Raw genomic sequence first — 62769 nt, 5'->3', positions numbered from 1 at the left:
GACGTCTTGATTTGCACGTTCAACACTGACTTCAGCCCGTCTCACAGCATGTTAACCACCGGTCAGAGACTCGATGAAGTTAGTTTCAGGTTGGATGTTCAACAGATATTCGCTCTGGATCCATGTAACATATCTATTATGATTGTTAATGTGTATTTAATTGATATAACAGAAATATTAGAATATAGAAATGATAGTTTTTTCAATAGCTTTTCTTGTCATGTGACATTTCTGCATTGATTTTGAGTCGATGGGTCACATGACCTGGAAACTATTGACAAAAAAATGCAGATTTTTCATTAAAAACATGAACATAAAATATGAAGAGGACTGATGAAAAGATGAGAAGACTAACCCTTTGTACTAACAGAACCTGGCTGAACATAAAAGAGATCAGATATGAGGTGATTAAAAAAGTTAGTCTTATATGTCAGGTGAATATAATCAGTATCATCTATAAAAGTCACATATAGACTATTAAATCCTGGATGGAGGATAAAAAACTGAGTGTAGTTAATACTGTATGTTATTAATGCTATTAATTCGACTGGTGCTGTGGTGAACTAGACTTTGTCACGGTGTACTTGAGTATTTCATTTTTATTTTACTTTATATTGTACTATTTTTTACTATGTAGATTCAGATTAATAAAACCAAAATACAACCAACGAGTAAAGTAAGATGTGTGGATAAAGTACTTCATTGATCCCTTAATGAAATTCACAAACTACCAGTTTACTAAAAGAAAATATTTTTATTTCCCTCTTTTATTTGCATGAAAGTTGAACTGTGAAGTTTTGTAGAAGAAATTCAAGCTCAGAATTTTAATATTTACAATATTATTGAGGTAATAATACAAACTCTGAACAAACTAATAAAAGGTCCCAGAACAGTGTTTAAAGCTGGAAAGGTGGCAGGGTCCTCCACATATAAGCAAAGTAAACTGTGTTTTTGTCCTTTAAGGTCAGTTTGTTTATTCAGTTTATTCAGTCATGAAACAAAGAGTTTGTTTAAAATCAACCAATGAGGATCTTTGTCTTCTGATTGAAATGATATGTTGGTAGAACACGAGGAGAGTCTGGAGGTGGAGAACTGAAGTGGTTTTAATTATCTGCTCACATGAAAACACTTTATTATAACAACCTCATTATCTCACTTACTCACCAACGTTACGTCCTGAATGTTTGACGCTTAAATTATTTTTATTCTAACAACAGTTTAATTACCTTCTTATCTTAGATGTATCTTTTTAATCACGTCTCAATGACGAATCTCATTTTTATGACTTCATCATTTATTCATCATCGGACTGAAACACGTGGTAGTGACAGCTAAAGTACAAAACTTCTGTTTCACAGGGCTGGTAGCACGCTGTGGCTCCATCTCCGGCGCTACTTCTTACTCAGGCTGAAATGCAAGGCAGTAACAACCACATATAAACTTCTTTGTAACACAGGGCCGGTGGCATGCTGTGATTAATACGAGGTGCACTTACATCGTCATCAAATTATGACAGCTTGACTACAATGCAACAAATACTGGATATTCAAATGCTGAACTTAAATTCTTACAGTTTCTACAGAGCACTTTCAACTTGAATTGAAAGCAGCAATAGCAAATGGCTCAAAGTTGCAGTTAATAACCTAAAAGATTTTGGTTAATCAAATGGGTTATAAATTATAAACTTCATAAATCAATTCTCACCTCAATGCAATTGTTTGTAAGCACAAATCAACGTCTACTCCTGTAGTAGACTAGTGGGGTTAAATGTAAAGACCTTTGGCTAAAGGGTTCAAGATGTGAATCTCAAATTTTAGCACTGTCCAAACTATGCTGAAATTAATGTTGCACATTTATGAATGATTGCCAACAGCACACTGCCTCACACGGGAATCCATATGTGTCTCACACGGGGCACCATATGTAGTGCTTCATGCTACGTTAATAAGGAGTTTTGGGTTAATTTGGCTATCAATAATAATTAATGATTACCAGTTACCAGTCCTTGAAGAAAAGGTGCTGATGGTTCCTTGGCTGATGAGCCAAGCAGGAGAAGATTCTAATTCCAATGTTGAACAGTGCTGTTCTTGCTGTGCAAAGTTTGATAAAAGACAGTAGGTGGAGGAAACTGGTCGCTCCTTTCCTTTGCAGGGATAGCAGCTTGGTGCTAATTTACTTCGTGTTCCTCGGATTGTGGAGTTAGCTAGCAAGCTTTGCATCACAGCTGCTGGTGCTAACTGATCTGGAATACTAGCAGGACCTTGTGTTGCTGCAGTGAGGAGAAGTTCTTTGGGCCTGCTGGAAATGTAGCTTGCAGCTCTCAGCAGCTGTTGGGCCCAGAAGAATCCAGGAGAAGTGAACTTGAGGGCAGGCAGCCCTGTGGGGAGAGAGGTGGAGAAGTGAGAGAACAAAGGAAGGAGCTGGAGTTTTGACTATCTGATCAGAGGGGGGTCTGTCATCCTGACCAACAGTAGCTCAAAGCTGAATTTGCAGCTAGGTGGGAAGAATGGGGAATTCTGGGAAACTGAGTTCAGTTCAGAGTCCATTTTGAAATCCAAAATGAACGACCTCATCTGTGGGTCCCAACAGCATTAAAGGGGCGCTACGTAGTTCTGGAGAAATTCAGACTCAGAAATTGAATATTTACAACATTAATAAGGTAATAATACAAACTGTTCCCATAAGTGAATAAACAAGCTGTTCTCAGAGGAAAATAAGGTCCCAGAACACTGTTTGAAGCTAGAAAGGTGGCAGGGTCCGCCACATATAAACAAAGTAAGAAAATATAAATTGTGTTGTAATTTAATGTCCTTAATGTCTGATGCTTAAATTATATTTATTCTAACAACAATTTAATAACCTTCTTATTTTTTTAAAATTCTTATTCTTGTTTTTAAATCGCATCTCAATAACAAATCTCATTTTCATTTATTCATCGTTTAACAGGATGTGCAGGGAAGTAGCAGGGTCATATTTTGAGCGGGAACACAGTTTGATTAATAAAAGTGGCCATCACTGATTTTACATGTTCAGATGCAGAGTGTGGAGGAGAACATCAAGCCTTCGCTCAGTCAGATCAAACTTACCATTGACAGGGAAAAAAAACTTTTTAAATTTAAAACCATGTTTGTCTCCGGAGCAGCAGAAACCATCTTATCTTCCTGAATTTGACTCTGACTTGGACCCTTGTTGCATCTCTCAACCTCATAATATCAACAAGTTGTGTAACAGATCATTCTGAGCTGTAAATGTAACCAGAGCTGATGTTTGCTGCCTCCTGCAGGCTGCACAACCCAGAGCTGCAGAAAGAAAACCTGCACAACTCATGACTTCCAGGCAGCTTTCAAACATGTCTGGAGCTCACTGCCACTTCATTTATGTTTCTGTTTTCATTCCTTCTATTGTCTTTATTCATTGTTTGCTTATTTTACAAATTCTCTCATATTTATATTGGAAGTTTTGACCTTTTCTGAAGGGAGAAACAGCAGAGAGAGATTCAGTTCTTCAATCAGCAACATTACATAAACCCAAACTGAGACGTCCACCTTAAATACAGAACGACTCGTCCTCTCACTGAACAGACGACTGACAGCAGAGTTCAACTGATGGAGACTGAAAACACACAGAATCACAATCATTGTGACTTTATTACATCAAAAGCAGAAAAAAAGTTACATTTACAGTATTTTGTATCATTTAATATATTTATTTCATTACAAACATTTCATATGTCATAAAAATGTGATTTTATTGTTTGTAAACTTTATTTCAAATTCTAGTCCAGATTATAAAGTTTTTGGATCTGAACAACAAAACATGCAGTTATTAATTGATTTGTTAATTAGTGCCCATCCTCACACACACACACACACACACACACACACACACACACACACACACACACACACAGTCACATTAACATGAAAAGGTCGACAATAGAAACACAAAGAAAACTGTCAAACTAAAGAAACAACAACAGAGAAATCAACATGTGTTTGTGAATAATGAGACAGCAGGAGGAGCAGCTGCAGCTTAACGGGTTGAATTCTGTGATTTTTAATTCAAACAACATGTTGACGACATTTTTATGTTGACAAATCATTTTCATACAGAGAGAGACAGTTTTATTTAAGGACGTCTTTCCAGAGATGAAACACTTCTTTAACTGCTCTGTTCCAGTGTCACACACACCTTCAGGGGGGATATCTTCAGTGGGAGTTCATCCAAAGTGTCAATTAATGGAAACACCCTCTCAGTGAAAGTGTGTTTGAAGGTGTGTAGGTGTGTGTTAGTATCAGGATCAGAGAACGACAGCTTTCCTCTGTTCCAGTCCAGATTCACTCTGATCCTCTGGAGCTTCTTCTGCACTACGAGATCAGTGGATGGAGCTGATGGTGACTGCACTGAGTATTTACCTTTGTATAACCCTATTACCCATAATCCAGACTGTGTGTCTCCCTTCCTCTGGACAGACTCTGCTAACACACCCAGAAACCAGACTGTACTGTCTCCAACCTCGACGTCCCAGCTGTGAGTCCCTGAGTTAAAGCCCTCAGAGCCCAGGACAGACCAGTAATAATCAAACCTCTCTGGATTATCAGGAAGCTGCTGTTCATCTCCTGGTCTCACACTGCTCAGATCTTCAGACAGGATGAGTTCTGAATGAGCAGTGTTTGGGTCCAGAACCACAGGAGCGTAAGAGACCATGTCCTTCATCTTGTTCCAGATGTTGAAGCTCAGGTTGCCCAGGTGTTTGGCCTGGTCTATCAGAGCTCCTGAGGGCAGCTGTGGATCCTCCAGCAGGGGGTGCTGCTGGACTCTTTCCACTGCAGCCTTGTAGTTGTGCAGGAATGAGACGTCTTCAGCTCTCAGCTCCTCCTCTGTGGCTCTGACTGTGTGTGAAAGAGCTGCTATCTCTCTGCTCAGAGCCTCCATCTTCTCCTTCATCACCTGACTCTTCTGCTCCTCTTCCTCCCTCAGTGCAGCCATCCTGGCCTCCTCTTCCTCTTCTAGAAACTGATGAAGCTTCTTAAACTGCTGCTTAATCTGCCTCTCTGTGTGTCGGGCCTGGACCTTCATGTGTTCTGCTGCCTGATCAAACTTCACTTTAACTTCTTCAAAAACCTTTAACTTCTTTTTTAAAGGCTCCAGAGTTTCCTGAAGTTTCTTCTTGTGTTGTTGTGCAGCTTCATTGATGGGTCTGACTGTGTGGTTGGTGTGTTGTTCTGAGTCTCTGCAGATGTGACACACCGGCTGCTGATGGTCCAGACAGAAGAGTTTGAGTTTCTCAGAGTGCAGACTGCAGAGACCCTCTGAAGCTCTCTGACCTCTCTCCTGTAAGAAGGTCTCACACAGGTTCTTTAACGCCAAGTTAGGAGGTGTTCTTTCCTTTGAAGATCTTCTCTTACAAACTGGACACTCACGTGTTTCTTTCTCTGTCCAGCAGCTCTGCAGACAGTCTTTACAGAAGTTGTGGCTACATGACAGGATGACAGGATCTTTAAAGATGTCAAGACAGACAGGACAGCAGAGATCCTCCTCTAATCTGGAAGCCATTTTGTCTGTGAGTGACACTGGGAACACAGCAGACAGTACAGTCAGTCACAGCTCCACTTCCTCCTTCACTTCACTGAAGTTTACTTTGAGTTCTGGTTCTGGTCGGACTCACCTTCAGTGTGTGGAGCGTCTGCAGTGTTGTAGTTTCCTCCTCCTCTCTCCTGTAGATGAACTCACTCAGAGGACGTTGTTAGTTCAGTCTGAAGGTGAATCTGATCGTCTGTTTGTGCTTCTTTACTAAAGACACACACACACACACACACACACACACACACACACACACACACACACACCAACAAACTGTTTCCTGGTTCGTCTCAGGTGAGTCAGGTGAGGGCGGAGCTTTGTCAGACCTCTGCTGAATGCTGTTGGTTCACATGTGACTCAGGAGAGTGTTTCAGTCCAAAGTACTGATTCACTGCTGGAGATGTAATCTGATACACTTGTTGTTGTTGTTGGAGGGGCTGTAGTCCATCAGAACCAGCGCCAGCACTTCCTGAACACTACCAATATACTAAAAATATAAATATTGATACATCAGTAATTATAATCCAATAACATTATGGACATTAATCTAAAATGTGTCACTCTGCATAATGTTCAGGCCTCATTTAAGTTTATTTTGATGATAAAGGTGAATACTGTTGTACTTTAACTGAACTCTCGTGCAACTGTTGATACATTTTGTATCATTTTATCTTTATTAATGCAAACATTGTGACAAAAATGTAATTTCAACCTCAGCTCATATAATATGTCTATAACACACTGTGTATATTACAGACAGCTGAAACTGTTGTACATATTATGAACCATTAAAACTGTCATTGCAGCATTAAATGTTATCAGGCGTTCATTCTGTGCTCCTGGATGAGTTTTTATAATCTATTTTACTATTTTTCACAAGATAGGACATTTTCCTGTATTTTGGCCCTGAGGCTGTTACAAACTATTTCCCATGTGTCCTGTAGGAGGCTTTGCCTCATAATAAAGCTTCACCCTCATGCAGCTGATAACAAACAGAAGAGTATCAGGGCCAAGGGTGAGGAAAAAGAAAATACTTAGTGGTCACTGTGTGTAACTACACCAAGAGGTTCCTGACCTCGTTAACCCCGTAATATACCAGCTGTGATTACAGGAGTACTCTGTAAAAATACTCCATTACAAACAAAAGTAATACAGTCAATATTTTACTTCACCCTCATGCAACTGTTGAAGAAAAAAATACTCAGACCTGATATTAACCACCACATATTCATTCATTTTCAGGATTTTAACCCTTTAAATACCAGTTTGTTTACATGATGCCACTATTTTTTTAAAGGTAAAAAATCAAAACACAAAAATGTTATTTTCCATATACTTTTAAAAAGGAACGTGGACTAAATGTGGTCTTTTATCTATGAAATAGGACCAGGGGTGAGAAAAAAATGAGAGGAGGAAGTTTTTTTATTTCCATTATGCACTTCAAGAAAAAAGTCGAAATGTGGAGATTAAAGTCGACCTTTGAGACGACACCAAACAAAATGCCTCGTGTAGATGAACTGGTGACACTGTTGTTCATAATCAGCTTTAGTAACAAAGACATTATCTCTCTTTTAGCTCATAAACACCGTGTAGTTGTGACAACTACACGGTGTTTATGAGCTAAAATGGACTTTCGAAGCTTTGAGGACTTTGAAGAGATTGTGTTGAAAACTGTCTGTTCAGAAGTAAAAAACACACAAGCTTGGAGGAGGTGGCTGCACCAAACTGTATTCAACTTTATTTATTGACTCTTTTCTAGAAAAAGAAACTCCCTCCTCTCATTTCTTTCTCACCACTGACCCTGATACTTTTCCGTAGATGAAAGACCACATTTAATACAAAAAAAAATGTTTCATGTCAAAAACTGCCATAAAAATACTACATATCAAGTATCTGGAAAATATTTGATGGTTATTATCAGGACTGATGTTGGTTGAAAAATGTAACACAGTAAAGGTTGAAAATATTAATATCTATATATATATATTTTTTGGCAGTTTTTGACATGGAACATTTTCACCGAATGTGTGAGTATTTCTATATTTTATTAAATATTTTATCTTTTTAAAAATTTTTTACCAGTTGCATGAGTGTTAAGTAAAATGTAGAATACGTTACTTTTACTTGTAATGGAGTATTTTTTAAATCCTTCGATGTCACTTAATACTTGAAAGTGACACGACAGCTGCTGCTGGGTGAGCAAACCATTCACACAGATGTGAACTGATGTGGTGACTGACTGACATACAGAACATTGCTATTAGTAGAACGACATCACAAACATATGAAGGCTTGACCACAACCACTTCCTGTTTGACTGTGTATGGGGATTTCAACTGAAATAAGCAGCAGCGGCACAGCGACATGGTGAATCTGTGCTGGATTAAACTCTGATACACTCCTGTGTTCACTGTTTCAGCAGCCCATGCTTTAATCTGCACAGAACGAAGGACATTAACAGTTTCTTAACAAATCTTTCTCAGCTTCACAAAAATTTAAGTTTTCAGAGCTCAGCATGAGCTATTACGAAGCTTAGAAACGACTGTGATTGGCTGGAGGTACTGCATCACACCAAGAGGAAGCTCAGAGCAGTTTGTTGAAAGACTTGATCAAGGAAAAGACAGAAGTACACTGCAGAGGAAGGACATCAGAGGAACTGAAGAGGTAAACCTGTGGTGACTTACAAAGAACTTATACATTTAATATCTGCTGATTTGAGGTTTACGCCCTCTGAAACATTTAGTGAAGTTGATCTTGTGTTTCTCTTTCAGTCCTGTATTGATCCGTGAACATGGAGAAACAGATTACCTTCTGGCTCGGCGCGGTTCTGCTGTGGGCGGCCCTGGACTGTTCTCAAGCCCGACAAGTTATACCGTCTTACTTCGAGGTTGGCGGTAACCTTGAGCTGAGGCCTACTGTGACTGAGACCATCACCAACATCCTGTGGAAATACAACGGGAACCTGCTGGCTGAATGGGTGAAGGATGAGGTTGAGTTGACTTATTACGACAAATATAAAGGTCGCACAACCCTGGACCCAGTCTCTGGACGTCTGGAAGTCAGAAACATGAACAAAGGTGATCAGGGTTTGTACACTGTGGAAATCAACAACAGGGTCCATGATCAGAGCTACACTGTTAAAGTGATCACCAAAGTGCCGAAGCCTTCAGTTGAGCTCAGAACACTGACATGTAACCCTGATTCAGAGAAATGTTTGCTGAGCTGTGATGGCAAAGAACCTGAGAGTCTGACAGAGGCTGAACCGATCGAGTACAGCTGGAAGATGGGAGACAAAGACTGGAAGAAGATGACGAAGGACATAACCATCACCAGTGCTGAGACAAGACATGACAAAACAATCACCTGTCGGATGAAGAACCCAGTCAGTCAGGAAGAAAGTGAACCAGTGAACAACCCGGTGTACAAAGAGCCTGTGAGTGGTGGCTTTAATGTAAAACCTGACATTTGGAAAGTCCACTTAAGGGTCTCGCTACATGTTGTCTTCTGGGTGTTGTCTGTTGGATGCGTACTGTGGATAAACAGAAGCAACACCAGGAAACTGATCTGTCGACGTCAAAACAAAAATGGCTGAACCACCTGATGTACTCGTGAAGATTAAAGGAAGTCGGCAGTCGAAGTGCTGCTTCGGGTGGAAGAGGGTAAAATATGAAGGCAAGCTTTTTTTTTTATTGCATTTCAAATGGCTTCATTTATATTTAACTGCTAATTAAAAAGTGTTGATATCCAGGCCTGCCCACCTCCTATTCTATTAACATGTTGTGGTTTGTATGGTGTATGGTGCTTTTTAGCTTGTTCTCATCTCAGCTGCTGGAGTTTTAAAGGTCATTGATAAGTAATGATCAGTACTGTCTGATCAGTTATACCCTGCAGGATGTCTTCCTATAGTCTGATCATGGGCTGGGTCGCTCTGCCAACAATATATCTGAGGAACTGATGGAGGGAAGTAGATGGGTGGATGAACATATGATGAAGCAGTCGCTCTGAGAACATTTATTACATTTCTTTGTTTGAATCATCAATGTTTGTATCCCGCATCAAATAATATGTTATTGTCTGTAAATGGTATGAACTGAACAGATGTCATCTGATGTGCTTCTGTGACGAGTAAAGACAATAAAAAGGTTGAAGTGACGACTTGATTTGCACGTTCAACACTGACTTCAGCCCGTCTCACAGCATGTTAACCACCGGTCAGAGACTCGATGAAGTCAGTTTCAGGTTGGATGTTCAACAGATATTCGCTCTGGATCCATGTAACATATCTATTATAATTGTTAATGTGTATTTAATTGATATAACAGAAATATTAGAATATAGAAATGATAGTTTTTTCAATAGCTTCCTTGTCATGTGACATTTCTGCATTGATTTTGAGTCGATGGGTCACATGACCTGGAAGCTATTGACAAAAAAATGCAGATTTTTCATTAAAAACATGAACATAAAATATGAAGAGGACTGATGAAAAGATGAGAAGACTAACCCTTTGTACTAACAGAACCTGGCTGAACATAAAAGAGATCAGATATGAGGTGATTAAAAAAGTTAGTCTTATATGTAAGGTGAATAAAATCAGTATCATCTATAAAAGTCACATATAGACTATTAAATCCTGGATGGAGGATGAAAAACTGAGTGCAGTTAATACTGTATGTTATTAATGCCATTAATTCGACTGTCGCTGTGGTGAACTAGACTTTGTCACGGTGAACTTGAGTATTTCATTGTTATTTTACTTTATATTGTACTATTTTTTACTATGTAGATTCAGATTAATACAACCAAAATACAACCAACGAGTGAAGTAAGATGTGTGGATAAAGTACTTCATTGATCCCTTAATGAAATTCACAAACTACCAGTTTACTCAAAGAAAATATTTTTATTTTCCTATTTTATTTGCATTAAAGTTGAACTGTGAAGTTTTGTAGAAGAAATTCAAGCTCAGAATTTTCATATTTACAATATTATTATTATATTATTTACAATATTATTTTTTAATTGCTTTTTAGGTTTTGAACTGCACTGTAACTTTTATTTTATTTTAGCATACTTTCCTATTTCTTAACTTGTTTTAGTGTTTTGTTTTAATGGGTTTTTTTTGTTGTTTTTTTGTTTTTAAATGCTTTTACTGTAATTGTATGGGCCTTTCGAGTCATGAAACGAAGAGAGTTTGTTCATTTAGTTTGTTTAAAATCAGCCAATGAGGATCTTTGTCTTCTGATTGAAATGATATGTTGGTAGAACATGAGGAGAGTCTGGAGGTGGAGAACTGAAGTGGTTTTAATTATCTGCTCACATGAAAACACTTTATTATAACGACCTCATTATCTCATTTACTCACCAACGTTACGTCCTGAATGTTTGACGCTTAAATTATTTTTATTCTAACAACAAGTTAATTACCTTCTTATCTAGATTAGTTTTTTTCAATCACATCTCAATGACAAATCTCATTTTCATGACTTCATAATTTCTTCATCATTTAACAGGATGTGCAGGGAAGTTTGGTCATTTTTTGAGCTGGAACACAGGTTGAATAAAAACAATTAAAATTCAATAAAAGTGTCCGTTACTCATTTTACATGTTCAGATGCAGAGTGTGGAGGAGAACATCAAGCCTTTGCTCAGTCACATCAAACTTACAATTGACAGAGAAAACTGGAATGCAGGGCAGTAACAGTCAGAGGATTGTCTCTTAAAGTGGACTCGGGCTGAAACACGTGGTAGTGACAGCTAAAGTACAAAACTTCTGTTTCACAGGGCTGGTAGCACGCTGTGGCTCCATCTCCAGCCCTACTTCATACTCAGGCTGAAATGCAAGGCGGTAACAGCCACATAAAAACTTATTTGTAACACAGGGCCGGTGGCATGCTGTGATTAATACGAGGTGCACTTACATTGTCATCAAATTATGACAGCTTGACTACAATGCAACAAATAAGGGATATTCAAATGCTGAACTGAAATTCTTACAGTTTCTACAGAGCACTTTCAACTTGAATTGATAGCAGCAATAGGAAATGGCTCAAAGTTGCAGTTAATAACCTAAAAGATTTTGGTTAATGAAATGGGTTATAAAATATAAACTTTATAAATCTATTCTCACCTCAATGCAATTGTTTCTAAGTACAAATCAACGTCTACTCCTGTAGTAGACTAGTGGGGCTAAATGTAAAGACCTTTGGCTAAAGGGTTCAAGATGTGAATCTCAAATTTTACCACTGTCCAAATTATGCTGAAATAAATGTTGCACATTTATGAATGATTACCAACAGTACACTGCCTCACATGGGAATCCATATGTGTCTCACACGGGGCACCATATGTAGTGCTTCATGCTACGTTAATAAGGAGTTTTGGGTTAAATTTGGCTATCAATAATAATTAATGATTACCAGTTACCAGTCCTTGAAGAAAAGGTGCTGATGGTTCCTTGGCTGATGAGCCAAGCAGGAGAAGGTTCTAATTCCAACGTTGAACAGTGCTGTTCTTGCTGTGCAAAGTTTGATAAAAGACAGTAGGTGGAGGAAACTCGTCGCTCCTTTCCTTTGCAGGGATAGCAGCTCGGTGCTAATTTACTTCGTGTTCCTCGGATTGTGGAGTTAACTGGCAAGAATTGCATCACAGCTGCTGGTGCTAACTGATCTGGAATACTAGCAGGACCTTGTGTTGCTGCAGTGAGGAGAAGTTCTTTGGGCCTCCTGGAAATGTAGCTTGCGGCTCTCAGCAGCTGTTGGGCCCAGAAGAATCCAGGAGAAGAGGACTTGAGGGCAGGCAGCCCCGTGGGGAGAGAGGTGGAGAAGTGAGAGAACAAAGGAAGGAGCTGGAGTTTTGACTATCTGATCAGAGGGGGGTCTGTCATCCTGACCAACAGTAGCTCAAAGCTGAATTTGCAGCTAGGTGGGAAGAATGGGGAATTCTGGGAGACTGAGTTCAGTTCAGAGTCCATTTTGAAATCCACAATGAACGACCTCATCTGTGGGTCCTAGCAGCATTAAAGGGGCGCTACGTAGTTTTGGAGAAATTCAGACTCAGAAATTGAATATTTACAATATTAATGAGGAAATAATACAAACTGTTCCCATAAGTGAATAAACAAGCTGTTCTCAGTGGAAAATAAGGTCCCAGAACCCTGTTTGAAACTAGAAAGGTGGCAGGGTCTGCCACATATAAACAAAGTAAGAAAGTATAAATCATGTTGTACTTTAATTTCCTTAATGTCTGATGCTTAAATTATTCTTATTCTAACAATAATTTAATAACCTTCTTATCTTTTTTTCCTACTCTTATTTTTAAATCACATCTCAATAACAAATCTCATTGTCATTTACTCATTATTTAACAGGATGTACAGGGAAGTAGCAGGGTCATTTTTTGAGCGGGAACACAGTTTGAATAATAAAAGTGGCCATCACTGATTTTACATGTTCAGAGTGAGTGTGGAGGAGAACATCAAGCCTTCGCTCAGTCAGATCAAACTTACCATTGACAGGGAAAAAAAACTTTTTAAATTTAAAACCATGTTTGTCTCCGGAGCAGCAGAAACCATCTCATCTTCCTGAATTTGACTCTGACTTGGATCCTTGTTGCATCTCTCAACCTCAAAATATCAACAAGTTGTGTAACAGATAATTCTGAGCTGTAAATGTAACCAGAGCTGATGTTTGCTGCCTCCTGCAGGCTGCACAACCCAGAGCTGCAGAAAGAAAACCTGCACAACTCATCACATCCAGGCAGCTTTCAAACATGTCTGGAGCTCACTGCCACTTCATTTATGTTTCTGTTTTCATCTCTTCTATTGTCTTTATTCATTGTTTGCTCATTTTACATATTCTATCATGTTTATATTTGAAGTTTTGACCTTTTCTGAAGGGAGAAACAGCAGAGAGATTCAGTTCTTCAATCAGCAACATTACATAAACCCAAACTGAGACGTCCACCTTAAATACAGAACGACTCGTCCTCTCACTGAACAGACGACTGACAGCAGAGTTCAACTGATGGAGATTGAAAACACGCAGAATCACAATCATTGTGACTTTATTACATCAAAAGCAGAAAAAAAGGTACATTTACAGTCTTTTGGATCATTTAATATATTTATTTAATTACAAACATTTCATATATGTCATAAAAATGTGATTTTATTGTTTGAAAACTTTATTTCAAATTCTAGTCCAGATTATGAAGTTTTTGGATCTGAACAACAAAACATGCAGTTATTACTTGATTTGTTTATTTGTGCCCATCCTCACACACACACACACACACACACACACACACACACACACACACACACACACACAGTCACATTAACATGAAAAGGTCGACAATAGAAACACAGAGCAAACTGTCAAACTAAAGAAACAACAACAGAGAAATCAACATGTGTTTGTGAATAATGAGACAGCAGGAGGAGCAGCTGCAGCTTAACGGGTTGAATTCTGTGATTTTTAATTTAAACAACATGTTGACGACATTTTTATGTTGACAAATCATTTTCATACAGAGAGAGACAGTTTTATTTAAGGACGTCTTTCCAGAGATGAAACACTTCTTTAACTGCTCTGTTCCAGTGTCACACACACCTTCAGGGGTGATATCTTCAGTTTATCCACAGTGTTAATGTATGGAAACATCCTCTCAGTGAAAGTGTGTGTGAAGGTGTGTAGGTGTGTGTTAGTATCAGGATCAGAGAACGACAGCTTTCCTCTGTTCCAGTCCAGATTCACTCTGATCCTCTGGAGCTTCTTCTGCACTACGAGACCAGTGAGAGCTGATGGTGACTGTACTGAGTATTTACCATTGTGTAACGCTATTATCCAGAATCCAGACAGTGTGTCTCCCTTCCTCTGGACAGACTCTGCTAACACACCCAGGATCCAGAATGTACAGTCTCCAACCTCGACGTCCCAGCTGTGAGTCCCTGAGTTAAAGCCCTCAGAGCCCAGGACAGACCTGTAACAATCAAACCTCTCTGGATTATCAGGAAGCTGCTGTTCATCTCCTGGTCTCACACTGCTCAGATCTTCAGACAGGATGAGGACTGGATGAGCAGTGTTTGGGTCCAGAACCACAGGAGTGTAGGAGACCATGTCCTTCATCTTGTTCCAGATGTTGAAGCTCAGGTTGCCCAGGTGTTTGGCCTGGTCTATCAGAGCTCCTGAGGGCAGCTGTGGATCCTCCAGCAGGGGGCGCTGCTGGGCTCTTTCCACTGCAGCCTTGTAGTTGTGCAGGAATGAGACGTCTTCAGCTCTCAGCTCCTCCTCTGTGGCTCTGACTGTGTGTGAAAGAGCTGCTATCTCTCTGCTCAGAGCCTCCATCTTCTCCTTCATCATCTGACTCTTCTGCTCCTCTTCCTCCCTCAGTGCAGCCATCCTGGCCTCCTCTTCCTCTTCTAGAAACTGGTGAAGCTTCTTAAACTGCTGCTTAATCTGCCTCTCTGTGTGTCGGGCCTGGACCTTCATGTGTTCTGCTGTCTGATCAAACTTCACTTTAACTTCTTCATAAACCTTTAATTTCTCCTTTAAAGGCTCCAGAGTTTCCTGAAGTTTCTTCTTGTGTTGTCGTGCAGCTTCATCGATGGGTCTGAATCTGTGGTAGATGTGTTGTTCTGAGTCTCTGCAGATGTGACACACCGGCTGCTGATGGTCCAGACAGAAGAGTTTGAGTTTCTCAGAGTGCAGACTGCAGAGATCCTCTGAAGCTCTCTGATCTCTCTCCTGTAAGAAGGTCTCACACAGGTTCTTTAACGCCAGGTTTACAGGTGGATGTTCCTTTGAAGATCTTCTCTTACAAACTGGACAATCTCTGGTTTCTTTCTCTGTCCAGCAGCTCTGCAGACAGTCTTTACAGAAGCTGTGGCTACATGACAGAAGGACAGGATCTTTAAAGATGTCAAGGCAGACAGGACAGCAGAGATCCTCCTCTAATCTGGAAGCCATTTTGTCTGTGAGTGACGCTGGGAACACAGCAGACAGTACAGTCAGTCACAGCTCCACTTCCTCCTTCACTTCACTGAAGTTTACTTTGAGTTCTGGTTCTAGTCGGACTCACCTTCAGTGTGTGGAGCGTCTGCAGTGTTGTAGTTTCCTCCTCCTCTCTCCTGTAGATGAACTCACTCGGAGGACGTTGTTAGTTCAGTCTGAAGGTGAATCTGATCGTCTGTTTGTGCTTCTTTACTAAAGAGACACACACACACACCGACAAACTGTTTCCTGGTTTGTCTCAGGTGAGTCAGGTGAGGACGAAGCTTTGTCAGACCTCTGCTGAATGCTGATTGGTTCACATGTGACTCAGGGGAGTGTTTCAGTCCAAAGTACTGATTCACTGCTGGACATGTAATCTGATACACTTGCTGTTGTTGTTGGAGGGGCTGTAGTCCATCAGAACCAGTGCCAGCACTTCCTGAACTCTACCAATATACTAAAAATATAAATATTGATACATCAGTAATTATAATCCAATAACATTATGTACATTAATCTAAAATGTGTCACTCTGCATAATGTTCAGGCCTCATTTAAGTTTATTTTGATGATAAAGGTGAATACTGCTTTAACTGAACCCTCGTGCAACTGTTGATACATTTTGTATCATTTTGTCTTTATTAATGCAAACATTGTGACAAAAATGTAATTTCAACCTCAGCTCATATAATATGTCTATAACACACTGTGTATATTACAGACAGCTGAAACTGTTGTACATATTATGAACCATTAAAACTGTCATTGCAGCATTAAATGTTATCAGGCTTTCATTCTGTGCTCCTGGATGAGTTTTTATAATCTTTTTTTTAACTATTTTTCACAAGATAGGACAATTTTCCTGTATTTTGGCCCCGAGGCTGTTACAAACTATTTCCCATGTGTCCTGTAGGAGGCTTTGCCTCATAATAAAGCTTCAGCCTCATGCAGCTGATAACAAACAGAAGAGTATCAGGGCCAGGGGTGAGGGAAAAATAAAATACTTAGTGGTCACTGTGTGTAACTACACCAAGAGGTTCCTGACCTCGTTAACCCCGTAATATACCAGCTGTGATTACAGGAGTACTCTGTAAAAATACTCCATTACAAACACAAGTAATGAAGTCAACATTTTACTTCACACTCAGGCAACTGATGAAGAAAAAAAGACTCAGACCTGATATTAACCACCACATATTCATTCATTTTCAGGATTTTAACCCTTTAAACACCAGTTTGTTTACATGATGCCACTGTTTTTTTAAATGTAAAAAATCAAAACACAAAAATGTTATTTTCCATATACTTTTAAAAAGGAACGTGGACTAAATGTGGTCTTTTATCTATGAAATAGGACCAGGGGTGAGAAAAAAACAAGAGGAGGAAGTTTTTTTATTTCCATTATGCACTTCAAGAAAAAAGTCGAAATGTGGAGATTAAAGTCGACCTTTGAGACGACACCGAACAAAATGCCTTGTGTAGATGAACTGGTGACACTGTTGTTCATAATCAGCTTTAGTAACAAAGACATTATCTCTCTTTTAGCTCATAAACACAGTGTAGTTGTGACAACTACACGGTGTTTATGAGCTAAAATGGACTTTCGAAGCTTTGAGGACTTTGAAGAGATTGTGCTGAAAACTGTCTGTTCAGAAGTAAAAAACACACAAGCTTGGAGGAGGTGGCTGCACCAAACTGTATTCAACTTTATTTATCGACTCTTTTCTAGAAAAAGAAACTCCCTCCTTTCATTTCTTTCTCACCACTGACCCTGATACTCTTCCGTAGATGAAAGACCACATTTAGTACAAAAAAATGTAAAACTGCCATAAAAATACTACCTATCAAGTATATGGACATTTTTTTTGTGTTTTTTCATTTAAAAAAAACCAGTAGCATCATGTAAACAAACTGGTATTTAAAGGGTTAAAATCCTGAAAATGAATGAATATTTGATGGTTATTATCAGGAATGATGTTGGTTGAAAAATGTAACACAGTGAAAGTTGAAAATATTAATATCTAGTATTTTTTTTTGGCAGTTTTTGACATGGAACATTTTTTTGCACAGAATGTGAGTATTTCTATATTTTATTAAATATTTGATCTTTTTTTATTTTTTACCAGTTGCATGAGTGTTAAGTAAAATGTAGAATACGTTACTTTTACTTGTAATGGAGTATTTTTTAAAGAATCTGGATATACATGCGGGGTTAACGGGGTCAGGAACCCCCGGGTGCAGTTGCACGCAGCGGCCACTGGGCGTCACTGCGAGTCACAACACAGACGGCGAGTTTAGAGAGGGGGCATGACGTCATTGTTGGGGTATTTTTCAAGATGGCGCTGGACTGCGGCCGGAATCCCGCCGCCGCCGCAGCAGCCAAACGCGGAGGGATTTAATTAATCCGCTGCCGTGGACGTCGACGGACGGAGATAAATACGGTTGTTTGAGACACCAGAAATGAGCGCGCTACGTCCGGCGGGTGTCAGGTAGCGCTGAAGTGTCCCCCTGGCTAAAATGGTAGCCCCTTCCTCCATGAACAACAAGACCTGCTGCTGCTGCTGCTGCGGAGGAGCTCGGCCGACCGGGCAGGACGACGCGTCGCAGGATTTTACGCCCGGGGCCGAGGCTCGCTTGGCGGACTGAGCGGTCATGGAGACGACGGGGGAGAACGGAGGGTCGTTTTCGGTCGATTTGAACGAGAACGAAGAAGAAGGAGGAGGAGGTGGAGGAGGTGGAGGAGGAGGTGGTGGAGGAGGTGGAGGAGGAGGGAAAGCGGCTCTCAAATCCTACATCGCGCTCAGAGACCACAGCTCCGGTGTCAGCGGGGGTCAGGAAGCCGGGAAGGGTCATGTTTACGTGACCGGTAACGGGAGGAGTGTAAACAGAGACGCCTCGGTACCGCCGCCCCCACACGGCGGGGGGGTTCTGTTGGACCTGCAGATCCTCCCCGGACAGTTGACTGACAGCTGCGTGATCTCGGGGGTTTGCGGGGACCACGGCGGCCTGAACGGATTCACTGAGTCACTCGGTCAGGAGGAGCCGACGATGGTGGAGCTGGAAGGAGAAGCAGGAGGAGGAGGAGGAGGAGGAGGAGGAGGAGGCCTCGCAGGGACCGCAGCCGCTTCCTGTCCAGCTGTGCTCCCGGGTCGGGTTTCGGGAGAGACAGGCCCACAGATGCGGCAGCACCCTGCGGGGGACAGCGGAGGGGAAACCCCGGATTCTGTCGACGTCGCCCCGGGAGAAGAGGCGACGGACGGCGGCGCAGTCAGCGGCTGTGCGAGGACTCCTCTCCCCGCCGCTCGGCTGCCATGCGCGGGGGAGCACCGGCTGAACTCGGCCCCGTCCGGCCCAGATGTCAACATGCCCAACGGGGACTGCTCCGGGTGCGAGGCGGACATCGGGTGCTGTCAGCCGGGAAAACGACCGTGCGACGCGGACGGTGAGGAAGTGAAAGTGGCCAACGGTGGTTTCCACATCGTGAACGCCGCCAGAGCGACACGTGACCGGCCCGGTTCGGACGGTTCCCCCGAAAACAACCATCTCGACCCGGGGGTCAGGCGGGAAAACGGGGCTGGGTCGAGGAGCCGGAGCGACTGCAGCGGGACGTCTGTCTCTCAGTGCCCGGGGGAGGTCCCGCACCTCCCGGTCCCGTCCAATGACTCCCCCACCCCGGGATCAAGTGCCAAACTGCCCTCGCCCTGCCCGTCGACCCTGTCCGGCGGCGACAGCCCGCTGTCCGAACCCAACATCCGGGAGGACGAGGAGGACTTCAGTGAGCTCGGTTTCCCCGTCAGGCCGCAGACTCTGAGGACTAACCCGAACCTGGCGGTGTCGCTCAGCTGCGACGCCACCCCGCTGTCCCCCGATGAGGACGGGGGCTTTTATTTTGGAGACGAGGGGTACATGGAGGACTTCCGGACCGTTCTGGAGGCGGGTCGCAGGCAGAGCGCTCCGGACAAGCTGCCGGACCTGACCGAGCACAGCGACGGCTCGGAACACAAGCTGATGCCAAAGAGGTTCGGCATCGCTGATTTCTTCACCAGGTAAATAAATGAGTGCTGCACACACACACACACACACACACACACACACACACACACACACACACACGTGGTGATTGTGTCAACACACAGTCCAGTGATGTGGTAAATATTAGGAAATCTCCACCTCAGGCACACAGTCAGAACCGGATTTTGGACCTGACCTCATGTCTCCAGCCACTTTCCTCCATCAGTGGTTCCTTATTATTTACAACAGAAGAAATATGTATTTTTTTCTCCATCAGTGAATAAACAAGCTGCTCTCAGAGGAAAATAAGGTCCCAGAACACTGTTTGGACCTTAGAAAGTTGGCAGGGTCCGCCACATATAAACAAAGTACAACAGTATAAACTGCGTTGTCCTTTAAAGGTCAGTTTGAGAGTCTGTTTATTTAACTGAGGATTTTAGGGAATGTAGTATTGTCATCTTGTTTGTCAATATCATCCCGATAACCACCAACATTTTCCTAAAACTTTAAAAAATGAAAACTAAAAATTGCTCTGAAACAAACTGGAATCACTTGAACTTTACATTTTGCTTGGAAACACACATTTTTATCTCATCGCAGAGAGGACACGCAATCTAAGATAAGTAATCATAAATCACGAGGTCTTCCTGCACAAGGAAAGGATAAATAAACGGTGGTAACGTCTTCTGATGTAACTGGTTTTTGCGTTCGGCCTTGGTGACGGGCCGAGGAAACTCAAAATAAATCAGAAAACACACAAATTATTTATTATTAGTTAGTGGTCTTGTATTTTCAGCTCCCACCGCCTCAACTCGTCACCTTCCATCTGGTCCGGATGTCATTAAATGAGCTGATCTCAAATTGTAACGACGATCCGGCGTTTGCTCAACAGCTGGACTGCGCCTGTGAACGTGGCGAATTGATTTTTATCTGGAGATATTTGTTGTTCGCGACGCCTTTTGAAAATAACCAGATTCATCCCCGAGAAATCTGCGTTAAATGTGTTATTTCTAATCCGTCACGCTGGAAACACAAACAAGTTTCTCATATCCAAATTTAAGAATAAGCAAATGTTTCTTTTTCTTAATATAAACCGGCAAAATTGTGCCTCCGCTCCCATATTCATTGCTTTCCAAGTCTCCAGTGACAGATACTGTGGGCTAATTCCATATTTAATACCAGTTTCTGTCATTATAAAGGGATTAAAGAGGACCTTGGCCACGCGAGACGACCTTTTGACATATATCTGTGTCTTTTCATAGCTTCTCAGCGCTGCAGTCTGGGGCCTATAGCTGTGTAATAGCTTGCATGTTAATCATGCCCCAGTTACATATATACGCAGTAAGTGATACAGCAGGGCTCAGTGAGCACTGACTCGCTGCAGCCTCTTTCCTCAGGGCTTAGCCCACATTCACTTCTCCGTCTGCTCTTCTGCTTTCTATTTCTGAAGCCAGTTCATCGCACCATTTACCCTCCGCGCCGCCGCCGTGACGCAGCAGAGATGTTGTGAACATCTGCCCGTCGTGGCGTGAAAGAGATAACATCTTCTCAGTTCCTGAAAAGGCTGATCGCGTTTTCACATCCAGTTTGAAGAACCACACTCACAGGTGGTCGCTCAAAAAATAGTATTTCATCTGATTAAAGATCTTTAGGTGTTTCCAGACGCAGCATTTACAGTATTTGATGATAAACTGTGGACAGAAAAGAGTAAACAGTTAAAAAAAAACAACATTATTCTTATATTCAATTTCTCCCAACAATAGATTATGCTAAACCAAAAGTCTAAAGTCAAAGATGTTTATGTAGTGTCTTGCAGAGATGTCTGCTGAAGATACCTCGCTAACCCGTCTTGACTCCTCATACCACTTTGTACCTCAAGTCAACAGAATAAACTCATAAAATTCTCAAGAAAGAGGATATTTTTACAGCTTTTTTCTTTACTAAACAGAAAAACAAAACCGTAAAACACACTTCAATCAAACTGGACAGAATAACAGTCTTTGTCTTCCCACAATCGCCTCTGATAAGGCTACAGATCCCTTCAATTTCTGGCCCAACCTACATATTACACCTTTAAAACTGTGCTCGTCCCAGCCTAAATAATTTTAAAAAAGTATTTCTGATTATAACTGGAAAGATGCCCCTGCATAAAACTTTATATTTTATATTTTGGAAGTTGTTCCTCTTGCTCAAAAGACTAAAAAACCTACATTATCCAGAATGCACTGCGCCACACCGGACCGATAAACACTCGCTGATGGGTGATAGGTACTGCGAGTTTGGGAGGTGCTTGGTTGGGGCTTGGCGTCTGTTTTGAAATAGAAAAGTTATGGCGGGCCACCGGTAACAAATGATATCGTATTTGAGCTAAACAGTTACTAAAATATGTTTCTGGCTCCGGCTGCAGGCAAAATAGCGAGAAGTTTTGCACATGTAACCAAAAGCTGGTTGAAAATCTGCAAAGTTCTCGTTCGGCAGCACTGTTAGAAGAGATGTTGGCGTCAGACATCCGGTTCATTTCCCGCCCAGAAACCAGGTTTAGGATCTGTCAAAGGGTCTCTGGTGCTCAGACAGACACCAGGACGCTCGTGGAGCCTTGTCAGATAATCAGAGGAGAGACTTAGGTTGGTTGAAGAGATCAAAGCTTGCAGCCTGGAGGCAGGTCGGCTGACGACTGAAGAGCTGTTTATTCAGACCTTAGAAACTGCAGGAGGGAGAGTTCAGGCTGCTTTTACAGCCTCAGCAGCACTTATCTCTGCTGCATCCAGGCCTGGAGCCACAACAAGGTCTAACGAATACAATGATGTGAAGAAGTAAAGAACATTTGACATGCTAGTCTTTGGCTCTAACAAGGACATTTTAATAAGACAATAGCAGTCAAGTAACAGGAACTGCACCCCGACAACATTCCTGTAAAAGACAGAGGAAGTGAAAGAGGCCGAGCACTTTCTACCGTGAAGAAAACCACAGACACCGTTACAGTCCAGAGCCAGGCGGCTGTTTTTCTTTCTGCCACAGTAAAAATCCCGTCGGACTGGCAGGTGTAGGAAAACTTCTGTTTGTTAAATCTGCGTCTGTGTCGGGCCTGGTTTTGGTTTGGACGCGGGCCCTCAGCAGCTGGCTTGTGAATGCCACGGCGTCTCGGAGGAAATCCAGACGGACGGAGGAGAGGAACGGCGAGAAGAAAACAGGCCCTGCTGGAAAACCTCCACGCTGGCTGTTTGGTTTCACAGGGCTGAGGGCAGGTCAGGGAGGGTCGGCGGCAGAGGAGATCAAACCCAACAGGGAGGACCGCTGCAGCGTCAGCCTGAAGCAGCTCTACAAAACATTCACATATTCACCCGCCCTCCTGGTGGATTCATTATTTGAGACTTTCTTTTCTTTTACGAACGCCTCAAGGTCTCAAGCTTCGATTTTTCCATATGTTGAATAATGGAAAGTACAGCGCTCTCATCCTTTATTAACCGACTATCATTCCATTTTTTATGTTGTTAGCAGTGTTAGTTTTACTCAAATATTTTAAACTTTTATGATATTAGGGGCAGGAAAAATAAAGATAAGGCAATATTAGGAGTTGAGCAATTAAACATTTTTTCAGAGCCGGTACCGATCATTAGAGATCGAGAAACCGATAACAGATAGTTGGAACCAGTAAAAATATAAATCTTCAAGTACTGTTCTTGAGTATTTCCATTTTCTGCTACTTTATACTTTCCCTCCACTACATTTATTTGATAGATTTAGTTACTAGTTACTTTGCAGATTCATATTATTCAGTGTTATAGGCTGTGTGACCAATCAGATAGTGTTGTGGTTTGGGACAATGTGTGAGAGGAAGCTGCATCAGAGCCGAAGTAGCACATTTTAAAATCTGTTTATTTTATCTGCAATCTGAAAGAAAACTCACAAATACTGATAAATACTGATAATTGGAAAAATTCTGGATATCTGCCCCGATAATCTAATACGGAACCGATGCACTGGCACCAAATACGGACATTTCTCTGACAGTTTGCCCCACAAGTGTCACGGCTTCATAACTCTCTGTGGTTTAAACTTCTGTAAACTTATCTACACCGGTTACTGTTCTGCTTTCAGTCAGTGTGTGTGTGTTAGAGAGGCACAAAGCTAAAACTCTTTGCACTTTTTAGACCATGTTTCATCTCAGATCTCGGTTCATATCAAGAACTGAAACTGACACCACAATGCGGTGGATAAATTCCTGTATTTTGTAAGGTAACTTCATTTTCATCAGCACATATCAGACAACATATGAGACGATACCAATGTATCTGTGATTGGACAAAATCGGCTGGTTAATATCGGCCGACTGATTGCTGTATCGTGATACATTTTGTATTGTGAGTTGGTCTGTGATTTCCACCCCTGTATGATAAACAAACAGGTATCTCGGGCAGGGCAATATATCCATATACCAACAGTCTGAGCATTTATGAAGTGCTTTGAGGAGATTTCAAAATATCGTGTAATGAAAAATAGCCTTAAAAATATCTTCCAACTTCCAGTGCAATTTTCTGTGGTTTGGAGCGATCAGCTGTCACTGTGTGGTGTTTAAATACTCTGATGTAACCCATCAGCTGCACATCTTTCCAAATGTTATGACCAAAACACACACACACACACACACACACACACACACACACACACACACACACTCGGTTAGTAAACTAGCTCTGATCACCTCTGTGGTAAATTATTTACACTCAGACATCCTTTCCACTCCACTCTGGTAATTAGGTCAGATCCTATCACACACACCCCCCAACCCCAAACACACACACACACACACACACACACACACACACACACACACACACACACACACACACACACACACACACACTCACACTGTATCTGTTGCTCTACATCTGCTCCTCTCTCGCTTTTTTAAACAAATCAAGAGCAACAATTTAAAGCCTTTTTAAGTCTGCAGCTCGCAGGTGTGCAGGTGTTTGACACCAGGAGAACAAAAGGCTGCTTCTGATCTGAGGAACAGCTTGATGTAACCGACACGAAGCGAAAACACCCTTTTATTTTTCTCATGAATACGTATAAATAGTGACAAACTAACCTGTTGTAGCCGAGCCCTGCTAGTAAATCTCTATCTGCGTTCTGAAAAGGCTCATTCACTTCAGTTCTGTGTTTTATCATCTCCCAGATTTTCTTTGTGATCAACAGTCAGGCTCATTTGATTTAAAGAGCAGTTTAAAAAAAACAAAAACAAAACAGACTGAAGAGCTGAAAGTAACTTCTGTTTTCTGTTTCTGTTGTGTTGTTTCACTTGTTGCACAACAACCACAACAAGTGAGAAAGACGAAAAACATGCGGTTGACATTTTTCAACCAGCGTCTGCCAGAACTTAAAATGTTACGATCCGTTTCTTAATTAAAACCAGTCCGACGCCTCTCTGTGCAGCCCTCCTGTTATATAGCAGTCAGATGATCAGTTAAAGGTAACTTGTCTGTACTAAAATGTCTTAAAACAACTAGACTTTTGTCGTATATGTTGTTGAGTTGTGTGTTTACATTATCCCAAATGTGTCCAACAACGTCAGACCAGAGAAATCTGTCATTTTATTCTTTACTCCTAATTAATTTCAGACGAAACATCAGATGATTCGTCAGAGACTAAAGGAAGGGAGCCACTACGTTGTTTACTATTGTTTACTTGTGATGGAGCGTGATTTTTTTGTTATTGTTTTGATTTTGAGACCCAAAGATGTAGAAATGACATACTTGTGGGTTCAACGACGGAGCTGCAGGGATGATGGATTCTTGTAGGCTAACCCGGAAGCTAGCATCGCCCTGGTTCCCTCGACAAAATGCAGATTGAATTTTTAAATTTTGGATTATTGCATTAAGTTTATGATACTTACTTATTTTGTTCGCGTTTGTTGTTTCTTCACGGATCAACACCGGTTTTGTGATATTTGAATCGTAAATGCAATCGTCAGAAGTAAACACAAACATTAGGTTATAAACAGACGACATCACAGTCACATGTCCCCGACAACCTCTGTAGTCTCACTTAGACGCCGTTTTTAACACACGTACATCTTTTTAATTCTAACGTGGGGTATTTACTGATGTACTTTATGTTGTAGAACAAGAGCTTGTGTTAAGCACAGACCTTATTTCAGGCATCTAACCGATAACCCGTCCAAAAAAACCCGCTGACTTTCAGACGAGGCAACTGGAATTGCAAAAATATGGGGATTTTAGGATTCATTCTTGCGGCAATCATCAAATAGTTTGTTTTAATCAAAAATCCAAAGCTGCTTTGTTTACTGCGATGGAAGAAAACTAGTTCCAGATCACATGTAAGAAGCCACGTGCAGTAAAGTTTGGGTATTTTTGCTTAAAAATGACTTTAAATGACAAATGAATTATTAATATGATGAGGATTAATCATTTCAGTTCACGTCTGCTCTGCTGCTGAAACATTAAGTCACTTCATGGTTGACAATCTCCACTTTCACAAATGATAAAGCTCATTCCTGTTCATAAGAAAATACTTTTCCTAAACACATCTCGTGGCATCGAGTCGTTCATGTGTTGGGTTTTTGAGAGTCGGCGCTCGTTTCTGACACTCGACTGGATTCTCACAAACACTTCAGAGTGAAGAAACTCGAGCCTGCACGGAGGACAGGAATAATATTTGCTTGGCTGTCTACTACAGCCACAGAGTTGTGTGTGTGTGTGCGTCTCCTTTCTCAGATCCACTTCCTTTTCATAAATCCTCCAGTTCCTCTCCCTCCGCCTTCCTCCTTTCTCTTCCCACCAGCTGACCGGTTCGTTCTTCCACTGAATTGAATGTAAAAACTGTTGATTTGGCAGCTTTTCTCTGCAGCAAACTGCTGCAGCTGCACGACTGTGGTCAGAATGATGATGAGGATTAATTCACCACACATTACGTCTTCACTATTTATAACCGCACTTCTTCCCTCATTTGTTTGAGGAACTGATTTGTTTTTCTGCAGCTTTTTCAACATCATCAACGGTTCAGAGGCGAGTGGAAAAATTCTGTTGATTACAAGAATAAAACAGTTTTAACTCTGAAGCTCTTGTTTCTGTTAAACAGGCCAGTAATGCTTTATTTTATATTTGTAATCATTTCTTTATAATTGCCTTGGAAGAAGACGTGTAAATGATAGATTTCACGTCAGTATAGACAATAATATACGCCGGTCTCTGTCAAACAAAGCTGTACAACATGTTGACCAGCTGTGTAAGATGTGAGGTTTTGAGTTTTGGCCTGCAGCATGTGGAAACTTTTCTGGATGCTTGTTTCTGAAGCGACACGTTTAAGATTTTTGCTTTTATGTTTTTGATTTGCGGCCTTCCTGTGTGGAGACGGTTTCCTGCAGTGATTTTAGGTTCTGTCAAACAGGGAGAGTGAGCAACATCTCAGTTTGGATTGTGATTTAAAGCTGATTAGACTTTCAGATTTTTTACATAAACATTTGGTCGACTTCCAGAGGAGAGATGTTAAAGTTCTGAGTCATGAGAAACTGCGACGCTCTGCAGATTTATACGCCCACTTTACTGCTTCCAGCTCTCTTAACTTGAAGAATGTTAAAGATGATCAAACTTGTCCTTTTCTGTCTCTCTCTTTCTTTCAGGAGCCTGTTTTCTAGGAAATCCAAAGAGCCCAAGGCGCTGTCCCATAATGCAACAGGGTGGCGGCTGTTTAGCAAGACGGCACCCAGAGAGGGCGAGCCAACGAAAGAGCCCGTCTCCCCGTTATCCGAACAGCAGGTAGGCTCTACGGACACACACTGAAATCATCAACGTCGTTTCCAGGGTGTTCGTTAACGTTGTTGAAGGTCTGAACGGAGGAGAGAGGTTGGAGGAAGTTATGTGACTGACAGAGTTAAAAGATAAACAACCACGTTCTTTGAGAAAAGTCAGGTACAAGCCGGTGGACATGAAAACTGAAGAAAAGTGAGAAACTAAAGCGTCTTGTTTTGTCCCCAGCTGCAGTAACAAAACAAAGTATCCTGGAGTTGTTACAGCTCCTCTGATTGGCTGCTTCTCTTCAGCAGCGGTGACTGAGGCTCATGGGTATCAGGCAAATATGATGAAACAAAACTGAAAACACAAACTGGTGGTCAGATTTTAAACGTGTGGTAGCAGCAGTGAGGTCATCATCACTGTCAAAATGGCGACCCCCTGAGCTCCCTCTTCCAAAGGTTGTAGTCTGAAAAGCCAAATCGGGTGAATAGAGCAGGTCTTGGATGAGTTGATGAGTCCCGCTGTGGACTGTGGTTGAGCGTCATCCTCAGGTCAGCTTCTCATGCTGAATCATCTTGATTTTCTCCTGTAGTTGTCTCAAGAGATCAGCATTACACATGGTTACAGACTGCTGGAGAAATCTCTCAGGATCTCAGGTTTGTTGTGTTAATGTTGTGTTAAATCTGGTGCTCATCAGGCCCAGGGAGTTTTGCTTCTTTCACAATGTAAGCTTATGGGAAAAAGTCTTTTTGGGCCGCAGTGCATCATGTGACGTTGTAATTACACAGTTTGGCCAATAGAAAAACTGGCTTCAAGGCCTGGATCTCCTTCTGGGGGCTTGGTGGGGACAGGACGGGGTCATCCTCCAGACTCTTTCTGCTAGCCCATGTCTTCACCGTGATGTTAAAAGGGACGTCCTCCCCAAGTGTTGTCACCACGTCCCCGTCGACCTCCTGGGGTGATAAACCCTTGAGTCAGAGGTGGAGGACGACTGCACTCAAGACGGTGTTGTTTTTTATGTCCTCAGACAGAGATGACTAACAGAAAAACCACAGAAGTTATTAACTTCAAACTTTCTGCATAATCCCTCAAAGAGCAGAGCTGAACGTGCAGCTGACGATCACTCCTCGTCGAAGAGTTCAGTCTTTTCTTTAGTGTCTTTATTGTTTAAGCATCAACAGGAGAAACTGTCAAACATTGTCTGGTTCCAGCTTCTCTGAAGAGAGGATTTGCTTCTTTTCTCTCTTTTATAAACTGAACATCTTCGTGGTTTGTTGGTCAGGACATTTAAAAGACGTCAGCTTGTGATCTCAGGATGTGTTTTTCATTTTTAAATAATGCAAATGTCTGTTGAGTAAATCACATTAGAGAACATGCTGAGTGTGTGCGGCATTTATGTTTTTTTTTTATTATAAGTTGAATATAAAATCCAGATGCTTCGCTTCAGTTCGAGCTGCTCGCTGCTCGCAAACACGTTTGATTGGTCGACCTGATGATTCATGTTCGTTAGCCTGATGCTCCAGAGGCTAATGCTGTTAGCGGGCGTCTGTTTACATACAGGAAAGAGACTGCAAAATGGATTTACTGTGTGTGTGTGTGTGTGTGTGTGTGTGTGTGTGTGTGGTCGCTAGGCAACTTCCACACACAGCCTGCAGCTGAGACGCAGATTATTACCCCCTCACACACACACACACACACAATTCACCCCTCTATCCCCCACTTGCTGCGTTGCCAGCAATGACGCACACACAGCTGTTCATCTCCTGTCATCTGGCACAGGTGGTGTCCACACACACGCACGCACGCACGCACGCACGCACGCACACACACTGCAGCAGCATCAGCAGCAGCAGCCTCCTTGTCTCTGGTTGAATTTAATTGGATGAGGTTTGATTTTTCGCATTAGGTAAACTAGTTAGGAAGCAGCTGTCACACCGAGAGATCGTCAATTCAATCGTCCTCCAGCTGAAGGTCGCGATCCCGTCTCGCTGAAGTACCCTCGAGCAAGACCCCAGATCCCTTCTGTCCTTGATCCGGCTCCGGGGTTGTCCTCCGACCTTACCGTGTAGTGTGAAGGCCGCCTGACGGCTCTGCTCGTTCTGCTCACATGATGGCAGCCAGAGTCAGATGATTCATCAGGAAAAGAGCCGACCAGATGTGGTTTGGCTTCGGTTGGTTGACACGTCAGACACAAAACTGTGGAGGAGCAGGAGGAGGAGGAGCGGGAGGAGGAGCAGGAGGAGGAGGGCGCTCTCAATTTAACCGTTTCCTTTGAATTCAGTTTGTGCAGCAACAAAACAATTAGCTGACAGGTTTAGAGGGACAACAGGGATTATAACTGACAAAATAATGATCCTGTTCTTGTGTAGTAATCCTCATTATCTGTTTTCACACTTTTTGCAACACCTCTACTTACATCTGCTTCAGTTTCTGCCCTACATGCAACACTGTGCAGCCAAAAAATGACAATTCAGTACATTTCAACAACTGAAGCAGCTGGGACTTGTTTTAAAACGGAAAAAACAACCCGGAAAGCATCAAACGGCTCCACACAGCTCGTCTGCATCCAAGTCTGAGTTTGAGCGCTAATGCTAACACTTTTATCTCAGCAGCCACAGTGAAGATTTCAGCTTAAAAACGGGCTTAAATAATGTCTTTTCAATTCAATTTAAAATCCCTGGGCTTCTGGAGCCATTTCATGTCTTCTTTGGTCGTTTTTTTTTGTTTTTGTTTTGCTGTGAAGCTCAAGAAATGTCCACTTTCTGGCTTTCCATCGTCATGAGTAGATAACGACTGATTCCTCTCATTTTTGGATGAACTGTTTCTTTTATGAAGTGATTTTTAAAGAAGAGCTCTTCAGGCGGGTCGCTCCAAAGCTGAGAGGCCCTGATGACAAAAGCTCGGTCACCTTTTAGATTTAGATTTCAGAACAGTCAGAAAAATCCCCACCTGAGGTTCTTTGACTGCAAACGGACTCGTAGGGGATCAACTTGAGCTGGACATCTTAAAAACGGTTCTCAACCGACCAGGGAACTGTGTCGACTGTAAACTGTGAAATCTTTACAGTATTTTCACTGACACTCTGTCAATGATACACAGCAGCTTTCACGGTGCAGAAATCACTGGATCGGTCACATGATTTCACACATATGACTTTGAGTTCATGTTGAAAGTGATGACAGAGCAGCTGAGCCGGTCGGTTCTCCGGCTTCAGTCGGAGGAGGAACTCCCTCTGCTGGCGGTGAGGCTCAGAAACCAGTTTATAAAAGGCTTGTTGTCTTTGACCCACAGCTGCCCCGCTCCTGTGAATGAACTATTTATTGTGCAGGCTACACACACACACACACACACACACACACACAAACAAACACTTAATGGCTTCGACCGTTAGCCCTCAAATATATCACATAAATACACAAATAAATGTTGATTCATAACATTTTATGATGAACACATAAACAAATCTCACACCACTTACATGCTTGGTAGCTGCTGGTGCATGTGAAAGTGACACACACACACACACACACACACACAATCACCCACAGAAAGAGATTTATTCAGACTCAGTGATTCAACGTCTTCTCTCTGCGCTGCAGCTGATGAACAATTGCTCTGTTGTTTAAGTGTGTGTGTGTGTGTGTGTGTGTTGACCTGTTGTATAGCTGTGTGCAGATTGTGGTTAAGTCTGACATCTCTGCTGTTTGTACTTACATCAGACAAATCAAACATTTTGTGACAAAGATACGTCTGAGTGAACTTACTGCCGCTGTCAACGCTGCAGTAAGTTCACTCAGACGTATCTATGTATATTGTATTTTATACATAAAGTATAAAAAGATTTAAAGAGTTAAAAGTTATTTGAATTTTGAATAATCTCCAATAACTACAAAACACAAAACAAAAATATATTAAAGTTCCCTCTGGGGATTTTTTCCATTAGCAAATGATTTTTTAACCAGGGACGGACTGATTATCGGCATCTGAGATTTTTCTGTCTGATTGCAGATAAAATAAACTGATTTAAAAATGTACTTCTTTGGTAACATGTCACAATTAATATCTTTAATGGGCCGTGGACCAGTACTTGGGTCGTTCAGTACTGAGCCACAAAAACCCAGTAGGAAATAAGATTGTAAGATGCAATTGCCATTTATGTTCTGCGTTGTGTTTTGTTATTTATTGTCCTGGAAATGTCAAACTTTTTATTAAATGTCAAATGTCTGGTCCGTGTTGGGAATCTGCAAAATAACTGTAACTTAATTTATCACATAAATGTCTCAGAGAAGGAAAAGAAATTGTTCTTTATTCAATCACCATTTGTTCTAAATTTTGACACAAGATTTTCATTTTTACTGTGAATGTACATCAGTTTTAACCATCGACTTGATTAATGTTCGATACAAAATCAGAGTTGGCTCCAGCTCTCTGTAACAGCCTCTGTCTCTGTCTCGTGTCCTCAGGTGGAGGAGGACGAGGACGAGGAGAAGGACTGCGATGTGTCCTCGTGTTCCCAGCTCCCCTCGGCTGCAGGGAGGAGGAAGAACCTGGAGTTTGAGCCTCTGTCCACCACAGCTCTCATCCTGGAGGACCGGCCGGCGTGAGTACCAGTCAGACACATGTGGATCTCATATTTAACTCAGGAGGAGCTGCAGGATGAAGACGAATCATTGCCACACACACAGCTGCGTTAACAAGGACAATATTTCTTCAGTCTGATTGAACATACTCTGATTAGAGATCCAACTTCACTGTTTACACGCCTCAAGCATTTAATCAGAATTTAACTGTTTTGACGAGCCCGCGGTGAAGCGTCTCTGGTCGATACACTTTACACGTTCGTGTTTGTTAAGTAACGTTAGCTAATGTTGTGACGTAATGCTGCTGATCTCTTGAGAAGGATCACGAGCCTCAGACGAGTTATCCTCAAACATCACATTCACACCGAAGTAAGTCACGTTCACCACCCGTCGCTCATTTTGACTTTCAGACTTGTAACGTCCGCAGGCCGCCATCAAAGTCCTCCAGTGGTTCTAGATTCTGGTTTCTGGCTTCTACTTTATGTCTCGAGCCTTTCCACAATCTTTAACTCCTTTAAGACCTCCAACAAATACGTTTTATCGGCCACAGACCCGTTTTGTTTTGCTCCAATGTCACCTGTGTTGTAACCCCCACGTGGGGCGAACATTCGCAAATCAAATCAGTTTTATTTTTAACGCTTCAGTGGGCTTTACAGTCTGTACAGTGAGCGACATCCTCTTGCCATATCAGAAAAACATATTTTATTCCAACCTGAGAGAAACAATACGAATAAATGCCATTTTCCTATTTATCAGAGTATCAGAGGTTTACACCATCCCCTCTCCATATGATTTAAAAGTTAATTCAGATCAGCCTCTTCCAGATGAGGTGTTTACATGAGGCTGAATACCTGACAGGAAGTGCTGACTGTCAGTCTCTCTGTGTCCTTCAGGAACCTTCCTGCCAAATCACTGGAGGAAACCCAGAGACACAAAATGGAGTACGAGGAGATGGTGGCAGGAGCCAAGAGGAGAGGTACACACACACGCACACACACACACACACACACACACACACACACACACCAGATTGGCTCAGACAGCAGTACGGTGGCCAGCAGGGACAAACCTCTCTAAATCTCTCTCTCTCTCCCCTCAGAGGTGAAGGAAGCGCAGAGGAAGAAGCGTCAGATGAAGGAGAGACACAAACAGGAGGACATCATCTCCAATGCCATGGTCATCTGGAACACCGAGATCCTGCCGCACTGGGACACCATGTACGTCTCCACGTCTGTGTGTGTGTGTGTGTGTGTGTGTGTGTGTGTTGTACACACTCTGTAAGTGCTTGTGAGCTTGTTTATGTAACTCATTGTGTGTCTGTATGTGTGTAGGAAGGGAACGAGGCGGGTCAGGGAGCTCTGGTGGCAGGGACTTCCTCCCAGTGTCAGGGGACGAGTGTGGAGCCTCGCCATCGGCAACGAGCTCAACATCACGCCAGGTACAGACTGATGCACACACAATTTCATCTTTAACTTGTGTGTTTTTTTCTATTTTTTGGCAAATTAATTACACTCAAAATACAAGTTACGGAGGCGGGTGCAACCAGCGTTAAGGTGCATAACCGCGACCTGCGATGAAACAATACGAACGGAAAGAAAACTGAACATTTCCTTCAGCTGCAGCTTCACAGTAACAAGCATTTAACTGGAAAAACAGGAGAATCCCACATACACAGTCCTGCTGCACCAGATGTAGATTAATCCGCCGCTGAAAATAGTCCCCAACAAATTCACTCCTTTACAGAACCAATGGGCTTTGTGCTGAGAGCCACAGACAGGAAGTCAGAAGGTTTTTGTGACAAACTTAAAGTTGTTGGTTTTGACAAAAAAAACAACAAAACAAGCCAGAAAAAAAAGAAAAGAAGCAGGTTTACATTTAAATATTTGGATGATTCAGGAATAAAAACTTTACACACTGCTGCCCTCACAGCTGTATGACACTCTACAAGTCAACTATCGAAGTTAAGACCTGATTTACGTTTGTTTTTCAGCAGTAAAACACACCAGCTGTAAGAGTTAACACTTCTGATCTCTTTGTGTTTCTCGTTGTGCAGAGCTGTATGAGATCTTCCTGTCCAGAGCCAAGGAGAAGTGGAGGAGTTACAGTGAAACCAGTTCGGTCAACGACAGCGAGAGCGGTACGACGCAGCACCAGTCCGACCTCTGACATCACTCAACATTCAGGTCGAAACTAAAAATAACATGTCGAGTTTTTTTCTCTTTCTCTCGTGTGTTTTCTGGTAGAAGGGGCGTCTCTGGCTGACAGAGAGTCCAGTCTGGACCTCATCAAACTGGACATTTCCAGAACCTTCCCCTCGCTCTTCATCTTCCAGAAGGTAACACATCTCAGGAAGGAGCGTGTTAATCATCAGTCATTTCCAGATCCTTCTCTTTTCATCTCTAGTTTTATCTTCGTCTTCCTCCACTGGTTTTCTTTTTAACTTTGTATGAATCTGCTCTTCACACATCCTCATCTCTTCCTCCGTCCGTCTGTCTGTTGATCTCATCGCTCTCTCGTCTCTCTGCAGGGCGGACCGTACCACGACCTCCTCCACAGTGTTTTAGGAGCGTACACCTGTTACAGACCTGACATCGGCTACGTGAGTTCACTTTTTCTTCCACAGTGGAAAAAAAACCTGACAACAATTAAAGTTTAGTTGCTTACAGACAGAATTAATTATCCTATTTGTAAAAAAAAAAAAAAAAAAAAGGTTTGAGTCCCAGTTCAATCCCAAAGCATCAGTTTTTGACGAGTTGGGAATGAGACTCAAAAATAAAGTTTTCTTACGCGTAGGTCTTTTAAGTGAAGTGGTTTCAATAGTCGTGTGGATACATTACCTGTGAATGTTGTTTTTTCATTTGAACAAATAAAGACAAAATTTAAAAATGTTACCTGAACACAAGCAGGAACACTTAAATCAAATAGTATAAAAATAAATCTGCAAGTTTTACATTAAATAAGTCATCAAGATCATTATTCTGACGAGGCATTTGATCCACGCTTAACAAAGGTTATTGTATTGGGGGACTGAAATATAAATAAATAATATTAAGTCGCTCAATATATAATTTAATATGCCATTAAATGCATCAGCATTCATATTAAATATAAATGAAGGCATTGATTAATATTGATACAGACATTTAAAAGAAAATACAGAAATGTAAATGTGGTAAAAATGCAAATAAAAAAAATGTGAAAATATACAAAAATAAAGACATAAGAAATAATATAATGTGAGGATATAAATACATTTAAAAAGGAATAAATAAAATAGAAAATTAAGCAGGAAAGTCACATTTAATACATTAATTAATGCCAACATTGTTTTTATAATGGTATATTAATTGATTAATTGATATTTACCAAGCTATAAATGTATTTCTATTTAAGTACGGCAAGGAATAAATTAAAATAAGTCAAACTGAGAGAAGTTTAATTACTCAATTGTAAATCTTTAAAAAAAGAAAGCGGTCTCACTCAGAAGCAGCACGTGACAGATGTGCGTCTTTATAACTGTACTCGGGTGTATTTGTGAGCAGGATAATTAAAACTCTACTGGAGATCGTGTCGATACTTTAAAGCTAAACGTCGTCAGGTAAAGAGACGCTACAGAAACACACACACAGTCCGTCTCTGTTGCTGATCTGGAGTCTGTGTTTGTGGTGTGTTCAGGTGCAGGGCATGTCCTTCATCGCCGCTGTGCTCATCCTCAACCTGGAGGAGGCCGACGCCTTCATCACCTTCGCCAACCTGCTCAATAAACCCTGTCAGATGGCCTTCTTCAGAGTCGACCACGAGCTGGTAACACACGCACACACACACGCACACACACACACACACACACACACACACACACACACACACACACACACACACACACACACAATAACTGTCGTGTGACTGTGTGTTTGCTCTCGTCACTCTGACCTCCTTCCTCTCCTCTTTCTTCTCTCCGTCGGTCAGATGTTGAAGTATTTCGCAGCCTTTGAGGTTTTCTTTGAGGAGAATCTTCCTCGTCTCTTCAGCCACTTCCAGACCAACAACCTGACCCCTGACCTCTATCTCATCGACTGGTGAGTCATTAAACACTCGATCTCTAGTGTTTGGTCTAAAGTGCACAGTGCGGGTGCGTTCAGGGCGAGTTCACCTCCCCTTCGCTTGTTAAACGACACATTATCTGGCTGCAAAGAGTTTATTAGACTGTGTTGTGGGCTGTAGTTTATTGAAGAATCGCACACAATCATAAATACATAATTTAAAGAAACAGCTGAACGTCCTCAGTCTCTTCCTCTCTCCGAATAGTTCCCAGCGATTATCTGATTGTGTTTTTAGCTTGATGATTATCGTGTTAAAGCATATTTTAAAGTCACTAACATGACTTATAAAGTACTAACTCTCTGTGATAATCAGATGATGAAGTCTCGTGTACTGGATTTGTAAAGTAAGCACTGATTTTAAGAGCCGATACCTGCAAACATTCAGGTGTGAGACAGAGATTTTCTGCGGTAGAAGTCACCAGTCGGAGGCACAGCGGCAGTAGAAAGTGTGGGCAGTCTGAAAACCTGAACACATCACAATGATGGGATGTAACGCCACCAAATATCACAATATCAGGGCGTCACGTGACACATTGCTGCTGTAAGATATAAATATATAAATAAATATATAAAAACAGATGAGAGGTTGCAGCTCTGCTCTTCCTCCTTATCAGTTTTGGCAGCGCCTTTCCTGCTGCACTGCTCAGATTACGATGCAGCACCATGTCAGGCACACTACATCGGTGTAATGCCACAAACACAGTCACAGATGACAGAGTTGACGATGTTTAGATCAGCTGGCGTCTCTTCAACATCCTCAATCGGGCCCTTTGCTCATTTTGTTAGTAGACTAATTAGCTCCTAACTACGGAAGCCCTAAACGGTCACGGGTCAACATGTTATTTCCTCCGTTTTCTCATGACAGAGAGTAAAATTTTATTTGTTTTCTCGAGATCACAAGTTATTTATGTCGTTGTCATTATCACGGAATAACAAAGATAATTTTCTTGAGATCTCGAGTAGACGAACTTTGTTTAAATAGTAATAAAATGTTTGAACCCCGGCTGTTCTGAAAAAATCAGAAGCTTTTTCTATTTAATTTTGAGAATGAGAGTCTTGTTTCTGATACGTTTCCATGTTTCTGTCCGTCTCGGTCCAGGATCTTCACTCTGTACAGTAAGTCCCTCCCTCTGGACGTGGCGTGTCGGGTGTGGGACGTCTTCTGTCGTGACGGCGAGGAGAGTTTGTTTCGGACCGGGCTGGGCATCCTGCGTCTCTTCGAGGACATCCTGCTCCAGATGGACTTCATCCACATCGCTCAGTTCCTCACCCGCCTGCCGGAGGACCTGCAGCCGCACACGCTCTTCAGCGCCATGGCCAACACACACATGATCAGCAGGAACCGCCGCTGGGCTCAGGTCAGTGTCGCACTCAGAGCTCACAGCAACAACACAACAAGTGTAGTGTTGTCACAAGATGGCGCTGTAGGCCGTTTTACACACGGCTGATAATGTAGCAGAAGATGTAGAGGTCAGAGACAAAAACCCAAAAACAGCAGCCTTGGTCATCTGTGAGGAAATGTGAAGTTTAATCTGGGAACAGGAACCAGGAAGAACATGTTTCTTCTTCTACTCCTCCTCCTCTTCTTCTTCTATTTCTTCTCTGTTGTCTCCTCATCTTCTTCTTCTTCTCCTCTTCCTCCTCCTCCTCCTTCACCTCCCTCTTCCTCCCCCCTGCTCCTTCACCTCCTCCTCTAATACAACCCTTGACTATCTATGTGTATAAAGACTTGATAGAAAGGCAGCTGCTGTGTGTGTTTCTGTGATATTCTCAGTCACAAACATTATGATTGATTATTTAAACTAACTGTTAAACTATTAAAATCTTTTAACGCTTCGTTCTCTCTCTGTTTTCTCTCTCAGGTGTTTTCTGCGTTGATGAAGGACGGAACTAAAGAGACGGACAAAAACACCAGCCCGGCTTTGAGAAGCTAACACTAGCTAACCACGACGCTAACGCCAACTGTTTTCAAACTCAAACCCAGCCACGAACGTCGGAGGTACACGTCAGAGCTAGCATCAGAGGCTTGAAGCTACGTAGCCTGAAGCTAAACTCTGAGCTACGAAGCTTGAAGCGAACACGAGCCGACCGCGGAAGAAGAAGGAAGCGGCTCCGAGTGGGAAAACCAAAGTGGTTGGTTCACTCTAAACTTCGACAGCCTTCGTCAGTATTTCACTTTGGAGGAGCGACTGGTTGTTTGGCAGCAGTGTCACGATGTTACCAGCCGACAAAAGCTGGAAATTAAAAGAGACTTTCAGATGTTATGTGTTATTTCCCGGCCGACTCGGCCTCCACGTTGGGACGCACACACCACTAACAGCGAGCGTTACGCCCTGTGTAATTCTCAAAGACTTCATTCTAATTTTCGGTGCTAATGATTTTCTAAAGGCTTCAAAAATGACCTTTAATTATTTAACAAAAGGTCCTTGTGGTTTTGACTTCACACTATAATTGATTTGCTGCATTTTTGAGCTTGAACCAGGCGTCTGGATCTAGAAATGACGGGAATCTGCAGTAGCATGGCTGACGCTAATATCCTGAGACATTAGCCTCCAACTTTAACCTCCGAGCTTCGTCATATTTTCACATGTAGGCAAAAAAAAAACGGTTTGGAAATGAAACAGGAGACGAGAAAGCTTGGGGGGTAATGAATTCATCATTCTGTACGACGTAGTCTTTCTAATTATTAATCAGATAATCTCATCAGTGATCCTAATTAAGCAGACTGTGACTAAATATGTTGTGATTTTTATGTTTTTACAGGAAATTAATTATTCCACAGTCTTTTCTACACGTGTTAGATAATTTAAAATGTAATCCTGACATAAAAATCAAACTTTGTGTCACTGTTGGTGTTAAACCAGATGTTTTACAGTAAAAAACATCTGGTAAAGATTCGGGTCTGTTCTGGATTCACATCCAAAAGGAGCTTTCGGGTCAGAATAATCCTTAAAAATCTTTGCGAGCCCACGGCAGTGTCGGGCCACGGCAGTTTTCAGTCAGCGTTTTAAGGGATCCAGAATAACCTGAAGAGCACTTTATAACGCAGCACCAACAACACTGGCTTTAAGAGGTGCGAAACACTTTCAGATGAATTAACGGGGCATTAAGAGACTAATCGTTTCATGTCGGTGATTAGAGGGAATGTAAACGAGACGACCATTCAGAGCAGAATACATAGAAACATGTAGGCGACACATCACGTGAATACTGGAGTAATTATTCTTGGCTTGGCTTTTAGCTTTTTACTAGTTTTGGCTTGAAGAGAATGACGCTTTTTATTCCGTGCAGCAGAAAAAATGTTCTCACTCCTTTTTTCCATCGTCTGTGAAAATGCGTAAAGAAATCAGCAACCGACTGGAAGATTTTACAGACGAGGAACTGAAGCTGAAATTTGTAGTATTTTTTACTTCACTGCCCCGGGAGATTCTGAGATCTTATGTACTTTATTTTTAACCGCACACGCCAGAACTTTTTTTGCTCTTGAACGTCAGATTGTAACTAAACTCTTCCCAACTTTCCTCCGTTGTTGTAAGTTTCTGCTGCTGCTGTCAAACTGCTGCTGTTGAACTGCAGACACGTGACTCAAACTCAAACTGTTAATCAATTAGTTAACCAGCAGCTATTTTGATAATTGTTTGATCGTGACTCAATCATTCTCTGAATGCTTTTATTTATATTTTAAATTAAATTTTGGTTCGACCAATCAAGATGTCTCCAGATATCACTGCGGACTGCTAGACTGTAAATCGATCAGGGCTGCAACAAACGATTATTGTCATTATTCGATTTGTCTTTTAATTTTAAGATCACAAAACGATTCAAATTTGGATTGAAAAATGTTTTTTTAAGACACTGCTGGCTGTGCTGTTGACAACAGATGGTTTCATGTCCTGACAGCTGTCAGTTAGAGATTCAGATTCTTGCCAACAAAATAAACTCAGTTAAAAAATGTGCTACTTACTTATGCAGCATCCTCAGTGTCCCGCCAACAACAACGTCTGATTGGTAACGTCACAGTTAATATAATCAGTAAATAATATGAATCTGAAAAGTAACTGTAACTAAATTTATCAAATAAATGAAGTAGAGAGGAAGTACAAAGCAGAAGAAAATGGAAATACTCAAGTAAAGTAGCTCAAAATTACAGTACGTGAGTAAAATGTACTCAAAAAGATTTTTATTTTTACTGCGATTAAATGTCAGTTATCGGTCTCCTTGATTTCTAATAATTGATTTCAATGATCAAAATTGAAAACCAATGATTTTTTTGGATTTAAAATCAGTTGTGACGACTCTGTTATCGGTTAATGTGCGGATTGTTTTCTTGACTAATCATCGGCTCTGAAAAATGTCAGAAAATCGTTCGACAAACAAACTATTGTTGTTTAAAAACCTGCAAATATTCACATTTGAGAGGTTAGAAACTGCTTAAAAATCATTTGACTGATTGCAGAATAATTGTTTTTAGTCACTTAACAGAAAATGAATCCATCATGTGAGAAAATATTCTGCAGATTATTGAAAATGAAAATAGTTGCAGCCCTGTTTAAGTAGCGGAGCGTTGACCCAACACTCCGACTGAACACTGGAGATGTTTATCTTCACTATAAGTTCTCGTCTGGCTCGACTGACTCCGTCTGAATCTTTATAACGGTGTAGAGACGGTTCGTCGCCCCGTCAGGTCTCACGGCCTGTTGAAGTGCTTTACATCACCTCCGTCTCCGCTCTGTCACTTTGTGTTGAACACTCCTCTGATTAACACTCATTATAAATGTACCCTTCACCTCCCATTTCATCCCTACCTCTAGACACACACACACACACACACACACACACACACACTACTAATGATGAATACTTTCCACTCACCCACCAGCGAATGAGCGGGCCTTAAAAACATTGGACCAAGCAGCCACGTGTTTGTAGTGTTGTCACCGTGTGAACGACCGTGTTGAACGCAGCTTTTTTTAAAAGTGGAAAACTCACCGGAGACAACGAGGAAACCTGCAGGAAGAGAGAGGAAGAGGTTAAAAGTTATTGTTGCCATTTTCCATTTTCCTTACCACGATCATCACCCTGCTCTTTTATTACTTTCAATGCTGTCAAACTACTTAAAAAACATTATTTTATTTTAAACAAACCGTCACGCATGGTAAAGAAGAGCAACAAGACACAGAGTGATTCCTGTGTCACTGCTGTTGTTCAGAGTGTCATCGTGGAAATGTAATGTATAATACTCGAAGAAGAACGAAGAGTTTGATATTCAGGGTCAGAATGATTGACGAGGAAGAAGAGTTTAAAGGAACAGCAGAGCTTTTCCTCCAGGTTTCTTCTTCTCTGGCGAGTTTTCCTGCAATCGTACCAGTGTTACACCAAATGACTCCATAGATAAAGGGTTTGTTGTTGTACATCAACCAAGTAGAAGCCGGTATCAGTGTTGTTTTTTTGGAAACATGTTTGTGTTGATGTGCGTGCGAACCGCCAAACGCTGCGATCACTGAATCACTCAGACAGCAGCTTTAGATTCACTGGAGGAGACGCAGACAAACACTTTAAACTTTAAAACACAGCCTTGTGATGTTTCTCAGCTAATCAGGAAGTTAACTGAGGAGGTGTTTTCAAAATAAAACACCACCAGAGTTTTAGTTCAGCAGGTGAAACACCTCCAGTGGATCTGAACACTTCTGTTTGCTTGATGATGAATCAGAGCGAAGAGAAAAGAAATTAGCACTTTGTGAACATGACATTTCTGTTTTTAATATTATTTAATTTACACTAATTACAGAGTTCAGTGACACTCAATAATGAATTTGTAGTAATGCAGAGAAACAGGTCTGTGAGCTGTTAATGTAATAAGTTCCCATTAAGGTAAATTTTCGTTGTTATAATGTAAAAGAACAATAACAAAATTGTGCTAATGTGACTGATGTGAGGTTGATTTTTGTATGAAAACACTTTTCAAATGTTTATTTTCAACACATCTGTGAGTTCGAGGCGACAAAAGTTGGTTGTGTTGACTAATTAACTACCAACAGCTCGGTTAGTTACAGCTTGATGGACTTTTGATGGATCCTGAGAAGATTTGTCTGATCCTAAAAAATATTCTTAACTCTTAAAGTTAACTTGAAATCAGACAAAATTGGAGTGAATCCTCAAAAACAACAATAATGTTTGATTATGTTTGAGCTGCAGGTTAAACACAATTTTCTTCACATTTTAACAGCAACACGTTCCTTTTATAAGGACAATGTGGACATTTTTAGATTGAGACTGCAGATTGTTTTGAATCAGTGCACACAACACATAATGTTTGCATGCTGCAAACCAGGAAGAAAACCTGCAAGCTATAAAGCTTTTTGGCGAATGTGTGCACCAAAATTTTTTTATCTAGTTCTTATATTTATGGTGTAAACGGTTTAGAAAACTCTAAATTGAACATCTAAGAAAAATATTTTGTAATGATTTCAGGATTTCTAGATGTCTGTATTGATCCTCGCTCATTCTGCTTCGACAAAATGAAACAAACCATCAGCTGTTGTCGATGTGTAACCTCACAGACAGACATGTTGGAGACGAATCAGGATGTTTTTTTGTGTTTCACACATGTTCACTCTGTTTGACTCGTTCATTTCAAAGATAAAAGTGCAATATGGTGTTTGTTTGGCCAGAGAAATTCAGTATAATTACCCAGAATCCTCAGCAGGTTGGTTTAACGCTCCCTCAGCTCACATCACTCCAGATTATTGATGAAATATTGCGACAGCTGCAGAGAGAAGACAGGATCAGTGTGATATTTCCCCACTTATGTTCCATGTGTTCACTGTATTTAAGTTCCAGCATCGCTCTCCAGTTGTGTTTTATACTTTCCTGTAAATTCATTTAGTTTTTTTGTTTGTTTTCTCATTTTCTCGTCGGATTTCAGTGTACAGGTTTTTTTTCATAATGCCTTACAGGTGATGTAAATAAACTGTAAAAATGTTCTTTCTTTTCATATAATGGCCACTAGTTAAATGTGTAAATAAATATCTCAGCAAACGGTTTTCTGTCTGTCCTTTAAGACTTGAAAATGGTTTCAGTTCAGGACGAGGAGAGATGTCTGATCACGTCTGCAACAAACTGCATGACAGACTGTAACCAAGCTGAAACTTATGAGTGAGCGTTAAAATGAAACAGGAAATACTTTGAACTATTGTTTTGTTTGGGCCATTCATCTATTTCCAGAGCTAGAGCTATGTAGTGAAAAAAAATCCATTTGTGAAACTGAGTGAAAAGACATTGCAGGAGAAAAAACAGTTTTTGTGAGAAATATTTTAAAATCTAAGAAAAAATCCGTAAGGGGAAAATTCTTCTTTTTCATTTGGTTTGACTTCACAAAAGACCAAAGAAATTGTCTGACACATTCTCAAAATTCTGGCCATTTTCCCTCAAAATTCTCACTCATCATCCAGCCAGTCACATGACAAACACACTGCGCTCTGATGGAGGACACACTCATTCAGCTCAATAATAAATAAACTGACAGTTGTCAGCTCTTATTTAAGACTGGTTGAATCCTTGTGAGGATTGAAGGTCCTTTGGGAAGTCTTCGGGAATCTTCGGAAGTCTTCGGGAATCTTCGGACATTTTCGGAAATTTTCGGAAAATTTCGTTAATCTTCGGAAATCTTCGGAAAACTTCGGAAAACTTCGTTAATCTTCGGAAATCTTCGGAAAACTTCGGTAATCTTCGGAAAACTTCGTTAATCTTCGGAAATCTTCGGAAATCTTCGGAAAACTTCGGAAATTCTTCTTTTTCATTTGGTTTGACTTCACAAAAGACCAAAGAAATTGTCTGACACATTCTCAAACTTCTGGCCTTTTCCCTCAAAATTCTCACTCATCATCCAGCCAGTCACATGACAAACACACTGCGCTCTGATGGAGGACACACTCATTCAGCTCAATAATAAATAAACTGACAGTTGTCAGCTCTTATTTAAGACTGGTTGAATCCTTGTGAGGATTGAAGGTCCTTTGGGAAGTTTCGGGAATCTTCGGGAATCTTCGGAAGTCTTCGGGAATCTTCGGACATTTTCGGAAATTTTCGGAAATTTTCGGAAAACTTCGGAAAACTTCGGTAATCTTCGGAAATCTTCGGTAATCTTCGGAAATCTTCGGAAAACTTCGGAAAACTTCGGAAATTCTTCTTTTTCATTTGGTTTGACTTCACAAAAGACCAAAGAAATTGTCTGACACATTCTCAAAATTCTGGCCTTTTCCCTCAAAATTCTCACTCATCATCCAGCCAGTCACATGACAAACACACTGCGCTCTGATGGAGGACACACTCATTCAGCTCAATAATAAATAAACTGACAGTTGTCAGCTCTGATTTAAGACTGGTTGAATCCTTGTGAGGATTGAAGGTCCTTTGGGAAGTTTCGGGAATCTTCGGGAATCTTCGGAAGTCTTCGGGAATCTTCGGACATTTTCGGAAATTTTCGGAAATTTTCGGAAATTTTCGGAAAACTTCGTTAATCTTCGGAAATCTTCGGAAAACTTCGGTAATCTTCGGAAAACTTCGGTAATCTTCGGAAATTCTTCTTTTTCATTTGGTTTGACTTCACAAAAGACCAAAGAAATTGTCTGACACATTCTCAAAATTCTGGCCTTTTCCCTTAACTTTGTCCTCAAAATTCTCACTCATCATCCAGCCAGTCACATGACAAACACACTGCGCTCTGATGGAGGACAACACTCATTCAGCTCAATAATAAATAAACTGACAGTTGTCAGCTCTTATTTAAGACTGGTTGAATCCTTGTGAGGATTGAAGGTCCTTTGGGAAGTCTTCGGGAATCTTCGGGAATCTTCGGAAGTCTTCGGGAATCTTCGGACATTTTCGGAAATTTTCGGAAAATTTCGTTAATCTTCGGAAATCTTCGGAAAACTTCGGAAAACTTCGGTAATCTTCGGAAAACTTCGGAAATCTTCGGAAATCTTCGGAAAACTTCGGAAATTCTTCTTTTTCATTTGGTTTGACTTCACAAAAGACCAAAGAAATTGTCTGACACATTCTCAAAATTCTGGCCTTTTCCCTCAAAATTCTCACTCATCATCCAGTCACATGACAAACACACTGCGCTCTGATGGAGGACACACTCATTCAGCTCAATAATAAATAAACTGACAGTTGTCAGCTCTTATTTAAGACTGGTTGAATCCTTGTGAGGATTGAAGGTCCTTTGGGAAGTCTTCGGGAATCTTCGGAAGTCTTCGGGAATCTTCGGACATTTTCGGAAATTTTCGGAAAATTTCGTTAATCTTCGGAAATCTTCGGAAAACTTCGGTAATCTTCGGAAAACTTCGTTAATCTTCGGAAATCTTCGGAAATTCTTCTTTTTCATTTGGTTTGACTTCACAAAAGACCAAAGAAATTGTCTGACACATTCTCAAAATTCTGGCCATTTTCCCTCAAAATTCTCACTCATCATCCAGCCAGTCACATGACAAACACACTGCGCTCTGATGGAGGACACACTCATTCAGCTCAATAATAAATAAACTGACAGTTGTCAGCTCTTATTTAAGACTGGTTGAATCCTTGTGAGGATTGAAGGTCCTTTGGGAAGTCTTCGGGAATCTTCGGAAGTCGTCGGGAATCTTCGGACATTTTCGGAAATTTTCGGAAAATTTCGTTAATCTTCGGAAAACTTCGGAAAACTTCGGAAATTCTTCTTTTTCATTTGGTTTGACTTCACAAAAGACCAAAGAAATTGTCTGACACATTCTCAAAATTCTGGCCTTTTCCCTCAAAATTCTCACTCATCATCCAGTCACATGACAAACACACTGCGCTCTGATGGAGGACACACTCATTCAGCTCAATAATAAATAAACTGACAGTTGTCAGCTCTTATTTAAGACTGGTTGAATCCTTGTGAGGATTGAAGGTCCTTTGGGAAGTCTTCGGGAATCTTCGGAAGTCTTCGGGAATCTTCGGACATTTTCGGAAATTTTCGGAAATCTTCGGAAAACTTCGGTAATCTTCGGAAAACTTCGTTAATCTTCGGAAATCTTCGGAAATTCTTCTTTTTCATTTGGTTTGACTTCACAAAAGACCAAAGAAATTGTCTGACACATTCTCAAAATTCTGGCCTTTTCCCTCAAAATTCTCACTCATCATCCAGCCAGTCACATGACAAACACACTGCGCTCTGATGGAGGACACACTCATTCAGCTCAATAATAAATAAACTGACAGTTGTCAGCTCTTATTTAAGACTGGTTGAATCCTTGTGAGGATTGAAGGTCCTTTGGGAAGTCTTCGGGAATCTTCGGAAGTCTTCGGGAATCTTCGGACATTTTCGGAAATTTTCGGAAAATTTCGTTAATCTTCGGAAATCTTCGGGAAAACTTCGGAAAACTTCGTTAATCTTCGGAAATCTTCGGAAAACTTCGGTAATCTTCGGAAAACTTCGTTAATCTTCGGAAATCTTCGGAAATCTTCGGAAAACTTAGGAAATTCTTCTTTTTCATTTGGTTTGACTTCACAAAGGACCAAAGAAATTGTCTGACACATTCTCAAAATTCTGGCCTTTTCCCTTAACTTTGTCCTCAAAATTCTCACTCATCATCCAGCCAGTCACATGACAAACACACTGCGCTCTGGTGGAGGACAACACTCATTCAGCTCAATAATAAATAAACTGACAGTTGTCAGCTCTGATTTAAGACTGGTTGAATCCTTGTGAGGATTGAAGGTCATTTGGGAAGTCTTCGGGAATCTTCGGGAATCTTCGGAAGTCTTCGGACATTTTCGGAAATTTTCGGAAATTTTCGGAAAACTTCGTTAATCTTCGGAAATCTTCGGAAAACTTCGGAAAACTTCGGTAATTCTTCTTTTTCATTTGGTTTGACTTCACAAAGGACCAAAGAAATTGTCTGACACATTCTCAAAATTCTGGCCTTTTCCCTCAAAATTCTCACTCATCATCCAGCCAGTCACATGACAAACACACTGCGCTCTGATGGAGGACACACTCATTCAGCTCAATAATAAATAAACTGACAGTTGTCAGCTCTTATTTAAGACTGGTTGAATCCTTGTGAGGATTGAAGGTCCTTTGGGAAGTTTCGGGAATCTTCGGGAATCTTCGGAAGTCTTCGGGAATCTTCGGACATTTTCGGAAATTTTCGGAAATTTTCGGAAAACTTCGTTAATCTTCGGAAAACTTCGGTAATCTTCGGAAAACTTCGTTAATCTTCGGAAATCTTCGGAAATTCTTCTTTTTCATTTGGTTTGACTTCACAAAAGACCAAAGAAATTGCCTGACACATTCTCAAAATTCTGGCCTTTTCCCTTAACTTTGTCCTCAAAATTCTCACTCATCATCCAGCCAGTCACATGACAAACACACTGCGCTCTGATGGAGGACACACTCATTCAGCTCAATAATAAATAAACTGACAGTTGTCAGCTCTTATTTAAGACTGGTTGAATCCTTGTGAGGATTGAAGGTCCTTTGGGAAGTCTTCGGGAATCTTCGGGAATCTTCGGAAGTCTTCGGGAATCTTCGGACATTTTCGGAAATTTTCGGAAAATTTCGTTAATCTTCGGAAATCTTCGGAAATCTTCGGAAAACTTCGGAAAACTTCGGTAATTCTTCTTTTTCATTTGATTTGACTTCACAAAAGACCAAAGAAATTGTCTGACACATTCTCAAAATTCTGGCCTTTTCCCTCAAAATTCTCACTCATCATCCAGCCAGTCACATGACAAACACACTGCGCTCTGATGGAGGACACACTCATTCAGCTCAATAATAAATAAACTGACAGTTGTCAGCTCTTATTTAAGACTGGTTCAATCCTTGTGAGGATTGAAGGTCATTTGGGAAGTCTTCGGGAATCTTCGGAAGTCTTCGGGAATCTTCGGACATTTTCGGAAATTTTCGGAAAATTTCGTTAATCTTCGGAAATCTTCGGAAAACTTCGGAAAACTTCGTTAATCTTCGGAAATCTTCGGTAATCTTCGGAAAACTTCGTTAATCTTCGGAAATCTTCGGAAAACTTCGGAAATTCTTCTTTTTCATTTGGTTTGACTTCACAAAAGACCAAAGAAATTGTCTGACACATTCTCAAAATTCTGGCCTTTTCCCTTAACTTTGTCCTCAAAATTCTCACTCATCATCCAGCCAGTCACATGACAAACACACTGCGCTCTGATGGAGGACACACTCATTCAGCTCAATAATAAATAAACTGACAGTTGTCAGCTCTTATTTAAGACTGGTTCAATCCTTGTGAGGATTGAAGGTCATTTGGGAAGTCTTCGGGAATCTTCGGAAGTCTTCGGGAATCTTCGGACATTTTCGGAAATTTTCGGAAAATTTCGTTAATCTTCGGAAATCTTCGGAAATCTTCGGAAAACTTCGGAAAACTTCGGTAATTCTTCTTTTTCATTTGGTTTGACTTCACAAAAGACCAAAGAAATTGTCTGACACATTCTCAAAATTCTGGCCATTTTCCCTCAAAATTCTCACTCATCATCCAGCCAGTCACATGACAAACACACTGCGCTCTGATGGAGGACACACTCATTCAGCTCAATAATAAATAAACTGACAGTTGTCAGCTCTTATTTAAGACTGGTTGAATCCTTGTGAGGATTGAAGGTCCTTTGGGAAGTCTTCGGGAATCTTCGGAAGTCTTCGGGAATCTTCGGAAATTTTCGGAAATTTTCGGAAAATTTCGTTAATCTTCGGAAATCTTCGGAAAACTTCGGTAATCTTCGGAAAACTTCGTTAATCTTCGGAAATCTTCGGAAATTCTTCTTTTTCATTTGGTTTGACTTCACAAAAGACCAAAGAAATTGTCTGACACATTCTCAAAATTCTGGCCTTTTCCCTCAAAATTCTCACTCATCATCCAGCCAGTCACATGACAAACACACTGCGCTCTGATGGAGGACACACTCATTCAGCTCAATAATAAATAAACTGACAGTTGTCAGCTCTTATTTAAGACTGGTTCAATCCTTGTGAGGATTGAAGGTCATTTGGGAAGTCTTCGGGAATCTTCGGAAGTCTTCGGGAATCTTCGGACATTTTCGGAAATTTTCGGAAAATTTCGTTAATCTTCGGAAATCTTCGGAAATCTTCGGAAAACTTCGGAAAACTTCGGTAATTCTTCTTTTTCATTTGGTTTGACTTCACAAAAGACCAAAGAAATTGTCTGACACATTCTCAAAATTCTGGCCTTTTCCCTCAAAATTCTCACTCATCATCCAGCCAGTCACATGACAAACACACTGCGCTCTGATGGAGGACACACTCATTCAGCTCAATAATAAATAAACTGACAGTTGTCAGCTCTTATTTAAGACTGGTTCAATCCTTGTGAGGATTGAAGGTCATTTGGGAAGTCTTCGGGAATCTTCGGAAGTCTTCGGGAATCTTCGGACATTTTCGGAAATTTTCGGAAATTTTCGGAAAATTTAGTTAATCTTCGGAAATCTTCGGAAAACTTCGGAAAACTTCGGAAAACTTCGTTAATCTTCGGAAATCTTCGGAAAACTTCGGTAATCTTCGGAAAACTTCGTTAATCTTCGGAAATCTTCGGAAATCTTCGGAAAACTTCGGAAATTCTTCTTTTTCATTTGGTTTGACTTCACAAAAGACCAAAGAAATTGTCTGACACATTCTCAAAATTCTGGCCTTTTCCCTTAACTTTGTCCTCAAAATTCTCACTCATCATCCAGCCAGTCACATGACAAACACACTGCGCTCTGATGGAGGACACACTCATTCAGCTCAATAATAAATAAACTGACAGTTGTCAGCTCTTATTTAAGACTGGTTCAATCCTTGTGAGGATTGAAGGTCATTTGGGAAGTCTTCGGGAATCTTCGGAAGTCTTCGGGAATCTTCGGACATTTTCGGAAATTTTCGGAAAATTTCGTTAATCTTCGGAAATCTTCGGAAAACTTCGGAAAACTTCGTTAATCTTCGGAAATCTTCGGAAAACTTCGGTAATCTTCGGAAAACTTCGTTAATCTTCGGAAATCTTCGGAAAACTTCGGAAATTCTTCTTTTTCATTTGGTTTGACTTCACAAAAGACCAAAGAAATTGTCTGACACATTCTCAAAATTCTGGCCTTTTCCCTTAACTTTGTCCTCAAAATTCTCACTCATCATCCAGCCAGTCACATGACAAACACACTGCGCTCTGATGGAGGACACACTCATTCAGCTCAATAATAAATAAACTGACAGTTGTCAGCTCTTATTTAAGACTGGTTCAATCCTTGTGAGGATTGAAGGTCATTTGGGAAGTCTTCGGGAATCTTCGGAAGTCTTCGGGAATCTTCGGACATTTTCGGAAATTTTCGGAAAATTTCGTTAATCTTCGGAAATCTTCGGAAATCTTCGGAAAACTTCGGAAAACTTCGGTAATTCTTCTTTTTCATTTGGTTTGACTTCACAAAAGACCAAAGAAATTGTCTGACACATTCTCAAAATTCTGGCCATTTTCCCTCAAAATTCTCACTCATCATCCAGCCAGTCACATGACAAACACACTGCGCTCTGATGGAGGACACACTCATTCAGCTCAATAATAAATAAACTGACAGTTGTCAGCTCTTATTTAAGACTGGTTCAACCCTTGTGAGGATTGAAGGTCCTTTGGGAAGTCTTCGGGAATCTTCGGAAGTCTTCGGGAATCTTCGGACATTTTCGGAAATTTTCGGAAAATTTCGTTAATCTTCGGAAATCTTCGGACAACTTCGGAAAACTTCGGAAAACTTCGGTAATCTTCGGAAAACTTCGTTAATCTTCGGAAATCTTCGGAAAACTTCGGAAATTCTTCTTTTTCATTTGGTTTGACTTCACAAAAGACCAAAGAAATTGTCTGACACATTCTCAAAATTCTGGCCTTTTCCCTTAACTTTGTCCTCAAAATTCTCACTCATCATCCAGCCAGTCACATGACAAACACACTGCGCTCTGATGGAGGACACACTCATTCAGCTCAATAATAAATAAACTGACAGTTGTCAGCTCTTATTTAAGACTGGTTCAATCCTTGTGAGGATTGAAGGTCATTTGGGAAGTCTTTGGGAATCTTCGGGAATCTTCGGAAGTCTTCGGAAATTTTCGGAAAACTTCGGTAATCTTCGGAAATTTTCGGAAAACTTCGGTAATCTTCGGAAAACTTCGGAAATTCTTCTTTTTCATCTGGTTTGACTTCACAAAAGACCAAAGAAATTGTCTGACACATTCTCAAAATTCTGGCCTTTTCCCTCAAAATTCTCACTCATCATCCAGCCAGTCACATGACAAACACACTGTGCTCTGATGGAGGACACACTTATTCAGCTCAAGAGCAGAGCACACTGAGTGCACCTGACAATCGTGTCCACTGCAACGATTTCATGCACAAACTACAAGAAAACATTCAAGAAACTTTCTTGTGCTCACGAGAAACATTAAAGTTTCTTTTTTCCCCCCCATGTCCCTTTAGGTGCTCCGTAATTTTGAGAAAACGTTAAGGTTCCATCAGTTTTTTTTTCTCATGGAGAAATATTTCAAAATCTAAAAGAAAATGAAAAAAGCATCTTGGATTATATAAATCACATGTGAAACTGAGTGAAAAGACATTGCAGGAGAAAAAACAGTTTTTGTGAGAAATATTTAAAAATATAAAAAAAAGAAAAAAGATTGTTGGTGGGAAAAAAATCACTAAGCGAAAAAAAATTCCAGTAGAATTTTTGTTTTGTCTTTTGGAGAAATATTTTGAAATCTAAAAAGAAAATGGAAAAAAAAGTATCTTGGGTGTCGTGGCAACTGAAAATCAGTCACTTGCCTAGTACAGATGAGAGTTGGTCAAAACACCAAGTTGGACACAATATTTATTTTCTAGAAGTTCTTTATTGCTTGCAGGCAAGAGTCACACATCAGCAGCGCTGTTACAACCCAGCTCGCTAGGGAAAAGGAAGCAACATAAAACCAGATGTTAAGGTTGAAATATAAATAATTTATTCACCAAAGTTCAAACCAAATGAGAATAATACAAAAAGAGGACGCTGAAAGGGGAAAAAAGGCTGGTGGATGCTGCTCAAATCAACAAATAAAAATAACAAAAAAGGGACTCCAGAGCTATGTCTACTTAACAAGGAAAATAATGAAAATAAACCTACTTAGACCTCATCTGGTAATGGTGATAAAACGGAAATACAAAATAAACAGCACCCCTAAACTGTTGAAAACTAACACAGAAAACCAACTAATGTGTGTGCAACCATATAACTGTCAGACATACAAGACATAAACCATGCAGGAGGCCCACAGACACAAGTTTTCACCCTACACACATTGTCTACATTTGTTAAGTTTCATATGCATTTTTTTGTTTTTTTGGGGAGAAATATTTCAACATCTAAAAGAAAATGAAAAAAAAAGTCTCACGGGGAAAAAAAATTGTGTGAAACTGAGTGGAAAAAAATTCCAGGGGGAAAAAAACAAAGTCTTTTTGAGAAATATTTAGAAATCTGAGAAAACAAAAAGAACAATCACTGAGTGAAAGAAAATTTCCATGAGATTTTTTTTTAAAGAGAAATATTACAAAATCTAAAAGAAAATAGAAAAATGGATGTTGGGTAAAATACAGTCATGTGTGAAACTGAGTGAAAAGACATTCCAGGAGAAGTTTTTGGGAGAAGGGAAAAAGAATTCCATGAGAACTTTTTATTTTTTTGGAGAAATATTCAAAATCTAAGAAAAAAAATTGTTGCGTAAAAAAAAAAAATCACTGAGTGAATAAAAGATGTTGATGAAGGTTCTCTGTCGTCCAGGTCATGGTAAATCTATGTGCTGTACTGTAGGCAACTGGACTTGTTTCAGTTTCTTCAAGACGTTTCACCTCTCATCCAGCAGGCTTCTTCAGTTCTAAATAACTGGAGGAGCTGCAGGCTTTTAAACTCTGTGTGGGAATGTCCTGACAGAGTCGTTAAGGACATGTGTGAGCTCTGAGCTTCAGAGTCGTTAGGGCCACTTGTGGGTCCTGTAAAACTGAGCGGAAAAATATTCCAGGAGAAAAAAAATAAGTTTTATAGAGAAATATTCAAAAATCTAAGAAAAAAAAATCTCTGAATGAAAAGAAATTCCATGAGAATATTTTGTTTTGGTTTTTTTGGGAGAAATATTTCAAAATTTAAAGGAAAATGAAAAAAAGTCACTCTGAAAAAAAAAAGTTATGTGTGAAACTGAGTGGAAAAAAACAAAGTCTTTTGGAGAAATATTTAGAAATCTAAGAAAACAAAAAGAAAAAAAATCACAGTGAAAAAAACATGAGTTTTTTTGAGAAAATATTCAAAATCTTAAAGAAAATTAAAAAAAGTATTTAGGTAAAAAAAATCATGTGTGAAACTGAGTGAAAAGAAATTCTAGGAGAAAAGTTTTTTTTGAGAAACATGAGTATTACAAAAAATAATTACAACTTTTTTTCACTCTTTCACACATGAAAATAAAGTAAAAGTACAGAAGTGTTAGTAACCAGGTGCAGTCAGGTATCAAAGTATTAATTTTGCAGCATATCCTCCGTTTGTGTAATATTATGTTATTATTACAGTGCATGTTATGTATTAACATGCACTTAACAGTTAAAATAGGCAAAGTGGAGCAAAAGCCGTTGTAATCTGATTCAATGAGGGAACATAGTTTCAGAGGAAGCTGTGCAGTGTGCAGTTCAGACCACTAGATGGAGACTGATGACCAGCTTTAACCTGACAGCTTTATCATTTGGTTACTGTGAAACTTTAGTTTGAATTAATACAATATATGAATTATTAAATTATGCATCTACATATGAAAAAGGACGTGTAAAGCTGGGAATCTGCAGTTCTGTGCTTTGGTAATGATTTTCTGCTCATAATAATCTAAAAAATATAATGTTTTCTTTTAGATTCATAATTAGATTTTTACACGAATCTTCTCAAGTCTTCATGTTCATTTTTATTTCTATGTAAGAAACATAAAGCAAGAGTCTCAACAGTCAAGTCCAAACTTTCATTGTAATTAAATTATTTTATCTTATCTTAATTGGAAACAAGTAGGATTTTAAAATTCTACTGTCCACTTCAGCAGGAGATGCTTGTTGGAAAAATGGACAGAAAACCCCAGTGACATGTTTCAGCTTCTCAAAAAGAAAGACTGTCAGCAGAATAAAATTATTATTATATTAAAACATATAAAATGTATATAATATATTTAATTCTTAATCAAAGAACAGCATCCTTTCTAATTTATCTGGAAAAACCAGTGTGAGTAATTACAATCATGGACGTGAACCTTGTGCATCAGTTCTCTTCTTGTTTCAGTGGTTTTGTGTGTTGCTCACATCCTCAAACAGATTAAATCAGAATCCAAAGTATCAGATTCGAGCAGCGATTTAAATCTGAGTGTGAACATCTGTGGTTTGAACCTCTCGGCAGTGAATTTTGGTCAAAGCGCAGCAGCAGACCAACGGCGACCACACTCGGGGGTCTCAGGTATTTCCGAGGCCTGCGGTGGAAGTGAGGGGAAGCCGCGAGGGGCCTCTCGCCGCATCAGAGAGGGAAAGAGAGGAAGAATCTGTGGAGGTATTTGGGCGGCAGTCTGGGGGCTTTCCTGTGGAGGTGGGGCTGGAGGGGAAGAAGGAGCCCGGTGCCCCGGGGGCCTCTGGGATACCACAGCAGGAGGCAGGGAGGCCGAGGTCAGGGCAAAAGAGGCATCATGGAGGGGAATGGATGAGTGTCTGGAAAAAAAAACACCAGCAGCAGAAGAATTTTTCACTGTTACTCTGAATATGACATTATTGTAGGCAGCAGTTTCCATCTGGATTTTCTGAATTAGGCCTCAGTCTGAATGAAGCACTTTCTGATAAAGACAATGTCGATAATCTTCAAGTTTTAGGAGCCTTCTTTGGACAAATATGCAGAATATGCATCTGAAGAGGGTTTTTTAACGCGCTCTCGCCTGTTTACTGTCAGCTCTGTGCATTACCCAGCCAACAGTTTGCAAGGCCGGGGCAGAGATGCATGTTAGCCCACAAGAAACACACCTGCTTTCATCAAAGATTCAGATATCAACAGGATTTTTGGATATACAGAACCGACCTTTTCAAAAGGGTTGTTAAGTGAATGAAAGAGGGAGGCTTTCTCTGCAATCTTTGTATACAGGCTGCATGTAAACAGGAATATTCATTTTCTTTAGCAATGTAAACAGCTACTTAAAATGTTTTACCTAATAAAAATGTATGAGTTAAATGATTCGAAAATTTGACCCACTGACTGATTTTTCTAGATTTTTTTTTCCACATCATTAGTTTATAACTTGGCATCTTGTTACGCAGGAAGTTTTAAATACGTTGTTTTCTTTTTTCCTTTGAGCTGCAGGCGGCTCACTGCTGCAGAAACGTCTACAACTGAATAAAGTTGACGCTTTTCTAAAGTGCTTACTGGTTTATATTTTCATTTACCCTGAAGTTAAGTATTAAATCTTTGTGGAAAACATTTAGAAACATGATTTCCAGTCATATCGTAGAATCTGTGAGCTCAGAACATGAATTTATTGTGCATATTTAAATGTACAGTGTTTATTATTTAGGTAGGCTGAGCGTTATATTTAGTGTGACACGGGCTCAGCTCAGGTACAAAGTGGGCAAAAAAGATTGTTTTGTAAATCAAAACTGTAGAAAACACAATGTAGAAATTAATTTATATTTCTTTTACCTTCAGCGGTTTTGCTTCTCTCTTTACAGCGGAGATGTAGAAGTGTGACATCTGATATTCAGACCTAAAACTCACAATAAAACGGAATTATATGAGAACAGGAGAAACATGTAAACTGAAATAATAATCCTGTTTTAATAGTCTGACTTTAATGTTTCATTTCACACTAATTCTACCATCGCATGTCTAAAACCGCACGTCTGTAAACGAGTTTAGTTTCATTATTGCGAGCAATCAAACACACACAGATGATTCAGATCACCTGACTGTAGCGGAAATGGAAATTTCAATTAAAAGATGTGTGTTTTATCAGGAGTTCAGGAGGAAGAAGACGAGGAGGAGGAGGAGGAGGTGAAGAGGAATAAACAGGAGGAAGGCGGGCTGCAGACTTCGGGTCAACACCGTGTTTCCTGTCCTCTGGGATGTCTGCTGGCTCTGGATGACTGGATCACTCATCTCTCTTTCATCTCTGCCTTCCTTTCTCGCCCTCCTCCTTCCACTCATCACTCCGTCACCACGGGGCTGTTTGGTTTCAGTCCACCTTAACCTCTGGCTGTCCACCTTTACCACCGACTACCACACTATTTGATTGACAGGCAAAAAAAATTGGGAGTCACCTGAAGGCTGCAGCTCTTCGTACAGACGCCTAACACTGGATTAATGGAGTTTTACTTGATTTTTAATTTGTCTGCATGTCCACGTTTTCAGTAATCTGGATCTGAATGTGTAGCGATGAGAGTCTTTCTCTGGTATAAAACCATGATGGATGGATAATCTGAGTCTCAGTACTGTCAGTAATAGTGTAAAAACAAACTACTTTTGTGTGCCAGAGGTCGGACTTTTACGTTCCCTGTCTGACCTGTAAAGCTTTGAATTTAAATGTGTTAAAACAATGCACTTTTTTTTCCTACGCTTTGTTCATTAGTGTCCATTAAAATTAAAAACATATTTACAAAAGTACGGGTTGAAAAGGAAGTAAAGAAGTAGGATGTCGGTTTGATTCTCCTAAATTCCCTCTGCTACAGATGAAATCATCAATCATCATCATCATTATCATCATTACTTTGTATCATATTTAAACTCCAGTCATTTTAACAGCTGTTAGTTTTAATAATATTCATATAATAATTATTACCTTATCTTCACGTCCTCCCAATCTTGGTATTAGAATTAGAAAAACACCTGAACAGTAGGTCCCACAGTCCTCAGGCGCTCCCCGTCCTCACGTCACAAATCAGCCGAGTAAATGTCAAATTAAAAGTCAATAAATTACAGACGAGCACAGAATAAAATGACATCTAACTAACCTGTACAGGAGAGGAAGGTGAAGAGGAAGGATGTCCTCACCACAGTCCTCTTGCGTCCCTCCACCAGCTTTCAGGGTGACGAGTTAAAAAGCCTTTAATTAATCACAACAACAGTAAAAAACATGTTCCAGCCATTAAAGCCTTTCATCATGAGGGCAGCACAAAATGGCCGCCTTTGGGCTCTTATAGGTTAGCAGACAAGTCACATGATCAGTGAAGACAGGTGAGCAGTAACCACCTGACAGACTAGGCAGGGTCACATGATCAGTATGAGCAGGTTGGTAGTCACAGTTAAAATCAAAAGACTGAGCATGTTAAGCAGAAAAATATCACAAACAGTGAGCAAGATGATATAAATATATAAAATATACAAACACAAAAACTTCTAAATATTTCAATTTACACTCAGAAAAACATCAATTAGTCGCTTCTTAAATGCCTAAAGTAACTTTTTCAGACTTTTAAGGCCTCAGATGCCTTGGTGGAGAAAAAAAAGAGTGTTTTAAAAAAGTGGAAAAGTCTGGTTTTGTGTATGTTTCAGTGTTTATATCCAGAACAATTCTCTTTGTTAGAGCCTTTTTAATCCGTCTCCTCCCCTTATTGAGTTTTCTATACATTATATATAAGATTTGTAATGTAAAGTCATAATTACGTCCTGATGTTATGTCAGTAAAGAGCCACAAGCCTTCCTTATTCCAGCTTCTTTTGCCTCGGTCCATTCAAGGCCCAGCTCCGTCCTCCCAACACCAGAATCAAAGCAATTTATGTCCCAGTTCTCCAAAAAGTTCATTCCCACACTGTCAACATGCTACATTAGCTGATGGGGGGGAAATGTTGGATCTCTGTGAATAAATTAATTAAAAGAGACGTCCAAAGAGTTCGAACAGACAACCGCTGTGCTAAAACAAGAACGCTCAGCTACGTATTTATGTGAAAATGGATGACCGGTGAGTCGCTTAAAATGATGCAGCACTTTCTCCTTTCCTTTCATTTGACTGCAGCCTCTGTATCTTTGGCCTTAGTCTGATAATATTACAGTTACATAAACATTACAATTTGTTGGATCTGCACTGTGAAACATCATGATACATTAGCTACAAGCCATGGATGTAGAGACAACGACCACAAACGTGATTATTATGAGGCAACATCTCACATTACAAGACTTTTATATACAATTTTTTACATCTTTATTCTCATTAGACAAAACAGAAACAGCTATCACAGGAAAAGTGCAGAAAAATCACAGAGGAAGGGCTGCAAAGAACAATTCAATCTTATTTTCACAACTTACATTAACAAAAGGTTTAATATTTACAAATAATGTTTTAATATCATGAAGTTTAAATGATTAAAACGTCGTCAGGACACATTTCCTGAGTTAGAGCTCCATAACTGTGCCGGCTGTGGTTGAATGATTTGATACGTAACATCTAGTTTGTTATCGCTTCATCTTCACAGCTGCCGTGCAGAAACAAAGTGTCATCCGCTGACTTCAGAGATGACAGAAGCTCAAACATCAGATTTGAATTTTAAAACCTGATCTGATCTATTTTGCTTTTTAAAATAACAAATCAGCGATCTGATAGCCGACTTCCTGTTGAGTTAAATCCACTAAATATCTCTGGCTCTCCTAACAACACAGGAAACGGACAATCCCTCAATCACGCAACACTTCACTGTGGCTTTTATCATGAAAAGGAAAGTTTTGCATGAGTGATGCTCTCTGATCGAGCAGCTCATTCATGTGTGCGACACCTTCCCTGTTTTCTCAGCGTCGAACATGTCGCCTCGTCCTCCAGAACAAACACGAAGAGGATTAAAGTTTAAATCACGGCGCTTTGTGATTGACATGTAGTCGTTAAGGGTGACGCACAGCAGACGGGAGGGGAAATTATATAAAGGTTAAACTTTACATTTACATTCAAGGTGTGCACAGGAAACAATATCTCTTTTTATGGATCCGCGTGTCCATGGAAAACAAATCCTGACGAATAAAAACAGACAATATTTTATTTCTTATTGTCAATAAACGTCATATGAACCTGTGTGTGGCTGTCAGCTCCATGTGTGTTGGTTCCTAATGAATCTTCACAAAATCAACACAATGTGAGGAAATAACAGTCTTGATATAATTTTCATATCTGTGTCATCTTTGTTGTATGGAGTGTAAATTCGAGACATGGTTGCTTGGAGTTTGGTGGCAAATTCTTACGTACTGCACCTTTAAAATCAGCTCACAAATATATATTTTAATTTAAAAAAAAGACTGAAACTAAAACAGAAGTAAAACTGGGCTCTTTAGTTTCAGCAACAACATACTACAAATTCTGTTTGTGCTGCTGAGTATTTTTTATTAGAAGTGTTAAAATAGTTTTTAGACAAAAATTGAGGAGAAATAAGTTACATCAGGCTTTGATATACACACACATAATACTTATTAAAATATAGGATCAGATGAATTTTACCTTTCAAATGTTTAAAGATGAAACTTTTCTTCTTTTCTTCAAAAACCCCAGACTCTGATTCTTTGATTAGTTCTCAGTAAAAAGTGTTTAACCACTTTGGTCCAGACTGAAATATCTCAACAACCCCCCGACGCGTCGTTGTTTTCGGTAAAATGTATTTACAGCTTTTGGTTTGAGTGCCTTGAAATGTAATCCAGCCCTTCATATTTCTCTTCTGGATGAATTGTAACACTTCTGACTCTCTTAACCTTTTTATTTTGAGTGTTTCTGAGACTTTGACCTGGATTATAATTATCCCTGAGGAGGCTGTTTGAGACCTCCTAATAAATTAGTAAAATAAAAGAGAACGTGGTATTCAAAGAGTCGGTGTTACCTTCACTCATGAGGTTTAGAAACCACAGAGTTGGGACCCGGGCTGACCCACCTGTGGAAAAAAAGCTCATCCCTCCTACGGCGGTAGAAAACTTGCATCTAAGCCGGTTTTCCCATTAGGTCACTGGTCGCCCGGAGAGGCCAATACTCTTTAGCTCCCCTTTCACTTCTCACAGACCGAATACTACCGGGTTTCGCGACGGAGGGAAAGCAGCTAGGCGCCGAGGCTGCAATTAGATGGTCCATTATATAAAGGCATATTCAGATAACAGGGGCACCAATGAGGTCAGTATGTGCCTTTTGTTGGGGGATTAATGAGATTTTTAATAAAACAAAAAAGTGCCCCCTTCTTTATTGTAATGACCTAATGAGTGTGCCGATGGCGCCGGGTCATGTTGGTGGGAAAGTCCCGCCGTTGCACCAATCTCTCGATGCCCCCCCTCCTCCTCCTCTGCTCCATCTCTACATCCATCCATCCATCCATCCATCCATCCATCCTTTCACTGCACCTGCACCGCCCCCAATGCCGCCCCGTGCTTTCCGAACCCCCCCTTCAGTGTTTGTATTCAAAGCAAGGGGACCAAAGGAGTGTTTAATTACCATAAAACGCTATCGGCATTTAGCCCTCTGACACAATGAATGGCAACATAGAGCTCATTGAGGTTATCAACAAGGGGACCACTGGTCAATTGGGTCATTGATTTGGATTGTTTGACAGACCCGGGGCCAAGGCCGCAGGAGAAAGCAAAGTTCAAAAATCCCCCTCAGTTGAATCGAGAAGTTTGTCACAGAATCTGTTGGAAGGGGCTGTCAGGAGTGATTAGGGGGCATGAAAGGGCTCAGCGATCAAACGGGGCCTGTCCCAACGCTGCGCATTTAATTAGAATTTGCATGTCTTTGTTTGTGACCTTTCAGCAGGCATGATCTGATTACAAGGGTGAACAGTTACCGCCAGGGGAGAGGGGAACTTGCAAAACGTACAACAGCAACTCATTTTTTGATAAGTTTTTAAAAAATACAAAATTCTCTCAGCCCCGACAGAAAACCGGAGGATCGACAAAGACGATGCAAACAAACAGCTGGAGCGACGCCCCGTCACAAGGTGCTGCTCGGTTTGTTCTTCTTCCTCTCCTGGTAAGTTTTTTGTCTCCCATTGAATTGTGGGAGTTTGGGGGCGTGGAGAGGAGGGGGGGGACCGAGGCGCTGGCTCATTAATTGGGAGGCGCAGCGCCCTTTGACCCTAATGATGCTGGGTGACAGGGCAGACGAGGAGAGGCGATTGGCTAGCAGCTTCAGCGGTTGAACGTGCCGGCAGTGGTGTCCCAGAGTGGAAAAGGGCAACGCGGCGCAAAAAACACTGCTGGTGTCTTTTCTTTTCCTTCTCTCTTTGCGTTTTATCTCTTTTCTGTTTTATTCTCCGTTTTTTGCCGTTTTTCCTCTCACTTCATGTTTTCCATTATTTTCTCCCACCTTTCACAAATGTTAAAAAATGAAAGTTTTTGTTGGGAATTGAGACATTCATGACATGTCAGTCCATCACGGAAGAGACATTAATTTACCTTTTTTCTCGTTTTCCCTTTTTTTGCACTGACCTCTGTGTATATCATTACAAATATAGACTCAGTCACCTTTGGTTAGATGGATAAAACTGACCTGATACTTATTTTCTAGATTTAAAATGAACACAGATCATTGAGTATAATAATTGTATTAAACAAGGAAAAAAGGAAATACACGGTGAGCAGATCTGAAAGGCTGCAGACTCTGATGTGCACACTGAGCAGGACTTTTTGAAAGCAAACAAAACTTTTACATTTACCAGGTGTTGCGATGATGCTTTCAACTGAGAAATGTGGATGTTGGTGTGAGGCTTCACATTTATTTCTTCATCTTCTGCACCTCAATACACAAATTCTGCTGTGGAGAAGTCAGGGTGCTTTACAGTAATGAGCACGATGTCTTATTTTACAATAATATATAAAGCTGCTCCCTTGTCAGTGTCCTGGAAGCTTCTTGTTTGCAGCACACATCTTTAATATTTCCAGAAATACGACCACAGTTCACCTTCCAGAGACTGTGGAGAATCACCTTCACATTAATAAAACTGTGTCTCTTTCAATCTACAACTGAACAAATTATCAAAAATTATCACACAAATGTATAAGTTGAAGTTGTAACCACATTTGAGCTGAGTTATATATAATCCTCACGGTGCTGACAAATGTGTTCGTTCATTTCAGGAAATAAAAGGAATTTTAGTTCATTTTTATTTCCATGTGAGCAATATCTTCTTGTTTTTTTTAATTTTCAATATTAATGTTTATTTCTAATGAAGACATTAACAGTTGTTTTGAAACGAAATTTAACTGTAATGTGAGCGTCCTGCTTGGCTAAAGGTCAAACACATTAAAAATGTTTTTTAAAGTGAAAACTGTTGCACTTCAAACCCATTTTTACCTGTAAAATTACACTTTTACATTACTTTGTCCTGTTTTTTCCTCTTTTCACAGCTCCGACTGAGACAGAAACATTTAGATGTTGTAATAATTTGTAATTTCATCAGAATTATTAATAATAAGAGGGTATATGTAGGTACGACTGCTGACCAAAATCATTTTAATTCTCATGTCTGTGACTACAGATAGTGTTGAGCGTCCTGCTCTGTATCAGTGAATGTGATCTGATGTGATCTGAAGGTTTTCATGCTTTTGGTGAGATACTACAACTGTTGTTGTCGGGCCTGTTTTTGTGTGTGATGGAGGTCATTAGTGTGTTGTGTTTGCATGTCGTCTCCTCTTCTGTCTTTGTTCAAGTGTCTCCAGTGTGTCTGGGATGAAGGCACGCACCCCA

At 40.6% G+C, this 62769-nt stretch overlaps 4 protein-coding genes and 1 long non-coding RNA gene across 5 annotated transcripts; 2 read left to right on the top strand and 3 right to left on the bottom strand.

Moving 5' to 3' along the window:
* Positions 1–4026: 4026 nt before the first annotated feature.
* Positions 4027–5793, bottom strand: LOC141009027 (E3 ubiquitin-protein ligase TRIM39-like). Its single transcript, XM_073481429.1, has 2 exons — positions 5669–5793; positions 4027–5573 (listed from the first exon to the last, which is right to left on the bottom strand). The coding sequence occupies exon 2, from the start codon at positions 5554–5556 to the stop codon at positions 4162–4164; it is 1395 nt and encodes a 464-aa protein (XP_073337530.1). The 5' UTR covers positions 5557–5573; positions 5669–5793; the 3' UTR covers positions 4027–4161.
* Positions 5794–8228: 2435 nt separating this feature from the next.
* On the top strand, positions 8229–11284 carry LOC141009074 (CD48 antigen-like). Its single transcript, XM_073481483.1, has 3 exons — positions 8229–8247; positions 8355–9016; positions 11198–11284. Exons 2-3 carry the CDS (start codon positions 8375–8377, stop codon positions 11282–11284), a joined length of 729 nt encoding a protein of 242 aa, XP_073337584.1. The 5' UTR covers positions 8229–8247; positions 8355–8374.
* Positions 11285–13630: 2346 nt separating this feature from the next.
* On the bottom strand, positions 13631–15794 carry LOC141009029 (nuclear factor 7, ovary-like). The gene is made up of 2 exons (XM_073481430.1): positions 15664–15794; positions 13631–15568 (listed from the first exon to the last, which is right to left on the bottom strand). Exon 2 carries the CDS (start codon positions 15549–15551, stop codon positions 14166–14168), a length of 1386 nt encoding a protein of 461 aa, XP_073337531.1. The 5' UTR covers positions 15552–15568; positions 15664–15794; the 3' UTR covers positions 13631–14165.
* Positions 15795–18357: 2563 nt separating this feature from the next.
* On the top strand, positions 18358–43062 carry tbc1d12a (TBC1 domain family, member 12a). The gene is made up of 13 exons (XM_073481428.1): positions 18358–19621; positions 27229–27364; positions 31804–31940; positions 32814–32896; positions 33020–33137; positions 33252–33358; positions 33974–34057; positions 34164–34255; positions 34448–34519; positions 35596–35724; positions 35887–35996; positions 37120–37378; positions 37883–43062. The coding sequence occupies exons 1-13, from the start codon at positions 18624–18626 to the stop codon at positions 37952–37954; spliced, it is 2397 nt and encodes a 798-aa protein (XP_073337529.1). The 5' UTR covers positions 18358–18623; the 3' UTR covers positions 37955–43062.
* Positions 43063–54067: 11005 nt separating this feature from the next.
* Positions 54068–57204, bottom strand: LOC141009822 (uncharacterized). Its single transcript, XR_012180154.1, has 4 exons — positions 57080–57204; positions 56908–56993; positions 55773–55836; positions 54068–54796 (listed from the first exon to the last, which is right to left on the bottom strand). It is a non-coding gene; the product is annotated as an uncharacterized lncRNA (long non-coding RNA).
* Between the last annotated feature and the right edge of the window lie 5565 nt (positions 57205–62769).

This window comes from Pagrus major, chromosome 15 (assembly GCF_040436345.1).
Source record: "Pagrus major chromosome 15, Pma_NU_1.0".
NCBI lineage: Eukaryota > Metazoa > Chordata > Actinopteri > Spariformes > Sparidae > Pagrus > Pagrus major.
Note: the sequence above shows the minus strand (reverse complement) of the source record. Positions and strands in the feature narration are given on the sequence as shown.

Coding starts and splice junctions, on each gene's coding strand:
- LOC141009027 (XM_073481429.1), bottom strand. CDS start 5,556: ATGGCTTCCAGATTAGAGGAGGATCTCTGCTGTCCTGTCTGTCTTGAC.
- LOC141009074 (XM_073481483.1), top strand. CDS start 8,375: ATGGAGAAACAGATTACCTTCTGGCTCGGCGCGGTTCTGCTGTGGGCG. Junction 9,017..11,197: donor ACCCGGTGTACAAAGAGCCT/GTGAGTGGTGGC, acceptor TTACATGTTCAG/ATGCAGAGTGTGGAGGAGAA.
- LOC141009029 (XM_073481430.1), bottom strand. CDS start 15,551: ATGGCTTCCAGATTAGAGGAGGATCTCTGCTGTCCTGTCTGCCTTGAC.
- tbc1d12a (XM_073481428.1), top strand. CDS start 18,624: ATGGTGGAGCTGGAAGGAGAAGCAGGAGGAGGAGGAGGAGGAGGAGGA. Junction 32,897..33,019: donor GGCAGGAGCCAAGAGGAGAG/GTACACACACAC, acceptor CTCTCCCCTCAG/AGGTGAAGGAAGCGCAGAGG. Junction 34,058..34,163: donor GGTCAACGACAGCGAGAGCG/GTACGACGCAGC, acceptor GTTTTCTGGTAG/AAGGGGCGTCTCTGGCTGAC.